General features: G+C 39.0%; 1 protein-coding gene across 1 annotated transcript; it reads right to left on the bottom strand.

Annotated features, from left to right (window-relative positions):
* Positions 1–3,548: 3,548 nt before the first annotated feature.
* On the bottom strand, positions 3,549–54,720 carry LOC126248616 (protein jagunal). The gene is made up of 4 exons (XM_049949774.1): positions 54,487–54,720; positions 33,169–33,310; positions 13,041–13,256; positions 3,549–9,945 (listed from the first exon to the last, which is right to left on the bottom strand). The coding sequence occupies exons 1-4, from the start codon at positions 54,573–54,575 to the stop codon at positions 9,817–9,819; spliced, it is 576 nt and encodes a 191-aa protein (XP_049805731.1). The 5' UTR covers positions 54,576–54,720; the 3' UTR covers positions 3,549–9,816.
* Positions 54,721–72,089: the final 17,369 nt, after the last annotated feature.

A 72,089-nucleotide genomic window follows, 5' to 3' on the forward strand; every position in this document is an offset into this window, starting at 1 on the left:
TGTGGGTCCTTTTAGAATAGTGGACAAGCCTCATGTGAACGCCTTTGGCTAGAGTGTTGTAAGACATACAAACTGTTAGGACTACACAATGTTATTGACCTAAAGAAGTATATACAGAAAGATGATGGGGACAGTAGTAACTAACTGGCCACTGGGGACGCATATTCTTTGCGACGTCAGGTGTTTGACGAACACGAGTATCCCGTGTAGGTAGCAATATTATTTCCTTTTTGTTTTCATATTGACAACCTACCTCTTCTTCGTTCAGAACTTTCGCTATCGTCTGTTCTTTCTTCACTATTTGTGTGTATAGTGTTTTGTAAGAGATATAAGTTATTGACAAACCATTTTTGAACAAATTTCAGTACTAAATACTGTACTAACATACTAAATAGTGCATGAGGAATGAGAGAGGAAAATATGTGAAAGTTTTTAAGAATAAGATAATGTAAAATGTTAGTGTGATGAAATGTGCTAAAGATTTTCTAAAGTTGTCAAATGTGTTTTCTGGTACTTGAGAGTTAATTTGGAAAGATTTATGATCAGAGGCAAAGAATTTGCACAGTAAAGAGAGATGTTTTCAGCAGTAACTTACTTGAGCGAAATTGAGTGTGAGAGGTCCCCATGCTGTTTCATTGAAAAGTAGGTGCTGAAATTATATAATTTTTACAGACACTCACCACAATGAAAAACTTTTTGAGAAAGATAGGAAATGGTTCCCACTCTCGTACTACTGTATATCAGGTATTTTTAAGGATGCCAACCCTAGCGCTTTTTGTGAGAAGTTTGCTAAAAAATGTACTTACTTAAAAGAGAGAGATCCTCTATAGCTTGAAATAGTGTAGATTATGTAATGTTACAAGTTTTCTTATGAATGCTCACCATAGGGAATATCAGGAATGGCAATGAATTTGTAATGAAGGGCACCCACCAAAGTGCCTTTTATATAAATATGGTTTCAGTGAAGTAGTTTTGTAGGTTCTTTCATCATGAAAATTTATTTCTACAATGAAAATGAGAAAGTCAAGTCTTTTTTTTTTTAAAAAAAAGGGTCTAAAAAAGTCTGAAAAAATTTCATTTGTAATAAATTTTTACCAAATGGACATTTGCTTTGTTCAAAAGAATCAAAAATTTGAATTTTGTAGAAAACATTTTTTGTCACAATTTTTGTAAATAATTTCAGTGTATTGTTATCAAGTCCAATCCACAAAAATTCAATGTATTACTGTAACAGAGTTAAATGTTCCATAAATTTTCATTTTTTCAATAAGATTTTTGGCATTCAAAATTTTGTAAAGAATCCATGGGCAATTAGTTTTCATTTGTTCAGCTAAAATTACGTTGTGGTAATAATTTCGCCATTATATGAACCTCAAATGTACTTGAGAGCAATTTTTGGGTCTTTGGGAGGGGGGGGGGGGGAGGAGTACTGGACCGAGCAAGCCATGTGCTTGACTAGATTCTATGGATAAAACAACTGTTCTGCTAAAATTTCAAATCAATAAGTTCAATACTTTTGGAGGCATAAGTTTTTACCTAAAATACATAATAACTGTGGTGACACTGTGAAACTGAGTTAGGGACTGTAATGTATTCATCTATAGTATCAACTTAAACCACAACCAAGAGGATAGGTTCATATAATCTAAGTTTCTGTAATTTTCTTTAGTTTCATTACCACAGTTTCTGATCTAATTAAAAGTGATTTGGAAAATTATTATTTCATCATGTTTTGCTTGTGCCAGCAATTTGGAGAGACTGAGAAATTGAATGGAGGGCAAACGTAAAGGGAGAGTGTGATATTTTATTAAAACTATGTAAATGTATGCATGAGAAAGTTGTGCAATAAGGGAATTTGTGATGTATGTCGGAGTGAGGTTGATATTGTGAGAGGTAGCCAGAAGAAGTGCTCAGTATGAAATTTATTAGTAATTAATTTTCTGGAAAGGACTCATATTTTGTTTTCATTAAATTTTATTTAGTTTCGGAATTATGAGATTTCTAGTCTAAATTACTTGTGGTAATCTGATTCACTGACATTAGAGTATAGAAGTGCTTGAGATGATCTGATTGGCTGCTGATGTGCTAGCCAATAAGAATCTGTCATTTCCCAAATGTTTGAGTAGGGCTTCGAGGCTCAGCTCTATGAGAGGAGAGAGTTGCTCGGGAGCCATCTTCTGGTAAACACCTATGCACATTTGATCAGTTCTCATGTTGCTGATAAAAAGTGGCTACAGTATTGAGTATTTTATGAAAGTTTGAGCTTTGTGAATGGTTTATTTTAGGAGATATTCAACTGTGAACATTTCATGTCGTACATAAACTACGCGTGGCATGTTTCATGTAGATTACGAGACATTATGGCTAACACTTCTTTACAAGAAGCACACTGAATGACTGAATGTGTTAACTCACAAGCAGTCATGGGTCTGTGACTGTTTATTACATTTAAAATATTTTCTGACTGCTTTTGGGCATGAACTTGTAACAGGGACAGCCAGTAACACTGCATAATTGATGTTGGGATATTAAATACAGAGTTTATAGCCATTTTCTGTGTTTTAAAGACAATAAAACAACTTAAAGGAAATGTTAAGACTTTTTTCAAATGAGTCATGCAAGAATCCCAAATGCCCGATAGTTTAACAAACTTTCAGTTACTGCCGCCCAAGTACTGGAGTTGCATGGCCTTTGCGGGGTAGATACTTAGCCAAATTTTTGTGAACACTGTTTTTGTTGGCAAATCATTATCTACCATCGAAAAGTTAAGTGGCAGACAACCTGAAAGCTATCCAGATAGATAGACTGATTGTTTAAAAGGGTAGTGAGAAACCAACTCGCACCACCGCTGTGCTCTTTACTGCTTGCCTAATGCTGTTACCTGTGCCAAGGGATGGCGTTCCAGGCACTATGAAATACTTAACTGAATTTCTTTTTGTTATTTGTCATAGTAACTGTGCGGCATCAAGTTAAGTAAAACACTGCATGAAATTTTAAAGCATTTGCAGAGATAAAACACACTGCATAAACTTTGCATATGATCGATTTTAGCACATGTATTCCTGTGTATTTAAGACCAGATATCATCTGAAAACTGAGGGCAGAATGATGTCTCATTTCATTCTCGAGTTATTGGTTTTTATATCCAGTGGATGGTCATGCATGCCATGCCAATTCCCATCCCTGCACATCGAAAACTATGTCCTCAGCCATTAAAATATGTCCTCAGCACGTAGGGAGCTGCAGAGCATGACAAGTTAATTTGTCCACAGCAGTCAAAGGGATAGTCTTGTGCAATAAAGAGGATTTATTCCTATTATTTGGATGACGATCACATGGGAGATGTTACAGATCAGATTGTACAAGGAATTTATTTGTATGAATGACTGAGTGGAAACTTTTAATTAGTTAAAGGTCCTGTTTTACTGGTCTATAAAAACTCCACTGATAATTTATATAGAATATGTAACATACATGACAGTGAAACATATGGCATACACTTTGTGTAAATTATAAACATAGTAAGCATCAAGTGTGGAAAATACAGATTTACAGTGTACTTATATTTATTCAACATTCCTGTTTAATGTTTACACAAAGCAAATAACATCACCATCAACAACAGAAAAACTTCAGTATTTTAACAGTGAGTAATATCAATAATTAATCATTATTAGGTCATCCAGTAATTACAGTACAGATTTAACAGTAAGCACACAGAGCAGCATGTAATCTGTACACAGCTAAAAATACACGACAAAATTTTCTGTCTTCTTATCTAGTTGTATGTCAATAAGGTGATACAATGCTCTAAACATCAAAGATAGTAACGAGTGTAAGCAGTGTGGGGAGGGGAACACCTAAGCAAAAGCCACTCAAGATAGAGAGAATTTCGAGAGAACAAGTTCCTTAACAATAGAGCTTCAGAAGATGTAAAAATGTGGAATAACACACAAAAAACTTTTATACTGATACTGTGAGCCATCATATACGGCCACAGCTAAAAAAAAAAGAAAAAAATGGACAGTTTGGCACACAGAGCTTTGTGCTGATTTTGTGATTTATTCCTGATAAAACAATTACTACTAAATGTTAAAAAAGGTTACCAGAAAGTGTTTTGTGAAAATACCAAAAAACACAGAAAACAATACTTTTAATCAAACTCACTGTGCTGTGATTGGCCAAAAGAAGCTGTTGTCATCTATACAATGCAATGCATTTAATCTGGTACTACAAACTGATACTTGGAATTAATTTTTTGTTTACACCTCCACTTATGCAGTTACTTAAACATCAGTATTTAGAACATTAAACGCAAATTTTAGAAAGCTTAACATATACACTAGGAAATTAAGAAAAACCACACTATAGCTAACATGCACGCACACGCACGCGCACGCGCACACACACACACACACACACACACACACACACACACACACACACACACACACACACACACACACACACACGCGCGCGCGCGCACGCGCACACACGCACACACGCACACACACACACGCACACACACACACACACACACACACACACACACACACACACACGAGAGAGAGAGAGAGAGAGAGAGAGAGAGAGAGAGAGAAGAGAGAGAGAGGGGGGGGGGGCACAATCATTTTGAGACCTTGGTTACAATATGATGGTTGTAGCATTTAAAAAATAATAAAAACTAGGTCAATGAGATTTTCCACCTTATAAGCTATGACAGAATTGCCTAGATATATACAGTTGCTGTGTTCTGTTGCTTGACATTCATTGACTCTTGGTCCAGGATGGCCAATGGATTAAGTCATCACATCACAATAGAAAGCTCTTCTCATCCAAAAACTCTTTAGTAAGTACATGCAGTAAGTTTGTAAAATGCCATGGAATATGTGGACTTCAATCTTTCTTAAAAATGTGTTGTTTAGAACACAACAATAAAACAAACAAACTGAATATAAAAAAATTTCTAAAAAAATACATATATATACATACATATTTAATAAGTGCCTAACATGGCAGTGATATATGTGGTCCATAAAAATACAAGGGACACCAAGTTACAAGCACAGTGTGTGTATTTTCTGTTTCCCAAAAACAAATGTAGTGGGACAAAATCTTGCTAAAGAAAAAAAAAAGAACTTCCGTCATTAGGCCAGATACATATTTTTTCAGCCCATTTGTCAACAAGAGCTGGTGCAGAAGGCATAATACTTCTGATTGGTACAGATAAAAAATACATGCAAATGTTGTATTAATAAATTCACAAATTTTTCATGGTACAGTCCTAGTAGGACAAACCAGCACGCTTTTGGAGTCATTTGTAAATCTCTCTTTGCTGTAAATGTTGTAACATATGCATTACATAATGCAGTCTCATAAGCACTCCAGTAAACAAACTAATTTCAGAAACACTCCATAATTCATTCACATAAATCTCTTCTGTAACTGCTCCAATGTGGTGTTACGATGACTGTTAGAAAATTTTATATACCTTGACTTTGACATTACGCTTTAATGCACACATTACAAAAATATTTATTTCCCATCTAAAATAATAGGAGACAAATATGATGACTTTTGTGATATTTATCTAATCTTTTCTTGTTTATGTGAACCTAATTTGCACAACTAGAAGTGGGTAGGTGAAGGTATGAGGTGGTGGGATAGATACTAGGTTCGTAAAAATAAGGCAGCCTTATGCCACAATGTAGACATGTTGGACCTTGTGCTCTGAAGCAATCAGAGAGTGCCACTGTACCTTACTATATTATTTATATTACAGAATCACAAAATATTTTTCCATGCAAAGCTCATATATGACATTAATAGTCAGTTTAAGTAGTTATATTACACAATTCATTTTCATAACTTTGTATGCATCCACTACAGCATAAAATGAACACTTTATGCACAATGCTATTTTCTTCTCTAACAATTACCTGACTGTGTGTGGTAGAAATGACTTTAGATTCATACAGGTTACATTACAGTATTTGTCACAAACATTCAATACAGTGGAATATACATTATGTTGAAATATAACATTTCAGACACAGAGCTGCTGTTTGTTTTGCGGTGTTGTAGTTGACAGCAACTATGAAAGGCTCACAGGTTACTACTTACACTAAGAACAGTGAAACACAGTAATTTACAAAGTTTGTGGCAAGGGAGGGAACAGGTAGAGGGCAGGTTCAGTGGTCAGTATATTATTCTCCATAATCAATTTCCTTTCTTCAGCATTTCAATAGGAAATGTGTGAACATGAACATGTGTATGCATGCACATGCACACACATAAACTTATGAAAATTTGTGCTGTAGCAGTTACAGGTAAAGGGGAACAGTGGTCTGGCTAACTGAAACTAAACATGATGTGGAAGGTTTATGGAAAGTGAGAGAGAGGGAGACGGGTGGGGGTACAGAGTCTTGAATTTATGGACATAATGCTGTCAGTTATAAGACAAGTAGAAACTTATCTGAGTGAAATGACACAATTTCAGCAACTTTAATGGTCTCATACAGATATGATTTTATGTATATAGACTGAAGCAGAATTTGTATAAGTAACTGCCACTGGGTGTCAGACTGGAGGCCCCATTTACATTTGATGATGAGATGCTACTCCACAACATGACCCTAGGTAATTATGTTTGTGTGTAAGAGGGAATTTAAAGTAGACTGGGGTGGCAACGAGAATCTGGATCGGGGAGGGAGGAATGCTGGGGTAATCCATGTAGTTGTGTGAACCGCTGTGTCAAGATGGCTTAGTGGCTAATGCACCTGCCTAGTAAACAGGTGATTCGGGTTAGATTCCCAGCCTTGGTACAAATTTTCACTACTCACTTCAGTCTATAGACACAAAAAACTTATTTGAGTGTCTCATTGTCTAAGAAGCTTTGTAGCTAGGCCCTGGTTTCATTTTTGCAACTGCCTTCCTCTCTCTTTTAGAAACTACCCTGCAGAGAGTCCTTTCAAACAAATTTACAAATGTTTTCTGACAGCAGTTCAATTATTTTACTTGTAGGCAAATATAGCCCATTCAATTGTCCTCAATCCATCAGGAAAATTATGACATCCATGTTTCACTTTGAAAATAATTGTCCTACATTTAGAAATATAGTGTCACTAATTTCACAACAATGATCTGTGTAATTCAAATACATTCGTCCTATAATACTCCATGTTGTCCAACTTGCAATAATAAATTGAATATACAGTTCTGTGACACTACACAGAAAATTAAAAATGCATAATAAAGTATGCAAGATTACAGAGACCCTCCAAACAAGCTTTAATGGAACAGTTTTGAAATACTATCAGTCAAAATTATTACAACAAAACTTTCAGAATGGAGGAATAGATGCAAAGACATCTATGATGTATATTTTCAATACCACATTATAAAATTATTGTTGCAACAAGGAACAAATTTGACACACACACACACACACACACACACACACACACACACACACACACACACACACACACACACACACACACACACACACACACACTCTTAACTAGTGCCTCAAAACATTAACTTTTAAAGTACATATTAAAATAAAAAATATCATCATTTTTGCTACTTCATTAGAACCCAGTAAATATATGGACAACTTTCAATAGTTACCCTAAAGATGGGGCTTGTGTTACCAGTAACACAACTTTATTTATTTGTTGCACTGGATTTTAACATTTAAGGAACTCTGTAACAAATGCTAATTAGTCATACAGCTTAACCAAATAAAGATGGAACCTAGATTTACACTGATAAAAAGGAGTGAAGAAACAAGAGTGGAGTTTAAATTCATAGGACTCGATGAGTAACGTTAAGCATGAATAAAGTAGTCACAGGCATATGACTGTGGACAATTTCTGAGGATTTTGCAATCGATTAATGCTATACTGTCCACGAGTATGAACTTAACATTCCTTCACAAAGGTTGTTAATATTACTGACATTTCATCAGCATAAATGACACACTGGTGGCGTAATGAATGTAAAGTAAATTGTTTTTAGAATCTTGGCCACTCTTAGTGTCCAGCATTAAGAAACATATGCCTTCAAAAGACTGAGACTCAGTAGTCAGTTATGAATTTCCCCACTGGCCACATAGACAGGCTGCAATTTGTGTACTGTTTTTACACATATTTCATGCTTCATTTCTGTCTTTCTTAAGTGCCATTAGTTAAATATAACTGAAAAAATGTCAAGCATTTTTTTTCTTTTTAAAAAGCTAATGAGTTAATGGTAAAACAAACAAAAAAAGTAAGCACAGTGAGACAACAGGGTTGAGGATGGGAATAGTGAACTACCCAAAACTAGTTTGCTGTGATTGGAGTAACAGTTCTGACAAAGTATGTACAGAACGAATGTACAAATACAGTACAATTATGCCTGGGCAATATAAGCAATGAATGATTTAGGCCACAGAAAAACTATTATCAGAAAAATTATTATACACAGATAAATGTTATGGCAATGAAATAAATAAGAATGTAAGAATGGGACTAAACAAAATAAAATGTGATACTACCCAATGAGCATGTTCTCACAGTCCATATATGCCTGCATACAAAGGAAGCTGGCCAGGATGCATAGTTTATTACCAAAATCTGTATTTCAGAACATGTTGCATGAGACTTAAGTAATCAGTACATCCCTAAAATCTCCATTAATTAAATGGAATTAGGCTCTGCAACATGTTTTGCTTTACCAGCAAAGCTCCATTCTAATACCATCAGTTTTTGGAAGTCCTGTGAAATATTCTAGGAACACAAAGAGATGTCATGTACTACTTCTGAAAAAAATGAATATAAAAGTGTAATGTAGAACTGCATCTTCTTCACATACAGCAGTTTCATTATTAAATATCAATAAAAAAGGTGACAATGATTGTTTATACTAGCAAAATTATACAAATATGTCACCAATACATAAGACAATTATTCAGTTACATTAGACTCCACAAATTTAGGACAACCATCTGGGGGAAAAAACATAGCAATAGGGTTACAGGCATTAATTATGTTGTCCACACAACACTACACATTTTGCTACCAGTTTGCAGCACATATCACCAAGGTATTGCAGGTCACTAAGAATTTGTGTTGTGGTTATGCACATGGCTAACTAGGATGGACAGGAAAGGCTGCAACATAAACATATTTGTTTTGTTTCAGAACATGATCACTCTCATACAACATGTAAGCTTTTGAAACTTTTGTTGGAGGCTGGATCAAATATTCAGCTTCATTAAATAGTAAACAAAGTAGGAACTCATCATGACAAGATGGTTAAAGTGAAAGGGAGCATGAAAGATTGCCCGAGTTGTAATAAATGTTTATAATTTTCTCCCACTTCAAAATAAAGCAAATGCTCCCATGGTATTCAGCTTTAAGGAACCTGAGGTAGCTAATAAATGCTGCACCCATTTTCCCCCAGTCATCTTCTTCTTCTTCTTCTTCTTCTTCTTCTTCTTCTTCCTCTTCAATGGTGACAGCAATACAATTTCAGAATAATTAATTAAAGCTAATGTAATGAATGAATGGAACAATATTTTGAAAATAAATTGTTTGTTGGGAAAATAAATAGGTTCATGAAATAATCAGTTTGTTTATGCAGTATTAACACACTGACATTAAATACAAGCCTGTTCTGCATGTTACATTATTGTGTGCATCCATCTGCAACTTGTGAATTAAAATACTGGTATAGTGAACAAAATGTTTTTTAAAAAAGAAAAAACCAATGAATTGTCAGAGGGGCATCATTAACAAAACTGAATACATGAAATCATTAAAAAATGCACATTCAGTCAACTTTTTTTGTACCTCTGGCTTTCCAAGCAGTTACAAGATTCCATGCAAAGTACAAGGAAAAGAAATGGACTTGGACAGCTAGTAAGATGAATCCATACCACAGTAGTGCATAGGGGTATCCCTGGAAAGAAAATTTCAATATTAAACTGATGAAAAAACTTACTATATTTAGGCAGCAAATAAGGTTTATAGTGGTAAGACATAAAATACAAGAACCTTACAGTCACAAGAAGCAGAAAGACTAACCTCCTTGAGAACAACACTCATAAAGGAACATACACAGATGAAATCATTATACTTGTAAAAACTTTAATCTGCCAATCCAGTACTTCTAATCTTGTACTTGATGCTGTGCAGGAACTATCAGCTTACTATAACTATCTTCTTCTGCAAATAAGTTTGAGCAAATGACCTCTCATACTAAAATTAATTATGTTGTTATCAGTTTCCTTGCCACTATTTAAAATAGCTGCATGGGGCAGGGGCGGGGCAAGACGTGATGGGGCAGGGGATGTATGATTAGGTGCATGAAGGTGAAGGGTGCGGAAGTGGGGGGTGGGATAAGACAAAGTGAAAGTTGCAGAAGTGGGACAAAGGAGCAGTGTTGGGATGAGACAGCGCAGAGTGGGATGCGGTAAGATGGAGTGAAGGGATGTCAAAAGAGTGGGGGCTGAGATGGACCTTGGGGCAGGGGGGGGGGAGGCCGAGATGGAGCAGAGGTGGGGAGGGGGGGCAAGACAGAGGTGGGGAGGGGGGGCAAGACAGAGGTGAGAGGTGGGGGGGGGGCAAGACGGAGGCAAGAGGTAGCTGATGGGTGGTGCGAGTGAGAGGGAGCCAAGGAGGGTGAGAGGGAAGAAAAAAGTTATAGGAGGGATTTGCAGAGGAAACAGGGTGGGTGGGTGGGTGGGTGGGTGGGTGGGTGAGGCACAGTGGCGGGGAGGGTGTGAGAGGGAGGGGGGAGAGGGTGGAGAGGGGGGAGAGGGTGGAGAGGGGGGAGAGGGGGAAGAGGGTGGAGAGGGGGGAAGAGGGTGGAAGAGGGTGGAGAGGGTGGAAAGGGGGGAAGAGGGTGGAGAGGGTGGAAGAGGGTGGAGAGGGGGGAAGAGGGTGGAGAGGGTGGAAGAGGGTGGAGAGGGTGGAAGAGGGTGGAGAGGGTGGAAGAGGGTGGAGAGGGTGGAAGAGGGTGGAGAGGGGGAGAGGGGGGAAGAGGGTGGAGAGGGTGGAAAAGGGTGGAGAGGGGGGAAGAGGGTGGAAAAGGGTGGAGAGGGGGGAAGAGGGTGGAAAAGGGTGGAGAGGGGGGAATAGGGTGGAAAAGGGTGGAGAGGGGGGAAGAGGGTGGAGAGGGGGGAAGAGGGTGGAGAGGGTGGAGAGGGGGGAAGAGGGTGGAGAGGGGGGAAGAGGGTGGAAGAGGGTGGAGAGGGGGAGAGGGGGGAAGAGGGGGAAGAGGGTGGAAGAGGGTGGAGAGGGGGAGAGGGGGGAAGAGGGTGGAGAGGGGGGAAGAGGGTGGAGAGGGGGGAAGAGGGTGGAGAGGGGGGAAGAGGGTGGAGAGGGGGGAAGAGGGTGGAGAGGGGGGAAGAGGGTGGAGAGAGGGGGAGGTAGGGATTGGGGGAGGGGGAGGTAGGGATTGGGGGAGGGGGAGAGGGGGAAGGAGGGATAGGGGGAGAGATGGGGGAGGGGGAGAGATGGGGGAGGGGGAGAGATGGGGGAGGGGGAGAGATGGGGGAGGGGGAGGGAGGGGGAGAGATGGGGGAGGGGGAGAGAGGGGGAGGGAGGGGGAGGGGGAGAGGGATAGGGGGAGAGATGGGGGAGGGAGGGATTGGGGGAGGGGGAGGGAGGGATTGGGAGAGGGGGAGAGAGGGGGAGGGGTAGGGAGGGATTGGGGGAGGGGGAGGGAGGGAATGGGGGAGGGGGAGAGAGGGGGAGGGGGAGAGATGGGGGAGGGAGGGATTGGGGGAGGGGGAGAGAGGGGGAGGGATTGGGGGAGGGGGAGAGATGGGGGAGGGAGGGATTGGGGAAGGGGGAGAGAGTGATTGGGGGAGGGGGAGGGAGTGATTGGGGAAGGGGGAGAGAGTGATTGGGGGAGGGGGAGGGAGTGATTGGGGGAGGGGGAGGGAGTGATTGGGGGAGGGGGAGAGAGGGGGAGGGAGTGATTGGGGGGAGAGGGGGGAGGGAGGGATGGGGGAGGGGGAGAGAGGGGGAGGGAGGGATTGGGGGAGGGGGAGAGGGGGAGGGGGAGAGAGGGAGGGGGAGAGAGGGGAGAGGGAGGGATTGGGGGAGAGGGAGGGATTGGGGGAGGGGGAGAGAGGGAGGGGGAGAGAGGGGAGAGGGAGGGATTGGGGGAGGGGGAGAGGGAGGGATTGGGGGAGGGGGAGAGGGAGGGATTGGGGGAGGGGGAAGAGGGGAGAGGGAGGGATTGGGGGAGGGGGAAGAGGGGAGAGGGAGGGATTGGGGGAGGGGGAAGAGGGGAGAGGGAGGGATTGGGGGAGGGGGAAGAGGGGAGAGGGAGGGATTGGGGGAGGGGGAGAGGGAGGGATTGGGGGAGGGGGAGAGGGAGGGATTGGGGGAGGGGGAAGAGGGGAGAGGGAGGGATTGGGGGAGGGGGAGAGGGAGGGATTGGGGGAGGGGGAGAGGGAGGGATTGGGGGAGGGGGAGAGGGAGGGATTGGGGGAGGGATTGGGGGAGAGGGAGGGATTGGGGGAGGGGGAGGGATTGGGGGAGAGGGAGGGATTGGGGGAGAGGGAGGGATTGGGGGAGAGGGAGGGATTGGGGGAGGGGGAGGGATTGGGGGAGAGGGAGGGATTGGGGGAGGGGGAGAGAGGGGAGAGGGAGGGATTGGGGGAGGGGGAGAGAGGGGAGAGGGAGGGATAGGGGGAGGGGGAGAGAGGGGAGAGGGAGGGATAGGGGGAGGGGGAGAGAGGGGAGAGGGAGGGATAGGGGGAGAGAGGGGAGAGGGAGGGATAGGGGGAGGGGGAGAGAGGGGAGAGGGAGGGATAGGGGGAGGGGGAGAGAGGGGAGAGGGAGGGATAGGGGGAGGGGGAGAGAGGGGAGAGGGAGGGATAGGGGGAGGGGGAGGGATAGGGGGAGAGGGAGGGATAGGGGGAGAGGGAGGGATAGGGGGAGAGGGAGGGATAGGGGGAGAGGGAGTGGCAGGGAGTTATGGAGGACAGAGGGTGAAAGAGTTAGGGGGGAGACATATATGTATACATTCTTCATACTTACTTGCCACATCTGAATTTCCTCAGTTTCACCATCACTGAGGTATTCCAACACCTCAGTGAAATAGAACACTGCTGCATACATAAGTGGGCCAAATCCAAATAGAATTATTCCCATCATATATTGTTTCATGGTTTTTATCCGGTTCTTGCGTACAGCTGCCAATCCAAGAAATGACAGGAGGAGACTAATGCACCAGATATACTCCCACCAGAGCGGCTGAAATATTGTTAAACACCAGTGTAAATGTTGAAATATATATAAAGAATAAATGATATTTTATAAGGATATCCCCTTTTTACTGAAAAAAAAAAAGGTCATGCTTACATAGTCTTAATGAGGAGATCAACTTAGAATGGTAATACATGATACATTTGGTCCTATGAGTTGCAGATGTACTTGACTCCTAGACAATAAATGACATACTGGCTGCAATGGTTTATTTAGCAAAACCAACTGCTTTCACCTCTGGACAGTTGTTTTACAGCATGAATAGCTTTGAATATACTGCATGACAGATAGATGATGAAATGCAAGATAATTACTGAAAAGCATAACATCCAGACGAAATTAACACACTAATGATAGATACCCAAGCAATGATATCTGAAGGTCTTACACTTTAATAAACAGATTTCACTGTGTTTGTAGCTGCACATTTTAAGCAGACTAAATAACCTTTATGCTAATCTAATAACACATGTACACATCTTCCAGTATGAAATATGATCAAAGTACATCTTGTGATTTCTAGTCGGAGTCTAATCAACAAGCTCACTTTAAAATCACTGCATGTAGCACTTGATGAAGACAACTACATTGGTTACCAAAATATTACGTGAAGACTATTGCTGCCTTCTCTTTTTTTAAGTAAGAATAATTACAAAAATAGTATGTTCATATGAACAGCTGTAAGTAGTGTTTGCCTAGTATCCCGTTTACATCCAAATGCTGTGACAAATTTTCATGGATATTTATGGAATATACAGATATGCTGAGGTGGGTGACAAGACCTGCATTTTTTACATAAATAAATTAGTCACTTTTGAGATGTGTCATGCCACAGGAACTAAATTTCGTAAGTGACACAAAAAACTTATTACATCCCAGAAAACTGGTGCTTACCCTCAAGCCCCAAACTGCTCCCAGAGCCCTGAACGTCACACATTTATAAGACTTTTGTGAAAAATATAATAAAATAAAAAAAATTTGCAAGTCAGTCTCCACCTATGCTTTTGAAATTGTCATTGTACTGCTCAACACAGGAAAGTGAGAGAAAAGCTACCCTGTTGCGCAATGCCAACTTCACCTTATTTATTGACATGATAGTCCTATTAAATACAATATTATCTAAAGCTGGTAGTGATCAGAATGGATTAAATACCAAATAGGATTTTTCAGTTTGATTCAATGCAAGCTACTCCCATCTGTCACCTTGTCAAGAGTTGCTTTAGAGTGCATATACACTATTGTTACACTCCAATGATGTACTGTGTATTATAACAGAGATTATTTTGTCAAAATTAGTGTTTCAAGTTCCCTTATAGTGGCTTCAAAACAGTTAGTGAAAATATGGAGTACTTCCTGCAGTCACACAAGTGGGCATGATATGATCTGCCTCAGGCCACATTCTGGCTCACAACAGCCTGATTAAATGGCTACATAAAATGTAAAAACAATTGATCACACTCTTGCAGACAGTTTAAACACTCACAAAATTGTAATACATAATATACAACAAGATTTTTCAGATGACTAACAATTTTGCACAAAGACTTTGCTGTGACTGACACAAGCACACATACTGTGTAGCACTACAGTGTTCTTCGGGTGCTAGTCTCACAATTTTCTGTGTAAAACTGAATTCTCTGCATGCAACCATAGGAGGTGCATGGAATTGGCAGAAAAAAGATTGGGGACTCTTTTTCAGCACTGTTCAGCAAAGGTTTGCATATGGATTGGATTAAGGTCAGTGCAAAACCACAGTTGCACCAAGGGAAACAGCATTACTTCTCATCCTTCTGACTAACCATTATCAAACTGTTGTCTACTATTCATCTGCAACAATTTTCATCCAAAAGTGACATTAGAACTAGAAATCCAGTACTTTTAAAGAAGCTCTGGGACAACACAGTGCACTAAAAATGCATTGATCATCACCTCGAAAGAAGATATTGTACAAAAAAATTTATGTGTGTACTGCAAGAACATACAGAATATTTTGTTGTAAATCTGTCAAAGCATATCTGCAGGAGCACTTGAATAACTTTAGAGTTTCAGAATACTAATGCACATAAGATATTACTTAATGAACAAAATTATTCCACACATGGTGCAGAAATAATACGGTGTTGATTATGTAAAGGGCCTGGTAACCAAAAATTGACACTTTAGGAAATAGTCAAACTACAGAATGAATATCAACTAATTATAACAACACACAAGAGTGACACTCAGTAATCATTCCAGAAAGATGACAGTAAAAATTACCACTATTAAAAAATGAATACAAGAAATCTGAGCTGAGGAAAGCAAGCAATGATATCACACACACACACACACACACACAGCGTCAAAAGCTTATCAGGTTTGCAAAAGTAGAAACTACTCATCTTAAGGATGTATAATCACTCAGTTGCCTCACTACGAAGATTACAACATGGTTCAATGAATCAGAGTTCTGCACAAAAAGGAATAAAGAGTGAACTGAAGAATGTATGTAACAAAATAATCCGGCAATAAAATCGATACAGAGAGATTGCAGTGACAAAAACCCATGAACGGATATTAAAAAATATTTGTCAATGCATAGTCAATTTGAGCTGCTCTGTATTTTGGTGGAGACCCAGGTACAGGAAGATCTCACTAGAGGACAATGCTATGCACTGTGGATGGCCAATATACACTCCTGGAAATTGAAATAAGAACACCGTGAATTCATTGTCCCAGGAAGGGGAAACTTTATTGACACATTCCTGGGGTCAGATACATCACATGATCACACTGACAAAACCACAGGCACATAGACACAGGCAACAGAGCATGCACAATGTCGGCACTAGTACAGTGTATATCCACCTTTCGCAGCAATGCAGGCTGCTATTCTCCCATGGAGACGATCGTAGAGATGCTGGATGTAGTCCTGTGGAACGGCTTGCCATGCCATTTCCACCTGGTGCCTCAGTTGGACCAGCGTTCGTGCTGGACGTGCAGACCGCGTGAGACGACGCTTCATCCAGTCCCAAACATGCTCAATGGGGGACAGATCCGGAGATCTTGCTGGCCAGGGTAGTTGACTTACACCTTCTAGAGCACGTTGGGTGGCACGGGATACATGCGGACGTGCATTGTCCTGTTGGAACAGCAAGTCCCCTTGCCGGTCTAGGAATGGTAGAACGATGGGTTCGATGACGGTTTGGATGTACCGTGCACTATTCAGTGTCCCCTCGACGATCACCAGTGGTGTACGGCCAGTGTAGGAGATCGCTCCCCACTCCATGATGCCGGGTGTTGGCCCTGTGTGCCTCGGTCGTATGCAGTCCTGATTGTGGCGCTCACCTGCACGGCGCCAAACACGCATACGACCATCATTGGCACCAAGGCAGAAGCGACTCTCATCGCTGAAGACGACACGTCTCCATTCGTCCCTCCATTCACGCCTGTCACGACACCACTGGAGGCGGGCTGCACAATGTTGGGGCGTGAGCGGAAGACGGCCTAACGGTGTGCGGGACCGTAGCCCAGCTTCATGGAGACGGTTGCGAATGGTCCTCGCCGATACCTCAGGAGCAACAGTGTCCCTAATTTGCTGGGAAGTGGCGGTGCGGTCCCCTACGGCACTGCGTAGGATCCTACGGTCTTGGCGTGCATCCGTGCGTCGCTGCGTTCCGGTCCCAGGTCGACGGGCACGTGCACCTTCCGCCGATCACTGGCGACAACATCGATGTACTGTGGAGACCTCACTCCCCACGTGTTGAGCAATTCGGCGGTACGTCCACCCGGCCTCCCGCATGCCCACTATACACCCTCGCTCAAAGTCCGTCAACTGCACATACGGTTCACGTCCACGCTGTCGCGGCATGCTACCAGTGTTAAAGACTGCGATGGAGCTCCGTATGCCACGGCAAACTGGCTGACACTGACGGCGGCGGTGCACAAATGCTGCGCAGCTAGCGCCATTCGACGGCCAACACCGCGGTTCCTGGTGTGTCCGCTGTGCCGTGCGTGTGATCATTGCTTGTACAGCCCTCTCGCAGTGTCCGGAGCAAGTATGGTGGGTCTGACACACCGGTGTCAATGTGTTCTTTTTTCCATTTCCAGGAGTGTACATGCAGGTTCCAAGGACCAGACAGAAGGTTTGCTGTCACCTTGTTTGTCAGTGAAATTGCACAATAGACTAGTCTGATGACAATACTTATGAAACAACAGGAAACAGAACTTGCAGATATTGAAGAAACTAAACATGTCTTAAGATCAAACATGAATGCTTTTACAGAGGAATGCTTTTTTTTAAGCATTGGAAAAGGAGAGTGTTATGCAAGAAAAAAAGTTGCTAACAAATTATTTGGTTGGGAATCAGATGTCAGGTCATGCGCACAGCAAATTTTACAGATTGCTATGGAACAGCTGTACTCCTTGTGTGGAGTACTTCATTGCAAGGTGTGATGCAAGGCATTTCAGCTTGTGATTTGATATTCCCCGAAACAACTTCTGAGTGTAATGACAAATGGTGAGGGTCACTGGTGATAACAGCAGGGTCCCTGTCTGGAATGGGTCACAATCACACAGTCCAACTTCTGTATTCGCACCAACCAAGCAAAAATGCTCCATGTGCTAAGTGCCATGAGTCTCATTGTCAGTGCATTGCTTGGCAATTAACATACACCCAAGCCCTCGAGTAAAAGTCTGCCTGTCATTGTTCAGTTTGTCTCAAAGTAATAATTAACACCTTGGTAAGTGACCAATTATAGTTATTAATATAATGAGAATAATGTTTTCTTTTTAATACTGGAGTCTGATGGAAAGATTCTGACTGTTTCAGAATATGTTTCATAAAGAGTAACTGCAATAAAATTAGCAGCAGCCCGAAATGGAACATCCAATGCAGTTATTGTAGATAGTAATTATATTACTGCAGCTGTGCGTGTAATCCTTTAACTTGATACTTATAACAAATGCTGCACTAAAGTGCAATTTTTATAGTTAATAAATATAATTAACATAAATCATTTTTTAGTAATATAAAATTACACACATCATAAATAGCATGGGGTGGGGAGAGCAGTGGGTGGGGGGAGGGGTGGGGACAGCAGTGGGCGGGGGGGATGGGTGGGGAGAGCGGTGGGCGGGGGGGGAGGGGAGAGCGGTGGGCAGGGGGGGGAGGGGAGAGCGGGGGGTGGGGGAGAGCGGTGGGCGGGGGGAGGGGAGAGCGGTGGGCGGGGGGAGGGGAGAGCGGTGGGTGGGGGGGAGGGGAGAGCAGTGGGCGGGGGGGAGGGGAGAGCGGTGGGCGGGGGGGGGGAGAGCGGTGGGCGGGGGGGAGGGGAGGGGAGAGCGGATGGCGGGGGGGGGGGGTAGAGCGGTGGGCAGGGGGGGAGGGTAGAGCGGTGGGCAGGGGGGGAGGGTAGAGCGGTGGGCAGGGGGGGAGGGTAGAGCGGTGGGCAGGGGGGGAGGGTAGAGCGGTGGGCAGGGGGGGAGGGTAGAGCGGTGGGCGGGGGGGGAGGGGAGAGCGGTGGGCGGGGGGGAGGGGAGAGCGGTGGGCGGGGGGGAGGGGAGAGCGGTGGGCGGGGGTGGGTGGGGAGGGGAGAGCGGTGGACGGAGGGTGGGTGGGGAGGGGAGAGCGGTGGGCGGGGGGGTGGGGGAGGGTAGAGCGTCGGGCGGAGGGGAGAGCGGTGGGCGGGGGGTGGAGGGGTGGGGGAGGGTAGAGCGTCGGGCGGGGGGGAGAGCGGTGGGCGGGGGGGAGAGCGGTGGGCGGGGGGGAGAGCGGTGGGTGGGGGGCGGGCGTGTGGGTGGGGGGGGGCGGGGGAGAGAGCGGTGGGTGGGGGGCGGGCGTGTGGGTGGGGGGGGGGCGTGTGGGCGGGAGTGTGGGTGGGGGGTGTGTGGGCGGGGGTTGGTGGGAGTGTGGGCGGGGCGGTGGGAGTGTGGGCGGGGGGTGGGAGTGTGGGTGGGGGGGGAGTGTGGGCGGGGGGAAGTGTGATTGGAGGGTAGGAAATTGTGAGAAACCAGTTCTATAAGCAGGTGGGTATCACCTTGACATGATTCATATCGTCCAAAAATTAGTAATCAAGTATGGATCTGATTGGCCATTTGTGGACTTGGGCCCCACTCCCACCACACTCGACTCCTATATGCTAATCACTGTATGACATTACTCAATTGGGGCATTTGAGCTTTTCCATTCTTCCTGCATTAAGGCCTTCTAGGGACCACATCCTAATTTAAATTGTTTATCTTTCATTACTCCTTCAATTTCTTCCCGTATTCTGTCACTTTTTCCTTTCTTTAGACCATTTAGTACCTCTTTCCTTTTCCTTTCTCCCTTGAAAATTTTCAATTCTTAAAACTTTCCTCCTAAATGTTTCTCTTTCTAACACTACCACATCTCTTATGTTGTTTCTTTCTTTCTTTCTTTACCTTTTGAATTCTAGTGCTTGTTGATATCTCCCCCCCCCCCCCTCCACACACAAGAAAATAAATGATATATGAAGATATTGTCCAATTTGCTAGCGTATAACCATCCTGGTTTCATTGCTGTGTTCTACTGTTTTAGATAAGAATGTTTTGTTGCATGTATACTTAATTGTACTGTGCGAAATTCCCATCTAGTGTATCTTTCCCACCACAGAAGTTTTCTTCTAAACAATTTTCTTGCACTGTTTCCCAAAATATCATAAATTAATTATCTTTTTTATTAGACCATCAGTTCTTAAACATTTTGAAGCACTTTTTATATTCAGTGCTACAAAGAAACTATGTTAAATGTAACACGATATGAAACATTATTCGTTTCGTTCAGTAAATATTCAAGATGTGGTTTTTATGCTTGCATCTACTTGGGATCAAGTTAGTGAACTAATGATTCTGAAGTCACAGCAAACAGTATGGCCTGTAATTTGTCATTCCACCACTGAAATGCTTGGTGAATCACCAGCTCTTAATTTGTCGTTTAGGTTGTCATCACCTCACATGGACATTATTTCTAGGTAAGCTTCAGCACCTTACATTAGTTACAAAAGTGGGATTAAAACTCTATGGAGTATCCTTTCAGTACCTCATCTTTTAAGGCTGGAGAAGTTGGCTTTTGTTTAATAGTGTAAGATAGTCAAATCACCCAAGGCCCCACTATGAGTGCGATGAAAAGTGTTTGGCAACTCTGTTATTGTCTGCCAGTTTACAGGTGTTGCCCAGAATTAGCCCACTAAATTCAGTTGATATAGTCTTGTCAACTTCATGAAATATTCTGAGTAATTCATATGTAAGGTGAGACACTTTGTAAATTTATTTTCTCAGCTCCTGAGAAGTTTTTCTACATATAAATTTACATAATAGTTCAGATCTCGTTGGAGACTCAGTATCAGAACTGTACATGGCTAGAATGAAATTTAGTATCAAAATCACAATAAGATCTACGAATTTCTACCACTGCTACTGTGTAGACTAAATATCAGTTTTTGATATTACTCTCACAATTGTGGAACATCTGATGTCCAACAGTCCTCTATAATTGTCCAAGAGGTTATTGTTGTGGCAAAAGAGCCAAACTGACCTGCCCTAGAAAACAGTTTTTGAAAGAACTAACTGCAGGATGAGCACAAGGCTCTGTTTGCAGGCTCATATTTCCAGACGTTGCCCCGAGCTTCCGCTGGAAAAACCAGGGGCTCGAGAGAAGCAAGAGGTTGCACTGTGTATGCAGACTACACAAGAACCTTGTTTATCTGGACCAGATGAGACCAGATGTAATCCAAATTACTGAAGATCTGGAAGTATTCTACTAAATGCAAAAACTCTAATATTTACTACAATATACAAACCTTTTATTTTGGCACTAGCAAGAAACACTTTTTTGTACTTATACTACATAGTTACTATGGTCTACTTATGTTAAATTTACTGAAATAGTTTGGAACTTGTGTGGAGTCTGAGCAGCAGCACAATCATGGAGGAGTTTCACTAACTTCAGTTGGGCTGGAGTTGTTTCTGTCAGACATTCTAAAATCTAAGTTAGCCATAGTTTTTCGAATTGTGCTGTTGCCCCCGCACGAAGCAGTTCACCATCACTATCATCATATGTAGTACAGCAGGTGACACAACAAATTTTGTCATTACTCAACATGCCATATCCAGCATCACTGTCATTCTGCAACCAGGCATCTACATTACATCCAAACAATCATGAATTTATGCTAACATTTCATGAAATTCAGAGGTGTTGACAACTTCACAAACTTTGATGGTGGAACAGAAAAAGCAAGCCATACTGTTATCTGCAACTTCAAAATCATTAGTTAGTAACTTGATTTCAAGAAGGTGCAAGCACAAAAACCTCATCTTTAGTATTTACTAAACCAAACAAATAATGTTTCATCCAGCATCTCATTTCTTGCTTTCTTTATTGTACTGCAGTTCTGCAAACTGTATTTCATTATCATTTTGAAGCGGAAGTCTTCAATTTCCTTTCAGTTCTTCTTCCAGTTTGACACAACTGATGTCTCTACATCATATTCTGCAGCTATGTTTTCCAGCAGTTCTCCTTTGACAGTTCTGTTTAGTACTTTCAACTTTTTGTCCATCGCAAAACCACTTACTTTCGATTCAAACCAATTTCACTCAGACACATTCGAAACACAGGAACAATACTACAGTACCAGTATAGCTTCTTAACTCTATAAGGAACACAGTCACACTAGTTACACTGACTGCAGTAACAGTAGCTGGGAGCATGTGATAGGTGATCTGTGTGCTGCCTGTGGTGCCAACAGAGTAACTGTACATATACTGTACTGCACCAACTATATCTATCTCCTGATTAATGAGAGCTGAGTAAATGAGGTTCTTGTGTATCTACTATGTATGGTAACAGGTGAGTCAAGATATAAGTAGAAGACAAGTGCAAACATGCACAACAAATGCTGCAAGAATAGTAGACAACAAAATATCTGGGGCTGATGTCAGGCAAGCTGCAACTTCTATTGGGTTCTGTGAAAGTTACTTATTAATGTAATTACAAGGTCATTAGAGATGGAGCACAAGTTCAGGATGGGAAAGAATGAGGCAGGAAGTGTGCCATGCCGTTTCAAAGGAAATGTCACAGCATTTGCCTTATGCTATTACAGAAATCACGAAGCAAAAAAATTAAATCTGGCTGACTGGACACAGATTTGAGCCATCGTCCCCCCAAATACGAGTTCAGTGTGTTATCACTGTGACATCTCACTTGGTAATTGGATCTGAAGTTAGTAATAGAATGCCCTAGAATGAAATTTTCACTCTACAGCGAAGTGTGCGCTGATATGAAACATCCTAGCAGATTAAAATGGGCCAAAATGTGTTTTTCCCAGTCCCTGGCATATAGGCTGCCCTGCACAACTGGCAGATTGTGTGGGAAAAGTATCAGCTGGCCTTACCATCCTGATATGCATTGCAGTCTACATGTCAGGGGCACACAATGGTTTCCCAGCCCCTTCTATAAAGGCTGTACAGGGAAATAAAAAGGATCTGCAGCAATTCATCAACACACAAAATAACACGGGTGAAAGCTGCCATGAATGCCTCAACATGCATATACAGGGCGATTCTCAAAGATATGCAAATATTTTAATATGTTATTCTACAAGTACAACTAAAGAAAAAAGTTCATATAAACATAGGTTCACAAATCTTTAGTTAAGTAGTTATGGCTAATGAAAGATTTTGCCTGAAATTTAGCAACTTCGCTAAAATGAAGCCATTGCAAAACTGAATGAGGTTAAAGTAAAGCATGATTTCCATTTATTTTGTTGTTACTGATCTGGTGAATCTAATAAAACATGTCCCAGACATGTATCTGCAGTAGTTTTCCAGAATGTCCCGAGTTGCGAAGATTATTGCACAAGTAAATTTGTTTCCTTTCCATTAAGAATGTAGAAACGTTTATGTAATAGTTAGCAATCGTTAGTGAGTTGTTTCAGTCATTTCCTAACCTTGAAACGAGTTAGTTTTCTGTATTGTTCAGCAAAAGACATGATAACAACAGTGTATTTAAGTGAAACCACATAGTAACTGTTGCAGTCTGTAGATTATTCATGAAATAGGGATGCCTTTCAAATTTATGACAGAGGAATATGTTGATATGGTGTTTATTTATGGCAAATGTGATGGTAATGCTACGGCTGCAGTTAAAGAATATCATGTACGATATCCAACTCTTAGGATTCCGTATGCACAAACCATTAGTGGAGTATTTTGAATGTTATGGGAGACAGGTTCTCTACCTTGCGTTCATAATCAGTATGAGTGCTTGATACGTGAAGACGACGATGAGAATATTATGGATGTTGTTCAACGTAGCCTGAGTACCTGTACAGGATGTATCTCTCTCAACGATTAGGCATTTCAGAATCTAAGATATGGTGTACACTGAAGTACAATAATCTATATCCTTACCATACACAAAAAGTGCATCATTTACATCCGGAAGGTCCTGCCCATTGCTTGGAGTTGTGCAACTGGTTAAATACTTATCAGCAGTTGCACAAATACACTCCTGGAAATGGAAAAAAGAACACATTGACACCGGTGTGTCAGACCCACCATACTTGCTCCGGACACTGCGAGAGGGCTGTACAAGCAATGATCACACGCACGGCACAGCGGACACACCAGGAACCGCGGTGTTGGCCGTCGAATGGCGCTAGCTGCGCAGCATTTGTGCACCGCCGCCGTCAGTGTCAGCCAGTTTGCCGTGGCATACGGAGCTCCATCGCAGTCTTTAACACTGGTAGCATGCCGCGACAGCGTGGACGTGAACCGTATGTGCAGTTGACGGACTTTGAGCGAGGGCGTATAGTGGGCATGCGGGACGCCGGGTGGACGTACCGCCGAATTGCTCAACACGTGGGGCGTGAGGTCTCCACAGTACATCGATGTTGTCGCCAGTGGTCGGCGGAAGGTGCACGTGCCCCTCGACCTGGGACCGGACTGCAGCGACGCACGGATGCACGCCAAGACCGTAGGATCCTACGCAGTGCCGTAGGGGACCGCACCGCCACTTCCCAGCAAATTAGGGACACTGTTGCTCCTGGGGTATCGGCGAGGACCATTCGCAACCGTCTCCATGAAGCTGGGCTACGGTCCCGCACACCGTTAGGCCGTCTTCCGCTCACGCCCCAACATCGTGCAGCCCGCCTCCAGTGGTGTCGCGACAGGCGTGAATGGAGGGACGAATGGAGACGTGTCTTCTTCAGCGATGAGAGTCGCTTCTGCCTTGGTGCCAATGATGGTCGTATGCGTGTTTGGCGCCGTGCAGGTGAGCGCCACAATCAGGACTGCATACGACCGAGGCACACAGGGCCAACACCCGGCATCATGGTGTGGGGAGCGATCTCCTACACTGGCCGTACACCACTGGTGATCGTCGAGGGGACACTGAATAGTGCACGGTACATCCAAACCGTCATCGAACCCATCGTTCTACCATTCCTAGACCGGCAAGGGAACTTGCTGTTCCAACAGGACAATGCACGTCCGCATGTATCCCGTGCCACCCAACGTGCTCTAGAAGGTGTAAGTCAACTACCCTGGCCAGCAAGATCTCCGGATCTGTCCCCCATTGAGCATGTTTGGGACTGGATGAAGCGTCGTCTCACGCGGTCTGCACGTCCAGCACGAACGCTGGTCCAACTGAGGCACCAGGTGGAAATGGCATGGCAAGCCGTTCCACAGGACTACATCCAGCATCTCTACGATCGTCTCCATGGGAGAATAGCAGCCTGCATTGCTGCGAAAGGTGGATATACACTGTACTAGTGCCGACATTGTGCATGCTCTGTTGCCTGTGTCTATGTGCCTGTGGTTTTGTCAGTGTGATCATGTGATGTATCTGACCCCAGGAATGTGTCAATAAAGTTTCCCCTTCCTGGGACAATGAATTCACGGTGTTCTTATTTCAATTTCCAGGAGTGTACATTTTATTTACTGATGAGGCACAGTTTACTCAAGATGGTATAAACAATTTATGTAACTAGCATGTATGGTCTGAAGCAAACCCACATGCAACAGTGCAGGCGAGAAGTACTGACAATTCATTCAAGAAGAAATAGCTCACTTGCTTGAAGATGTTCCACTTGCTACGCAATTGCAAATGTATTTTCAACATGAGAGCATGCCTTCACATTTCACCAATGCCGTTGCTTCACATTTAAATGAACATTTTCCCCAGAAATGGATTGGTCACGGTGCTACATGTCTGTGGGCCATCCAGATTGTGTGATTTAACACAAATGGATTTTTGTGTATGGGGATGGATGAAAGACATAGTTTATGAGGAAACAGTCAATACACGTTAGGCATTACTTGTTAGCGTTATGAATGCAATGGACGAAATAAAGAACAATCCTGTGAAACTGAAATGAGCAGCAAAACCTGTTCATACACGCGCAGCTAAATGTATGGAACTCGGCGGAGACATTTATGAACATTTATTGTGATTGTATTGTGGAATTGTATGTACATTGTACTACTTCCTTAACACTGAGCTTTGTTTTTTCTGCTTTAACATGAATTCACATGTGCTATGGTATTAATAAAAGCAGGTTATCTGATACATTCATACAGTTTCAGTTAATGTTATTACCATTATTTTTCCAGAATTAAATTCTCTAGAACTTCTGTTGAAAACTTTGTGCAATTGTCTGGAATTTAAAAAGCAAATTGGGACAAGCAGTTAATAATATAAAAAAATTACAAAATTACTTCTTTGCATCTCTGGAAGTTCTGGAAAACAACTGCAGATACACATCTGAGACATGTTTTATTACATTCACCACAAAAATGGAAATCATGCTTTTCTTTAACCTTGTAGAGTTTCGTGATGGCTTCATATCAGCAAAGTTGCTAAATTTCAGGCAAAATCTTTTATTAGCCGTAACTCCATAACTAAACATTTGCGGACATATGTTTATATTAACTTTTTCCTTTAGTTTTACTTGTAGAATAACATATTAAAATATTTGCATATCTTCGAGAATCACCCTGTATAAGATACAAATGTTATCCTTGGGGTTGCTTATGCATGCATAACACATAGATAACTGTACAAAGTAATTATACAAGAAGGTTCATTTAGAGGTACAGTTCTTAAAAATATTCTTGGTTGTACACAAGTATGCAAACAAACTTTTATATTTAACCACATAAAAATCTATTAGTTTTCTGACAGTTTTGTAGCAGATATGAATTTAGTAAAGTGTTCAAAAACTAAAATTTAATTATAGAAATCATGCTAAAATTGAACATGTTCTGGTGACTTTAAAATTTGTATTTCTACAGGAAGAAGCATTTATTACTAAGAACACAAGGAAAGAAAAGAGAAGCATGTTTATTTTTTTTTTTTTTTTTATTCTTGTGCCAAGGGCGAGGGGGGCGGGTGGTGTTGGTGGTGCATGTTTGCATGTTGCTGACACCCGTTTATCATTTCCAATGTTGTTGTTCTTTTTACCAGTTCTACTCTTCACTCTCGCTCTCTTTCTCCAGTGCGTGCATGTGGAAACAAATGACACACACACACACACACACACACACACACACACACACACACACACACACACACACACACACCATGTAGAAAAGCTGTGTAGTGATAAACTGGGACAAAAGAAAAAAAAGAAAATCCTTAGGTCATCGCTTTCTAATGTAACACACTTTATAATCCATGTCAAATCTCAAACTATTATTGAAGAATGACTATTGCTAACAAAATTATTATTGAATGTGTTTCTTGATGATAAATGTATTAAGAAATGTTAAACTGTTTTCAGTGAAAAAATGCTTCATTGTCAAATGTAGTGACACTTGAGACACACTGTAGCTTTCTATTCTGATGCTTTCTTCTATCTGCTTTCGTGATGATAAAATGAGAACACTAATATAAAAAAGATTTAATAACCAAGAATCATTGCCCAAGATGTTGGAATCATTGATTCCAATACTAATCAATTCCTAGAGAATCGGAATCGGAATCAGAACATGACATATCCCTAATTAAAATCATTATGGATAAATTTTTACTCCAATTTTTTTGCAGTAGTGTAGTGTAAGTAAAAATACTACCTATTGGCTACTCACCTTATATAAACTACACTTTATTTCAAAAATTACTTTTAACATTGAATCTTGTTTTATTTTTTTTTTACAATGTACTACCCCAAGAACTGACATCATTAAAGATGTAAAAAGTTATAATCACAGTCCAATTTGTCTCCCCTAACTCTCAAGCAGCTTTTTCAGCTCAGTTACCCAACTGCTACAGAAGCAGTGTTGCAAAACATATTTTCCAATACAAAATATCAGCTTAGAACTTTTTTATAAGCACCACTTATCAATTAATGTTTAAAATGCATAAATGCCTGGGCATTTACAAATTTTGGGTATTTGCCCCGGCATTTGGCCCAACTTGTAAATGCACAGGCATTTTAAACCACTACCTGTGATGATTGCAACTGCTTTCTATTTATACTGGGCACATGAGACATACTTTCAAAACAAAATTTAAAGAGAACACATACACCTGCAATGTAACTTCAAAAATAAAAAGTAATGGAGATAGCACACAATGTGAAAATTTTGCACCCCATTCCTAAAAGTAAATATCTTATCACATGATATTTAAATTTTTGTCATTAAGAGACAGCATCCTAGGGTACGCATGGCACATAGGGCTGTGTGCTGCTCCCAGAAGGAGCGTCTGCTACATTGAATGGCACAACAATAACTGTAGGCGAGATAAACTAACATCAAACTACAAGTAGCCTGCACCATCTAGCAATAGCTGCTAAACTTCACTATCTCCCCAACGTAAATTATGTTATCTCTCATTTATTTTTGAAATGTTGATGTAATTTACTCTTTTCTCTCATTTCACACCTGATTTGCTTTCCATTTTCACTTTTCTTACTTATTGTTCTAACCATAAAATAAATTTGAATATGTGAAACACACTAATATATGTGCGCTCAAAGCTTGTTCCACATTCTTCCTTCAGAAATACTGGGTGGTTATAATTAAAGTGCAGCTACTCACAGAGGTCAAGTGTGGGCTGTAATTATTGTATGACAACGAAACTTGGTAGATATACTAATGTGTTAATGTGGAACTGATTTATGCTGGAGAAAATTAGTTCAAATTTTGGCATGTGCAAACATGGCATTGTGAACACAAGAAAGACGTATAGAAATGTTTCTATATGTGTTGTGTTGGCAGAAGAGCCAACACCGTGTTACTAGTGGAGGCCGAAATGCACATGTTTTAGCTCACGCAGGCTGGCGTGAGGAGGGAAGGACTATACAGACGTGAGGTCTGGAACATGACAAGGAATTAGAATTCTGAAAGCGGACATAATTAGTTTGATACTTAACTTTAATCCATTAATGATGAACATCGCTCTTGACGGTACATGATTCACAATATCTGTTCAGAATACATTAATAGTAACTGAATATACGGCGCCTTGCTAGGTCATAGCAAATGACGTAGCTGAAGGCTATGCTAAACTGTCCTCTCTGCAAATGAGAGCATATGTAGACAGTGAACCATCGCTAGCAAAGTTGGCTGTACAACTGGGGTGAGTGCTAGGGAGTCTCTGGACTAGACCTGCCATGTGGCGGCGCTCGGTCTGCAATCACTGATAGTGGTGACACGTGGGTCCGACATATACTAACAGACCGCGGCCGATTTAAAGGCTACCACCTAGCAAGTGTGGTGTCTGGCGGTGACACCACAATATGTATAGGATTAGGAACAGAACATGGGCACAAAAGAGCAAACAAGTGAGAAACACATAAAGTTTATTTTATTATTAACCACCACTTACACAATTTTTCAATTCAATGAACTTTACCAACAGCCATACACTTAAAGATATTTTACTTTATTTTATTTCGGCAATTCATTTTGCCATCTACAGGCTCCATATGCTTTTTCGAATCAACGAACTTATCGTACAGTGCCATAAAACTGGATATTGTAAAATCCGATTGTTGTGCAGCTGGTTCAGATGAGCACTGAAGACATCAACAAGATGCTGTACAGCACAATTTGCACCAGCGTAAATTGGGTCCACATTAACTCATTAGAATTTCTACCAAGTTTCGTTGCCATATGATAATTACAGCTCCCACTTGATCTCTGTGAGTAGCTGCACTATAAATATAACCACCCAGTACTAATTCTGAAGTCATCTATTCAATTTTAGCATGATTTTGGTAGTTAAATTTTATTTTTTGAATATTTTGCTATATTGTGATCAGCTGTAACTGTCAGAAAGCTCATAGATTTTTTCATGATTAAATATAGAAGTTTGTTTGCTTATTTGTATAGAATCGAGAATATTTTTAAGAACTGTGCCTCTAAATGAATCTCATTTTAATTACTTTGTACAATTATCTGTATGTTATGCATGTGTCAATGACCTCTAAGACAGCATTTGCATCTTTTCTACTGGCTGAATCATGCATGGAAACTCTGAATTGTGCTATTTTAGATATTTATGACTTGTTTCGGCGGAGCACAATGAGAGGTATATCATGTTTACAATATAATTTTTTTCGTTTGTTAACCTTTTAATGCAGTAGACAGCAATACTTTTTTCTTTTAGTTTTATTGTAGATTCTGAAGATGGCTATTGCGTAGCTGATTTCAATGATCTTGTTCAGAAAGCTTTACTACCAAGACAGTTAAATAAATTATGTAACACATGAGAATGTAAGGTGTCTTACGTGTTTACTGAGATAAATTACAATTGATGCATTTTAACACTCAAGAGGATGCTCCAGTTACACAATCTCAAACTATGCCACATGCTTTATGCTTAAGTATTTAATTTCCAGCTTATTCACTGATTATGATTCATAAAAGAAAGTTTACTGTAATTAGTTACATAAGTACAACATCAAAGGTTAGAGTAATTTTTCTGACTGGTTGGGTGGTTGATTTGTGGGAGGGGCCAAACAGCAAGGTTATCGATCCCATTGGATTAGGTAGGGAAGTTGGCCGTGCCATTCCAAAGGAATCATCCCGGCATTTCCTGAAATGATTTAGGTAATTGTGGAAAACCGAAATCGGGGTGGCCGGACGTGGGTTTGAATCATTGTCTTCCCGAACGTGAGTCCAGTGTGCTAACCACTGCACCACCTCGCTTGGTAATTTTTCTGAGAAGGTGTTACATGTCATAGCATGAAACTATTTATTACATGGGAAGTGAAAATGTTACTCAATATTTCAAGGTATGTTTGTTTAATATAAATGATGCATTTATTGTTGCTACGGGGTTAATTAATGTGTGCTAGTGCAGTGGAACATGACTCTGAGGTAGCCTGTTTCACCCCTGATGGTCAACATATTGTTATCTCATTAGAGATGGACCTGACGATTAGATTGTGGAAAGATGGGGAAGGAAATGGGTTGTGTCCTTTTCAAGGAAACCAATGTAAGATTTGCTTTAAGTGAATTAGAAAAACCATATAAAATCTAAATCTGGATGGCCAGATGGGAATTCAGACCCAAGTTCTCCTGAATATGGGTCCATTGTCTTAACCACTATGTCATCTTGTTTGGTCACTGGCAGGAGCAATTTTCTTCAGAGGAAATTGATCATCAGCAGAAACGAGATGGCATACAGTTCATGACCATTATACAGGGTGTTTATAAATGAATATCGGGGTTTTAACACTTTATAATACTTATTACATTTAACTTGCAGTTATAAATGATATGTCAAATGAAAGAGAAACTCAAACAGTTTTACCAAGAACCTTATAAATGTTCCATGTGAGCACCATTTGTCACACGGCATACATCAAGTCTATTTACCCATGCACCCAAATGCTGGATAGGCCGCAAGGGGCCCAATGACAGGGCTTGCTTTGCACGGCCTCCACGTTCACCCAATGTAACGCCATGTGATTTTTTCCTTTGGGGCTTCATCAAGGATCGTGTGTACATGCCTCCACTATCAGCGGACCTCCCTGAATTAAGAAACCAGATTGAAGCAGCTGTTGCTACAATCACTGGAAACACACTTATCAATGTCTTGGAAAAACTCGGCTATAGACTTGATGTGTGCCGTGTGACAAATGGTGCTCACATTGAACATTTATAAGGTTCTTGGTGAAACTGTTCGAGTTGCTGTTTCATTTGACACATCATTTATAACTGCAACTTTAATATGATAAATATTATAAAGCATTAAAATCCCGACATTCATTTATAAACACCCTGTATTGTTCATCAATAGCCTGTATTTAGACCTATCCTGTGTGACACTTCATCATGATCTATCCACCAGATGTTGACAGAGTTTGACACCCCCCCCCCCCCTCTCGATGCTATTCTGAAACAACAAAACATGGTAACAGCACAAAAACAATGAATTAGGGCGTGTGCGACCTTTCATTACAAGTGAAACAAAAACAACAAATAGTGATTGAATCCTTTTAGTTACAGCTGGAAGTATTGCACAGTCACTTCCAAAAGAATGAGAAAATGATGAATGATATTTATGAAAATTAAAGTAATTTTACACAATTGTATTTGATGTAGGTATGCAGCCTCACTGAATTGTTAACAATAAGTCGACAACATATACACCACCGATTGCAAACATTTATTGTAAATCTCACAAATGTAATTCCAGGTTAAAGCTACTATCAATGTGGTTTAGATGCTGAAATGTCATAAATGTCAACATGAGTACAAGAAATAAAATTGATGTGAGCTTGTGTGGCTCTTGACAGTGTTTGTTACAGACACTGTCAGTATATGATGCATGGACACCATTCTCAAGAAACTGTCTCCTCAGTGTCTACACATTCTACATGTGTAGCATGAAACCACTATTGACACTCTATAAAAAGGAAATAATTTTGTACAGTGAGTTTCTTTTAAAATAAATTCTATATAGAAATTAGAAATTACGATTTGTCATACTGTCTCCACCACAAGTCACTATGAAGAATATATTAAAACAAACACCACCTTTTTTTTTATACAAACTGAAAATCTTAGTGGGAATTAATAAGTAAGAAAGACAACACACATAAAGCACTAACTGATATTTTTCATTACAATTCAGAATTAAAGACAGCAGTATGCACATACATGAACAGACATGCAATATTCACACATAAAAGACAAGAAAATTGAGGGCAAGTACAACAGGTGAAAGTAGCCATGAGGGGAGTTATAAAATTTGCTCAATTAGACATGCCTTTTTATTATTATTATTATTATTATTATTTTATGATAGATGCTTTTCAGTTCTCTCCAGAACATGGTAGAATAATGCAAATCTCATCTGCAGCCCACATAACATTCCTTTATTACTGTTACTACACAATACACACACCTCAAGGCAAAGAGATGGTTTGCATGCAATTTCTGATAGCAAAACAGTGTATGACAAATTGATGATATGAAATTTGAAAATAAAACTGAACTCAATTGCAAAAGTTTTCAGAAATACAAGCCCACATATGAATAAGTATGATGATTTCTTAAAACTAAAAGAAACACACAGAATGCAACAATGATGGTTTCCAAACCAATAATTTGATCTAGGAATACAGTACAATAGGAGCTCAGATTCTACACAAAACCTATTATGTATACATGCATGTACAAGCTGGTCTCTATTACATCCTTCCTCGAGACAGCAGGAATACATTTTACTGCACTTTCAACACATGAAAAATCAATGCAATGGAATGGTTACACCATCAAACATACAATATCACTCCACACTATCCCAAGCAAATTTAAGACTTCTAGAAGTGGAGAAACAAATGGAGCATGTCTGCTGAGTACTCTGTTCATACAGATGACATTTTGAAACACGAAAACATAGAATATTTGCTTACAGTCACAAACAAAATATAAAATTGTATACCTCTGGGATCTGAAGTTCTTCTATTTCTAAAATGAATATATCCAAGCGATCCAGAATATCTGCAGACAGTTTTGCAAGCATCGCAAAGAATAATAAGTAGTGAAAAAATATGCAGTATTTAAGCCGTGATTTATTTAGAGCACTGAAAAAAAAATAAGGCACTGCATTACAAATATAGTACTATTTCTAACATTATTTCCTTAAACCTCCCAGGACACAAATTGAAGTACGATATAATTAAAATAATGAGTATAATTAAGTTTACAAGTATACAGTAGTACTTTACTTTGTTGCACCAGTTTATAAAGAATGAAGTTACGAAGTTTCATGTAGAAGAAGTTACTGATATAAGCAATAAATTATTATTACGTATTCTAAGTCACATTATTAATATGTAGAAATAAATTATCCCATAATTAATTCCAAACTAGGAAATAGTAAGGAAATGCATGATCAACTGATTATTACGAGATTAAAAACCTATACTCACTGAAAAAACTGTAAGTAAAATAGACAACAGATCCACTGACTTTAAGAAAATTTCATGTTGCTGGACATTTCCATTAGAAGATAAAGAGAGAAGAAGAAAGAGAAAAGTATAAGGAAATTAGAAAAGTAACTCATGTCCAGAATTAAGGGAGGTATTGAAGTTCCATAGAGCACAGCTTGAACTTTGTCATTTCACTGTGTGACGAATGTAGTTGAAAAATCCAGAAAGTTATTGAAAATATTGAAAAATTCAACAAAACACTAAAATAATACAACAGATTAATGTGTAACCTCCCTCCCTCTTATCTATCGTAAAGTAGTAACTTAGACCACCACACAGGATTTTGAAACCTCCATCAGGCTTCCAGAAGAAATTTTCATTATGCAGCGGAATGCGCAGTGTTATGAAACTTTCTGGCAGATTACAAATTGTGTGCCAGACTGGGACTCAAACCTGGGACCTTTGCCTGTCACAAGCAAGTGCTCTGCCAACTGAGCTACTTGAGCACAACTCAGGATCTGCCAGTACCTCATCTGCTACCATCTCCTGCATAACTTGCAGGATTAGCACTCCCAGAAGAAAGGATATTACAGAGACATAGCTTAACCACACCACGGCAAATTGTTTGCAGAATGAATTTTCACTCTGTAGCACAGTGTGAACTGTTATGAAACTCCTTGGCAGATTACATTAAGACTAAGTGGAGACTGGGACTCGATTCTGTTGGTAGAGCACTGGCACATGAAACGTGAAGGTCCCAGGTTCGAGTCCTGGTCCAGCACACAGTTTTACTCTGCCAGGAAGATCCATGAGGCACGTCTTACCACATAAGATATGGAAAAAAATTAATTTGGATGTAATGACAGATCCTTGTTACTATATGAAAAGCAGTGAATGAAAATGTGGTTCACTGTGACTGGTATATCACGATACACGCATATGGAACAATTTACCTACAACAGAAGCCCACCTCATATTGAAGGTTCTTTTCCTCATACCACACCTCATTAAGAGTGATTTCACTGGATCTGAAAAACTGGTAAGAACTTTGCCAGGGACAGGCAGCTGCTTTAATTGCCATTTTGCATCTAATTCAGTTATTTTACCATAGATCTTTCTCCTAAATTAGCAGGTAATATTATGCAGGGAAAAAGCGTTTTATGCACTGTGCATCGTTGTTCTTACTTCCTATATATCCTGCTAACAAGAAACTTTTTTTTCTTTCTTTTTCACTGTAAAGGAGGGGATGTCCTGCACAAACTCAGCCCTTTTACCCATTACATAAATAATGGAGCAATCAGTTAATTCAAACAGCTAAAGAAATTATTTTTTCAATGAAGTTTCATCATATTTAGTGATTCTCTGTTATTGTACTAGAACAGGGTGGCAGCTCAAACATGGGACAAAAAATAAAATAAGATAAAAGAATTCTTTGGGTAATTCCAGATTGATGATGTCATAAGAAGCATCTGATAAATTAACAGACATGGGTAGGTTATCTCACATTATAATAATGCCTCTTTTTTTTATCACAGTTGAAAGATACTAGCCAATAAGTAGTAGTTTAACCTGGGGTTTTTAAATATTGATAATTTACATGGAATAATATTCATATAATTAACAAACTTTGAAGAATTAAGTATTTTAAAATTTGTGATTTATGAAACTCAATGAAATTAAATTACAGTCTATGTTAAAAACATAGAATTCCAAGAGATTTTTAAGAAATGCCCTGAGATTTCCACATAAAATCTCAATTTCCTGAGAATTCCAGGTTTTCCAGAAAATTGCCCCTCCTGAAGAAAGGAAGTCAGTTTGCCTGAAATTTATAGAAGGAAACTAGAAAAGGATGGAAAGCAAACATAACTATGACTAGGTTTAGATGCAGCAATAAATTAGAGGTAAAAACTGTGAGCTAAATGAGGATTCAAATCTGAAGAAGCTGTGAAGCAAGCCTCACTTTGTTGCCAGCCTTATTCCTCATGGTGTGTGCATGTATTACCTCCAGATGACTGGACTGTGTCAGCTGATAATATACTCTAATATAACAAAATCATCTTTGAACCACAATTATTTCTATTGAGACACTACAATGACAGTCCTTTCCTGAAGTTCCTTCACATCTGGAAATGAAGTGTTCTGTTATAAAGTAAGACCACGAACTTCACAGAAGTTTCAAAATCAAGAATAATGCCCATCAGGCACAACCACAATAAATTAAAATACTGTCAAAAAAGTTACAATTTCCCCACCAAAATTACTGATAAAAAATAAAAGCTTGCCTTTCCAGCTATTCCTTCATTCACTTAAGAGTTGACTGAAGCTGTAATTAACAAAAGATGTCGGTGTATCACACAAATAATAATTCACCATTGATCAAGCATCTTTCTTATGTAACCTCTCAACACAATACGCAAATTGTATATGGGAGTTTAAACCCCCCCCCCCTTCTCTCTCTCTCTCTCTCCCCCCCCCCCTCTCTCTCTCTCTCTCTCTCTCTCTCTCTCTCTCTCTCTCTCTCTCTCTGTGTGTGTGTGTGTGTGTGTGTGTGTGTGTGTGTGTGTGTGTCTTTCTCACAGACAAAAATAGCTTAGGAGGATCTGATGACTATGTGTCAATGTCACAAATGCTATACCAAAGGTATTTTAGTGTGGAATTGCCACACATGCAATGTGAAGAAGGGTTTTTTGGGCAACATTACCACAAGAAGCCAAGAACACTCGATTCCTTAGTACAATTCCCAGCTGGGTTGGAGATTTTCTCCACTCGTGGACTGGGGGTCATCATCATCATTTCATCCTCACCACCGGCACGTGAGTTGCCCAATGTGGCATTGACTGAAATAGGACTTGCACTTGGCGGTCGAACTTCCTCGGATGGGGCCTCCCAGCTGGCAATGCCATACGATTATCCAGTTCCTTAGTACAGAAGTACCTTGAGTTAATCTACCTTTGCCTTAAACTTTCTCAAATATATTGTGGTAGTCGTCGAATGATTATCCAAAGTGGAACTCTTACTTGGATCTACAGATTTATTTCATAACTTCCCAGGTTTTTGTTCTCCTGACAGGAAAGTATATGACATTCTCTGTTGATTTTATCCTGTAAGTTGCCTATACATGCCTGCAGAATGGCATTTCTTTGTCCACTATGAACAGGCTGCTTTTAAAGCTGGTCCTAAGACTTTGGCATGGATAGTTCTGTGGCTCTGTGGAAAACACTATTAAGATAATTCACCACTTCCACATTTACACCACAGCATTCAAACAAATACAACACTATGCACTACATCAAAATGAATCATGTCCACAACAAAAGATGTGGAGATCAGATCAATGACTCATCATGAGTGTCACTCATTAAATGGCACATAAGATGAATGTTTATGTGAGGACAGAGCTGCTCACAGAGGCAGGGGCTCTCAAAGCTTCACATGTTATGTAGCTCAAAATCTCAACAAGTGGAAGAAACAGTTGAACATATGCAATTTATATATACTTCACAACCACACTTATGGATTCTGGCATGGGATATTACTTGTACAACTGACAATTCACCCCTTTTCCGTGTCCAGTCAGGAATAGTGGGTGAAAACTTAGTCTGTTTCCTTGTGAACTTGAATTTCTCTAATTTTATTTTTGTGAGATATATGTAGGAGAGGAAATATAGTCACTGAATCTTCTAAGAATGTGCCCTTTGGGGTTAAACACATTTCCTACAGATTCTTACAGTGTAACTCAGTCTGCCATATGCCTTCTCTGCAAATAATCTTACATCATTATTTCACTTTGAATTTATCTGTATGCATATAACAGGTCTTTAATCGATGTGACTGTTTCTAGTGATTATTTGGCAATTTGTATAATCAAAAAATAACAAGTCTTTTTACCTATTTAGGTACAAAACATTCTATCTATTTATGTTGAGGATCAGTCGGCAATCCCAGCACCAAGAGTGGATCCCCTGCAGCTCTTCCCGTATTTTACTGCAATGTTCTATGGATGTGCCTTCTCTGTATACAACAGCATCATCCACGAACAGCCTTACAGTTTCAGATGTTACCCACTAGGCAATTTATAAACACTGTGAAAAGTAATGGTCCTGTAACTGTCCCTTTGAACATGCTCAAACCTAGTGTTACATCTCTGTTAAGAAAATAATCTTGATCATCTGTTGACAATGACATGCTGTGTTTTATTTGATAGGAACTCTTCAATTCAATCACAAAACTGGCCTGATATTTTTTAAGCTTTTACTCTGTTCACTGAGCAACAGAGCAAACTGTATCAAATACCTTTCAGAAATCAAGGAACATGGCATGAACTTGGGCTCTGGTGTCTATTGCCTTCTGGGTTTTGTGGACAAACAGGCATGATGGCTTTCACACGATCGTTCTTTGTGTAATCCATGCCAATTTTTTATCATGTTTCAGAAACATGTTAAAAAATTATACAACAGATTCACATATACAATATAGGTCTACAGTTCCGTTCACATACTCTTCTCAGAAATGGGCATGCCCTGTGTCTTTGTGCAGTCACTTGTAATGTCTCATTCCTCCAGCAACTTAAGACAGACTCGTACAGGTACTCCATCAGATCCAGTCACTTTTCCTCTGTTGATTAATTTAAGTGACTCTCTTCCACAATCACTTTATCTCAATATCTCACATTCTCGTGTGAACTGAAAGGAGGAATCACAATAAAATGTTCCTAGGCACAACAATTTTGAAAAACAGAAGTTAGCACTTCGTCCTTCTCTGTATCATCTTTTGTTTTGGTACCACTATGTAACTGAGTAGTTAACTTCATCTGCTTAACTAATGCAATGTTCATCAAAAACTCTTAGAATTTTCTGTGAAATTGGGAGATGAAAAAATATTACTTTTGAATCTGTAGACTGCTTCACACATACCAAGCCTTACATTCCTTTAGGGTTAGCCAGATTTTCGTTTGTCTACAAGTCTTTGGCTATGTTTATATTGGTAGTGAAGCTATCTTTGCTTCTGAAGCAGCTTTCTAAAGCAGCTGATGAAGCACCACAGATCTTTCCGATCACCCACAATTTTGCTCGGCTGATACTTGTCTAAGGAGTATTGTAGAATATTCTTAAATTTTCAATATTTATATTTAGCACTTTCAATTTAGAATGGCATGCATAGGCAAGAACAATGAACACATCATCCTATTCAGTGAAACAACTGCTTGCAATTGTAAGTGTTACTGGTGAACAGTGAAATGTGGTGATGACAAACAGACCTCTACTCCAATTGATACCGAGTCAGTTGTTCTTGTTGAGACTGTAGTCCCTTACCAAAGATATGTTAGCTTTTTAAACTGTATTTGTTGCAGGCACAAGCAGGAGTGTAGCTTTGAGGCTCAGTGGATAAGTCGTCATAGAATGCAGGCTTTCATGCCTGATATTTGGTTTATGGGCATAAGGCCTCAGTCTAAGGCAAAGTTCTCAGCTTAACATTTCATCTTCCAATGCTGGAGACATCATTAGAGGTTTTTAACAACTCAGAAAGCAGTTAAAAGTCTCAAACAAGCTCAGCAGGTCAACCTGTTTATATGTGTACAAGAAATTGTTCATTTGTGATGTCATCAGACATCTGCCTAACATTCATTGCACTTTCGAAAAAAAAAAAAAAAAAAATTTAACACCCACCTTAAGGAATGCAAGAAAAGTTGTCATGCACTGGGACAAGAGAATCACCAAATTCATTTATCTGATACTGTGGTTTTAGCAGGACCCAATCATTCCTATGCTAAGAAGTGCAGAGAAGCCATAGAAATTCAAAAGCACAAAAAAACTCTAAAAGAAAAGAAGGACTGAAATTATCTATGTCGTGGGCCTTAGTGCTAAATGAAACAAACAGTGCTAACTCTTCCCCACTACAAGCTCCAAAACTTAACATTTGCACGACTTCATGATCTTAGGCAGTAGTATGATGACATCAGTAACTGACCACTGAATGGATACATATTAACAGTTCAGCTCGTTGAGCTTGTTCGAGACTGGAACTGCTTTCTGAGTTGTTAAAGCCTCTGATGATGTCTCCAGCATTGGAAAACAAAACATCAGGCAGATAATTATGCCATGGGGCATGGCCTTATGCCCATAAAACAAGTATCAGCAATAATTCAGTGGGTAAGTGCCAGGTTCCATACCTAATGACCTGGGTTCAACCCCAGGTAAGTCCTCGGATTTTTTTTGCCACTTATTGCTTCTTTCTCCTCTGGCTATAGTTGTTTGATGCGAAAAATGTCAAGCTGTACTGTGGTTCTGAGAGCACATTAAACTGTAGGCCATCCAGTAACTGGCTAGGTAAAACAGGCTAAAGGTTGGAGGAAGACAAGTGAAAATCTCTCCCCATAGTACTATTACAAAAAACTGTGGTGTTCAACTCGAACTTCGGTTTGATGACAGCTTTACTTACACACAGGTAATTATACTAAGGCAAAATGCTGTCATTTCACACAGATACCTTGCTGAACATTACTTTATAAGCTATTGCTTATGAGTCTAGCTGACCCACAACATGCACCTACAAATGCCACTTACCTGTTCCACTTAGAAGCACAAGGTAATCACTATAATACTACCATTCATCCATTTTGAGAGACTCAGATTTGCAACAGGCATTTTCTTAATTCAGGAAAATTGTGTAGCAAAAAGTGAGTGATGCATTACCTTGAAGGAATACTTTGCTTCACAGGAGATATTCACACAATGACATACAGTGCACTATTTTTTTCTTCCTGCCATAATATAGAAAACGGGTAACTGTACAAGCAACTGACAAAAACCTGCAAATGGAGAATGATATCCCTCTCTTGTGCACAGGCATTCTTTATTCATTGTAGGTCGTTTTGCTAATATCTTGAAGGCCACATGTGACTCAGAATGCATTATCACACTTCATGGTGATCAAATCGGAGTTTGAAATCAACAAATGGAAACTCCAGGTTGGATTATCAACAATATTAGGAAAAGGATAGATTGCTACTCACCATACAAATGACCCATTGAGTTGCAGACAGGTACAATGAAAGGAAACTGAGTTTGATATATTCATACATTATTGATACACCAAAATCCATCTTTTTGTCGTTTCTCTATGATCTTTGTAAAATTGTAGACTCCTGTAAATACTATTAGTGCTATTCTTCAAACAGTTTTGAGGTAATATTTATAACGTGTTCACATGTGATAAACTTCTTACTACCATTATGCTATAGGAAATTCTCCAGCATAGTCTTTTTTGGGATGGGTTGTAACTGTTGAGACATATTGACTTGACATGGAAGATTTTAGACTTCTTTCATAAATTTTTGACTACAAGTATCCAGTATAAAGTATACCTTTTAGGGACAATAGTGAAGAATGATACATTTTGATCAGTGATGCTATGCAGCATGGTCATTACAATGCTATACAAACACATACATATTAATTATCAAAGTATTGAGACCCTATGGAATATGAGATTTTTGGGCGGGTATGTTGTTGTTATTAATGCCTTCCAGAAAGTGAAAATATATCAAGATACAGATTTCAATAAGTTATAGTGGACAATACAGGGAATTTTCTGACATACATAATTTAACATTTATACAGCCAAACTGTGATACAGACTTTGATTTTTTGCTTTTCAATGGTAGTCTACTACACACTTTTTCAGTGGCATTGCAAACAACCTTCCAAGAAAACTTCAACAGCCAAACAAGTATGGAAGTTGATTAAACAGTAACGAGGCAACAGTACCACAAACCACTGCCCTTCCTTCATGACACAAGGCCCCACAAACATATGTCCTTCTACAGTACCAATGGCAAGCAAACATTTAACTCAGGTGAAGTTTGAGTGTTTACCTGACCAATCGAAGGCCAACGGTTCATGTGTCGCTTTAGTGGAGATCAGACTGCTTACTCGCGAAACTCCTCAAACTTTCACTACGTATAAAGCAGTTGTAAAACTGGAAATGGTTTACGTTTATAGCAGATTCTGTCAAATTGTTGGAGCAGCACTGGGGCTGGATGCTGAAAGGTATTATAATCACACCAAGCACCCACAATCTGTCTTAGCAAATATTATAAAAAGAATTTCAAAAAACTGGAAATGTTGGAAAAGAAAACAGCAACTGCTGAGAGAAAATGTAGGCCCCTAACTAACTTTTCAACAGCAGTAACAGACAATCCACGTCACTATCAGACAGCTTGTGTGTGCGAGTGGGATCAGCCCAAGGAGTATTCCACAAATACCTTAGACCAGTGGATTTTATCTTTATCACGTTACACATCATTAACAGCTTCATGGCAATGTCTTTCAAAATCAGTTACAGTTCTCTGAATGGCTTCTACAAAAGTGGCAAAGGGACATGGTATTTCTATCTAAGATTTTGTAGAGAGATTTTCACTTACAAACAACAGGCAAATCAATCTTCAAAATGTGTACTATAGGCCACCTGAAAGCCCACCCAAGGTGAGAGAAATTGATAATCAATGACATTGGTCTGTCAATATATGGTGTGAGCTTTTCATGTCATTGGTCACTGTTTTATTGCTGGGACTCTAAATAGCCACAAGTATCTACAGCTTCTACTACATGTGCTGCTGCAGTTACCAGGAAACACCCTATTGGACAGCAGGCAATCCAAGTGATACAAACATGACAGATGACTCACCAGTGCTGCACAGCATAGTTAAATATAAAATACTGTAAACATGAAAAATAAACTTAAGAAATCAAGTAAATGGTGAGCATGTTGCCACATTTTCCACTGAGCAGGTGTACTATAATTCTAACACTGACACATTCCATATCATAGCAAGGGCTTGTAATTATGATCCATGGAACATGCAACCCACACTTAATTTTTCTGTTTGTTATACATATTATTGTTATGTTATCTGCAAGCATGAAGTATCAAATTGATTATACAGACTATAAGTTAACATGTATAATATCATATCAAAGTTAACAGTTTTCCTTGTCAAGAAAATTTACATCAAAATGTGAAAGAAATCACCCTTCACAAGTCAGCATGTATATGCACTGCGCCACAAATTTATCAAACACAAATGTACATTAAATTTCTCAGCCAGCATAGTACAATTTATAATGTTAATAAAATGAAAATGAGACAACATTCTAAAACCTCGTCTGTGCACAGTAGACATGTTACATTTATATAAAATAGTTTCTGTACTGTTGTCATATGTTCTCTACCACATAACGGCAATGGGTCTAACCTTAATCGATAGATATATTACAAAGATGCGGATTTCAAAGACGTTTCTGTCTCATGATTGTAATATGATGTCTGCCACAGAACCCAACGCGTGGTGTTTTCATGAGAGAATGAATGTGTGTCAAAATTCAGGTTTACCTTAATATCTGATAAAAACCACACACTCTCTCAATATGCAAGTTACTTAAAACATTGGAAGACTCTGACAGCAGTCATATTACAGTTGACAGGCAACATCCTCTGCATGTTTGTAATGCTGTTATTATCATGTTTAACACAGAAGCCTATTTGCAAATGTCAGATCCATTGATACTAGTTGATATGTGATGTAGAAAACATATGACAGTAGTACATTAAGGTATTCAATGATTTCATATAAATATACATGTCTAGTGTGTACAGTTTTAGATGAGTGTTTCAGTCCCCATTTTATCATAATTATGGATTGTACAGTACTAGCTGAGGGATTTAATGCATGTTTGTTTATGTACATATGTGGTGAAGTGCATACAAAAGTCAGTCTCTAAATTGTGGTTTCTTTCAGGTTTTCATGTAAATTTTATCACAAAGACAACGGTTAATTTGGAAACGATGTTTTAAGTGTTAACCTATCCTACCAAGATGTTTCTATTATAATGTATTGTTATGTGAGTAGCTATATGAAACTTCCTGCACATTATTGTTACGATTCATGTAGAAATAATTTTGAATTTTCATCATTTCTTGTGGTATTCTTCCTGTTATGTAGGACAACTTGAAAATGGTATTTCCTACCACAACTAAAAGATTTTAGGTCTGATTCCTGGTCAGTGCAAGGATTTTTTCTAGCACTAAATAACACTTAAGTCTGGCAGTCCTTCATGTATGTTAGTAATGGAACATTGTAAAACAGTTAGTATGCCATATGAAATTACAGGGTGAATTCATGTTTGAATAAGTGCACTCAAAGAAGAAAAAAAGAAAGAACCTCACAATGGAGCATGCTATAGGTGTTTTGCAGATTTAAAATTACTTAACTATTGAATGACAGGACCTACTAGTTTATAAGTTATAACCTTTTATAAAAATGAGAATAATCCCAATTTCAAAGGAAGATAAACAGCCACCAACATAAGACTATGAGGTGGGACAATAATTGTGATACTAGCCACAACTATACAACTTTGGGCTCAAAATAAAACTTGTGGGAAAAAAAAAGGAAAAGAAAAAAGGGTACCTAACCAAACAACAACTCCGAAAAGTAAGCAAAAGTAAATCCTCCTTCACATTACCTGTCCATCTTATTCCACAGAAGGATTAGTGTCTAGACAGAAGGAGCAGCACGAGTAATACAGAAAAGAAACCCATTTCCTTTTCTCTGTAAGTCTATCTGTATAGAAGACGGTTGTGGGATCTCAACCGTTCAATATGAAATGTCAAATCAAATCCCATCCAGCCATCTAAATTTCCAGTTTTATTTTATCTGTGCTACCAGTTTCAGCATTACATTACACCATCTTCAGCGAAATGTAATGCTGAAATGGGTAGCATAAATAAAACTAGAAATTTTGATGGCTGAAGCAGTTTTGATTTGACATTTTACATTTATTTTGGTTATTAAATGTAACTGTGTCACAACAAATGTATAAAATGTTATTAAATTTAAACCCTTTTACCATTTAATTACTTGTAAATGGCCAGCATGTAATTGCACATAACAACAAATCATGTATATGTAGCCAATTAACATGCTAAGTACGCACACAACAACAAACATCTAATTTCGTAAAATTAGTGTGTTCTTCGATGGTTTCAAACTTCTACATCTGTCATATATGCATCTCCTATCAATGTATTATTTTTTCCTTCAACAGGTTTTTCCCCTTACTCTAGAGAACTACTTTCACCTCTTTTTTTAGCTGATCATTCTTCAAAAGAGACTATCCTATTCAGTAATTACTATATCATGATATAAATTAATGTCTACTTCACAGTCCAAATACCGATTGATCTCAGTTCCCGACTTATCCTTACCTAATCCTATCCTACTACGTTTTATATGTGTGTGGGGGAACCCCTTACAGGAGCCTCATTATGAAAACACATTGTTTAAAAGTATAGTAAGTCAAGGATTTAGCGGCAAGCCTAATCCTTCTAGACCTGAAATTACTTCACCAGAAATAACAACATTCCCACACTTGGATAATATTATATGGCTGGTCTTGAATCAAGATATTATTACGATGGCTTATAAATCCAATACTCTGATTTTAACTAAAAGCTACAAAATAGAAATAAAATTGAATAAAGAATAGTAGGGGTGTGGGGGTTGGAGGGGGGGGGGGGGTGCTGGGGGAGGAGTAAGGGTGACAAGTCAACATTAAGATTTAGGTTACACACACAAATTTAATATTAAGAGATGAGCATTAAACTAAGAATGTTTGATTAAGAGCTAAATATTAAACAAAATTGGGGAAGTTACATAAATACTGCACATTAAAGACAGGAAAGGACAACTCATGCCCAAGTTTAAGTTAACAGAGATACGATTTAAAACAGTGTGCTGGGACAAGATTCAGGGATCCACCCTGAGTTTCTTGGAAAGTATACAACCAATCAAGCCATTCAAGCATAACATATGGACTAACTTAAAGTTCTGACTTCCCACAGACAACTGCTTATTCCTTTCAAATTCTGGTTAGGCCAAGCTCCCTTGTATGTGCTTTACCTTGGAGGTTTTGATATCGTAATACTAGGAGATAACTTCTGCAGAGTTTAAGAACAAAGGGAAGGAACGTATGACAAGTTAAAACTTTCATTTAGTATTTGAGATATGCTTAAATGGCGTTAATTCAGAGAGCATGGAGTGCAAAACACCTGGTTCCTGTACTGAATCTTTGTCTTGCAAATAGTTTTTTTACTTGAAGGTACACATTGTACAGTTAAATAAAATGAATGAGTTCAATATTTATTACAGTAGGTAAAGTCAGCCTATTTCAGACATACTGTCTACAAAAAATAAAAACTGTCATCAACCAACAGATTGGTTTAACCACCACAGTGCTCTACTAAGCACAGGCCAATTAGAGATGGTATAGTCACAGGGCACCTAAGTTCGGAACTTGTGTGAAATTTACATGCATTTGTCTCAACATACAATATTATAATTCTGGTTCTAATCCAGATACAGCAATGAAACATATTTCATTGAAAAGCTAATGAGTAGAGCTCTTCATTGATTTTTCAACACATTGAAGGTCACCCCACCTTCAATTTTTAGAAAAAAAAAAAAATGTATGTTACTATAAACACGGCAAATATTAAGATGGTACACCAAAGGCATCATGCCCAAAATTTTATCCTGTCAGCATCAGTACACTATTAAAATGCAGTAGGTAGAGCACAAATATGAAACATTTATTATTAAAAACTGCAACTCATAAGTAATATTGTACATAAATATAGTTTATATAATTGCAGTGGTAACGTGAAAAATTTATGGTGTAACTTCAATGAAAAGGCGATATAATGAGGTTGCATCTTGTCTCACAAGTCTCCAATTAAATTTTTTATGTTCATCATATCTAATGCAGGGTTAGTGTATGTCCTTGCAGTTGATGTCACATTCTCGTGAGAATGTCACATGCTCTGATAACACAACTGTCTTGTTTGGCAAGGAAGACAAATTATGGAGATGTTAAGCTAGCCTGTGCATCATTTCTTCATTTGTAAGGCATATTCAACCCACAAATGATGTCATGCATACAGGCAAGAAATCCATGTATGTCTGTTAACAGCATTTCATTTACCATAGCAACCACTGGCTATTTTATGCTCACTGAAGAAGCAGAGTATGCCTTTGTTTTCACCATACTTTTGTTAATACAGTAGATATTACACAATGAAACTTATGGGTTTCTAGAATCATCCTTGTATTCCTGAAACATTGCTTCAGCTTGGCAAAGTCTTCATCATGATGGAAAACTGGTGTATAGTGAACAAAACATGAAAGAATATTTTCTTTGCACCATTGAAACAACTGCTGTGATGTCAAAACATGGTTTCCATGAGGCTGCTTGAGATTGGCAAGTGTGGATAATCTGTCCACAGTCCCTGCAACCCATCACAAGGTTGTTCACCATGTGCTATAGGAGGGGGGAAAATTGCCATTCTGCTGTAACATCAAAATTTTCCTCATGGTAGAGCATATTCCTGACTTTTTTAGTATTGGGCAACACATCCATTCAGAAAGTAATAAACGTGCTTTGGAGCTGGAAAGTGACATTTTATGAAATTGGTGAAATTGTGCGAGAAAGAATACACACACACTGTATTATACGGAAGGCAGTCAGCTATTTCCACATATGACACACGGTATTAGTATTTGCAACTCTGTAGTAAGCTATGAATGGGTGAACTGTAACTTGTGAATTTTTCCAGTGAAACCCTGTCACTTCAAGCTGAGTATGTAATTCTTGGCAAAATCACAAAAAAAAAAACATTATATTAATTTACTTTAAGTTGTTGTTTAGTGATTTTAAAGAAATGTAACTGCTGCTGGATGATAAAGGAGTGTGTTACAAGCTGCTGCAAATTCAAGGAAACCTTCTGTTGATTTGTTATAGTTTATAGCACTACCCTGCCTGTAGTTAACCAAGTTTGTCAATCCAATTTGTACCAAACAGTTCATACAGATAAGTCAGTTTTGTTGCACTTGGATAAGAGGGGCTTGCACCTAAGCAACATGCTGTTAAGTGCAGGACTGCACATATGATGGTGATGTGTCACACACACACACACACACACACACACACACACACACACACACACAGAGAGAGAGAGAGAGATAGAGAGAGAGAGAGAGAGAGCAGGGGTACCATATGCAAGAACACAGTGCTTTGGTCACAATTCACAAAGTTTTGAGAATTCAATATTTACAACTGGTGCAACACTAGCTGCTGCTGGTTATGCACTCCAATTCCACTTTCTTCCACAGACACATAATCTTTTCATTCTGGCATCACATAGCTCACAGTAAAAATCATATACATGTCAATTTCCTCACACAATGTCTTACCCCGCTTTGGATTCGATGACACGAATATACCATGTCCTGCTACTAACTATTTTGCTTTTGTACCATGCAATCTGAAGTGGAACATTTTTTCATAATTTTCCAGATACTTCAGCTCTTTCAAAGTACAGTAAAAATTTATATTTTGTTGCACATAGAGTCTGAATTGTGAAACTTATCTTTCAGCTGCACTATGATTTCTCTGTCTCCATTTTTTTCATGCTCTTCTTTTTCCAGTTATGCCACATAAGTATGTTCCAACAGTGAGACAACCATCTCAATTTTTGCATTGTGTACCATCTCTCACACTGAAGCTTCTTTCTTCACAAAAGTGTCACATAAATACAAAAGTACATTATTTAAAGAATCCAGTGCCAGAGCCAATTCTATTTAATCTTCACTTACATCTTCTCTGGAAGACCCTAGCACAGCTGAGCCAACATCCTCAGGGGTTTATGAGTTTAGTGATATTTGCTTTCTACATTTGCTGCAAATTTTCCACATAGCAACATAGTATGGCAATTGTTTACCATCTTCTCCTGAACATTCCTCAAATTCTTCTGTATTCTTGCATGACCAGTTGCTTTAAATGGATTGATACAGTACAATTTGACTTGAAACCAATTATTTTTACAAACTATTACTAAATACTACTTCACAGCAGATGTACACTGCATTTTGACTTAACTAGCAATATTCACGAAGCAAGGTAATGATGACTGGCTGAAATAAAAGTCTCTCTGAATAGCTGTTTACAGCAAGAACTGTTAACCAATTGGACAAAATACTAGTGAATGCTGTTCTTAAAATAAAAAATGGATGCACAGCTGCTCACTCCATTTTGTTAGTGTAGGGGTGGAGATGAAATAAATTTTTTGGCATTATGCATGTGCTATCTTGATATTTACCTTGCTTATAGTAACATATTGGAGCAATACAACATACCTTTTCCAAAAAAAAAATTGAAGATGAGGTGTTTTGACATATTCAAGGTAAAACATCACAATCACTGACCCTTAATGTGAAAATTCTTAGAAACCCACTATGTTGCACGTCAATGTAAAGTTCTACTCATTAGCTATTCAATGACACCAGTTTCATTAATGTATCTGTATTAGGTACCAGAATTTTAACCATTTATGTTGAGAAAGACGCACATAAATTTCATACAATCTCTGAACTTTGCAGGCCTGTAACTTTTTTCACAATTGTCATCTACCTCTGCTAACAGGTAGTTTTCTATCTCTCATCTAGATCATTGAATGCACTCAAATTAAATTTATGAGTGATCTGTGTTGAGCGCTGCGTTGAATTGATGTGGAACTGCCCAAAGGCGACAGAAGTAGTATATTATAGAACTCACCCTAGCACCGACAGAGAACTTAGCACTACAGTTTTTTGGTTTTTAATTTGGCATTTACCAACCAAGCCACTCTCACAGTAAGTACAGTCATGAAACTTCCTGGCAGATTAAAACTGTGCGCCAGACCGAGACTCGAACTCGAGACCTTTGCCTTTCACGGGCAGTCATAATTGTAAACTGTTTCATGTAATTTAATTATAAAATATGTACATAAACACCACAAAATATTAATCCAAATCATATCAATTTTCAAAGTGTAGCTTGCTTGCAAACTCTCACTCCAAATGGTGGGTCAACGGAGGCATCCGATCCCACCCGTCTGCTTTGACCCATGACATAAGACCGTCATGGTGTGTGATATCATGGTGGTGGCAATGTGCAGTTTTTCAGTGTGCCTGTACTGAAGCATTGAAGTTGATTTCAGTGAGTTATTAATTAATTGTTTTTTGTTTATGTGATTGCGTTGTCGATAGGTGATAGGTGTTATTGGTTTGCTGTTTGTCATGTGGTAAGGTGTTTAATTTGTTGTGTGGGTCCTTTAGTTAGGTATGGGTATGACTATAAAATGACTTGAGGAGATTTCGGGATTGCAGCCGGTCATCGTAAACTTTATTCCAAGATATTTCAGCTGGACAACTGCCAGCCATCTTCAGGTGAACTGAACGAGGACTGACAAAGATGTTCTCCACTCTGTATTACATAGTGCGCATGCGTTGACGTCGCGGAGACAGAAGGACCACACCACCCAGCGGCAGCACCCTTGCTGGTGGAACTGCAAGACTCAGCTGCTGTCGGTACTTTTGCTGGCCGCAGCTATCAAAGTCTTCTGGCGTCTTCACCGCGAGCAAATTTCGGAGATGACGGGATTTCAAGCGTTATTCAGTTGGTAACCACTGTCACGGTTCATTACATTTTCCGCAACGGGTATTTCCACAGATTCTTTGATAATGGCGTCCCAAAATGTTGCTGCTGTGGCCAAAATTGAAGTTTTGTCAAACTCCATTGAATGTCTGTTGGAAATACAATGTTCCACAACTGCAGACTTACTGGGTTGAAGTAGTTGAGTGCAACGCCGATGTTCTGTACAACGCTCTTTCACTGTACGCGTTGTCTGTCCTATATAGGTCATACCACATTGACCCGGTATTTTTATAAATTCCCACCTTCCGCAGTAACAAATCATCCTTCACCAATCCCAGCAGATCTGAAATCTTAGAAGGTGGACAAAAAACAAGTTTTAGATTGGTATTCATTTGTAGGGAAGCGTGTTCGGAATATATGAAGTGTAGGGATAAGTACATGAATCTCAGTTTGGGAAGAAAAAGTATGGGAGAGGTAAGTCTCCGGTTGGTTTATGTGTGTGTGTGTGGGGGGGGGGGGGGGGGGGTGTTTGTGGTATCGATAGTTGCGGCTTGACTCCAGTTTTTGTAGTTGTATGATTTTATTTTGGGTATCGACACTTGCAGTTGAGTTATGTAGGTGAAGGGAAGTGACCAATTCCTGTGGATTTTCTGGGTGTAGCGGAATTTGGGAATCTTGTGTTGTCTTTCATCGGTTTTTTGTCATTGTCTTGTGAGGTTTAGGGTTGTTGTGTGTGGTTTTATATGTTCATATTTAGTTTGTCCCCACCCAAAAAACCCAGTGTTTGTCGCATTAGTTTGATTATATTTTTGGAGGGAAATGTTACGGTTGTATTTGTATGTATTTTCGTGTTTGTTGTCGTGTTTATGTAGGAATGTCACAGGCGCCATATTCAAGACGTTGAGAATGGTAATTTCCGCCATATTGATGGTATCATGGGTCAATGCAGACGGGTGGAATCGGCCACTTCTGTAATCCCCAAATGGTTATTATAATGGTAATGAGTTCAAGTTTAATTTTTATACACTTTTCATTTTTGCTACAAGTCACGCATATTGCATCATTACAGCTTATTCAACTTTAGAGAAATCTTACAGTATTAAATATTTGTTTAGAACTATTTTCATTTCCCACAGTAAGGTTATCAGAGATTAAATACCACATAATTTGTTACAAATAATGGGCTTTAAAATACCAGTGCAAAGAAAAGAAACATTCTAGTACTCACAAGAAGTTTATAAGTGAAATCAAACATAGGAAGGATGGAAGATTAATGTAAAATCCTTTTGACAATGAGGTAGTTAGAGATAGAGCACAAGCTTGGATATGGGGAAGTTGGGGAAGGAACTGGCCAAGCCTATTCAGACGAATCATCCTGATATTTGCCTTAAGCGATTTTAGAGAAACCTAGGAAAAGCTAAATCTGATGACCAGAGGGGGATTTGAACCATTGTCATTTCAATGTGAGTCAACTATTGTACCATCTTGCTTGGTAAATCAAAGTCTGATAGAGGATTTCTACTTCCAGCCATCAAACAAGATTCTCTTTTATTTAAAGTCAGTGCAAACTCAGTCTATCTGTAATACTGCCCGCTTCTTGCAAACACAAAGTGGAGTATTCTTACACAACTCTGTTTTCTATAAATGGCTACTGCAATTTGTATAATGCAATTTTAAGTATTTAAATTTTTAACATATGATAAGTCATTAAATCTGTGGATACAAGTTTCACTGTAAACACTAACACTTTTCAAACACTGTCTACTGGACAGATAACCCATTAATAGATTTACAATACTAATTAAAATGAAAGAAAGTGAAAATAGGTACAAAATTACAGAGATGGGCCTGGAACGTTCGTAATAAGAGAGGCTGTTGTGAGTTTTAGACGTGAGCATTAGGCTATCACAGGATACAACACAGGATAAGAATACAGTAGAAGATGAACAGGTAACTTTGAGAGATGAAATAGTGGAGGCAACAGAGCATCAAATAGGTAAAAAGGCAAGGCCTAGTATAAATCCTTCGATAACACAAGTAAATATTGAATTTAACTGATGAAAGGAAATATACAAAAATGAAGCAGGAAAAAAGGAATACAAAAATCTAAAGTACGAATCTGGCAGGAAGTGCAAATGGCTAACCTGGAATTGCTAGAGAGCAAATCTAAGGATTTAGGAGCATATTTCACAAGGAGACATATTGATACTGCCTACAGGTAAATCAAGGGACTTTTATGGAAAAGAAAAGCAGCTGTATGAATCTCAACAGCTCAGATGGAAAACCACCCCTACACAAATAAGGGAAAGGTGCAAGGAGTATATCCAAAGTTCATACACGGAAGGTTGGAAGAAGACGTATATGAACATACAATGGGGGTATGATACTGTGAGAAGAATTTGGCAGTGGACTGAAACACCTAAGTTGAAACAATGCCCCGGAAGTAAATGAAATTCCATCAGAACTATTGATTGCCTTGGTGAAGCCAGCCACAGCAAAACTCTTCCATCCTGTGTGCAAGATCTATGAGACAGGCGAAATACCCTCAAACTTGAAGAAGAATGTAATAACTCCAATTGCAAATATAGCAGTTGTTGCCAGGTGTGAACGTTACTGAACTGTCAGTTTAATACATCACAGTCGCAAAATACTAACACTAATATTATAAAGAAAAATACAAAAACTGGTAGGAGCTGACCTTGACGAAGATCAGTTTGGATTCCACAGGAATTTAGAAACAAGGCAACGCTGATGCTCCATCTTACCTTGCAAGGAAGGTTAAGGAAAGGCAAACCTATGTTAATAGCATTTGCAGACTCAGAAAAATTTTGACAATGTCAAATGGAATATTTTCTTGTAAATTCTGAAGGTAGCAGGGAGCGAAAGACTATTTGCAACTTGTATAGAAACCACTGGCAATACTAATCGTTGAGGGGCATGAAAGGGAAGCACTGGTTAAGAAGGGAATCAGACATTCAATCTGTACATTAAGCAAATAATAAAGGAAACAAAAGAAAAATCTGGAGTAGGAATTAAAGTTCAGGGAGAAAAAGGAAAAACCTTCAGGTTTGCCACTGACATTGTAATTCTGTCAGAGACAGAAAGATTAACTGAACAGAATGGACAGTCTTGAAACGATGATGTAAGATGAACAACAACAAAAGCAAAACACAGATAATGGAATGTATTCAAAATAAATCATGCTATGCTGATGGAATTAGATTAGGAAATGAGACACTTAGAAAGTAGTTGATGAGTTTTATCATTTGGGCAGTAAAATAAGTGATGATGGCCGAAGTAAAGAGTATACAAAATGTAGACTCGTAAGGGCAAGAAAAACATTTCTGAACAAGAGAAATTTGTAAACATGGAACATAGATTTAATTGATGTGACGTCTTTTCTGATTGTATTTGTACGAAATATAGCCATGTATGGAAATGAAAGACGGACAATACACATTTAGACAAGAAGAGAATAGAAGCTTTTGAAATAGGGTGCCACAGAAGAATGCTGAAGATTTGATGGCTAGATGTAACTAACGAAGAGGTGCTGAATAGAATTCGGGAGAAAAGAAATCTGAAGCACAACCAGACTATGCGTATTACTGTCTCCCAGGAAAGATGTTAAAGCAGCAATATTGTAGGAGGGAGTACTGGACAGTAACTACGAAAATATACGTGATGACTATGACACGGCTTCTGTTGGAAGATCTCAAGGTAAACACGAAACACACATGATGTAAATTTTACACTGCAGGTTTGGTCTGGTGAAGTTGGGGTAGAGATCGCCACTATTTTGGGTAGTCCGACTACTCGTTAGTAAATTGGTTAAACAAGATCTGTACTGTTCCATTACAATGGATTTCCAAATACTGATACAATCAATCATTCTTCTTTATAGTCTTGGTTAATGCAGGCTGGTTTGTTAGTTTTTAATAACGTGGAATGACACTGAATCACAAAATCATAATTTCTAGAAAATTTACGCAATAAGAAAGTGCTTAAACCGGAAAGTTATTTATTCCTAAACTTTCACATGCAAATACATCAACCCGCAATCTAAAAAGTTTCGCTGAAACTTTCATCTACTCCAATCACATATTTCCTTGCGTCATAATTTACAGCTGGTAAAAACTCTGAATGTTACAAGCATAACAGGTTCTTTATGGAACTTAGTTGGAAGTAACTTCATTTGTGTTTTTTAAACTACGTACAGCATGTTTTGGTTTAAGAAACAGCCGATACCTAAAGTAGTTACAAGCAAAGTTCAAATAATCTACTTAAAAAAATAACACAAACCTAATCTGATACTGTGCTGCTACACGCTGTCGATGCACAAAATCAGCTCCATCCGTGCCAAGAGCAATTGGTCCACCCTTTGAAGCCATAGCGAGACAGTTGTCAAAGCTTAACTATACCACACTTCAATTCACTGTATTCAACACAAAAAAAGTTTTGTGCAACTCGTTATTTCTTTCTGCACGCCACTAGAACAACATACACATGCCGTATACCAAAACCCCTGATCGAGATATTTTTACACCCCCAGCTAATCCACAAATTAGCATCAGTCACATCTTTGCAAATCAATATCTTTGATACCGATTTCATTGAAATGAGCCGCCTTCTACAGGTGCTCAAAACTTGCAGATCCAGACCACTCACCATAGCCTTCAAGGATCACATGGAGTTTTTACATTTACATTCAAGGTCAGGAAATAAAGGCCGAGTAGTGTCGAAAGTATTAAAAACGGAAGCAACTGAAGCATCCCCTAAAATAGAAAATATCAATCTGAATCATAAAAAATAGTGTTTCTGATCCCCAGCCTATACAAATATCACAATCAATTTCATAGTCAGTGAAAAAAGAGGAAGAAGAAACAAATAGAAAAAACAAAGTACACTTTTGTTCCTCTTCAATCTACATTTTCGAAACAACTCGTCATGGAATCATCTGTTTTACATCAACTTTTAACAAAATGTCATTTGGAATCGATCATATTCCAGATTACATCAAAAATCAATGTGTTACAACCATTTTCTTGCCTCAAGCGGATGTCAATTCATCTTTTCTAACAGGCGGACTTTTAGACTGAATAAAAATGGCTAAAGTGATTCCTGTTCATCAGAAAGAAGTCAAATAAATTGCAGAAAACTATAGATCAGTCGCCTTGTTTCATACTTCAGTAAAATCATAGAAAAAGTTGGAAGTAGTGGGTAGTAGGTTAAAGAAATGTTTAGATAAAAATCTTATTGATACTCTGCATGGAACCACGAAAAATAAATTGATAACTGAAACCATCTATGATCTATCACAAATTGTTCTAGAAACAGAAGACAATAAACAAAATTCCACTGCCACTTATTTACACTTAAGTAAATCCTTCGACTCTGTGGACCACAACATACCGTTGGAGAAGCTCCAAGTATGGTATTTGAGGCACTTTACTGAAATGTTTCACATCATACTTGACAAACAGGACACAGAAAAAGCACATAAAACGTGAACTGAAGGAGAATACTAAGTCACGTTTCTCAGACGCACAAATTCGAAAAAAGGAGTTCCTGATATATCCATTCTTGCGACAACACTCTTTTAGCTGTATACAAATGATCTAGATCTAGCAGTTAAGACACAAATAATTTTTTTTGCAGATGACACAGGCATCCTTATTATAGGAAACACCCAACTCAGTCACTAGCAGCTGTAAATAAAACCATAGCCTAACTAAATAGATGGTTTGTGGTTATTACAGTGATGATAACACCAAAAAATCCTGTTTTTCTGATTAAAAGATATTCTATGCAACATCATTGTAACAACAAACTCCAACAAGATTACATCTTCTTTGAACACAACGCTTTCGGGGATGTAACTTCAAATGACTTCAAATGGAATACACATATAAACAAAAAAAGAGACACATCTACTATACGATGGTTGTGAGTTGTATGGTTGTGACTGCTGTCTGACTGCAGTTGAGACAGAACACCGTCTAAGTGTACTGGAAACGAAGATGCTAAGGTGGACAGCAGGCCTCACTAAGTTAGATCACGTTTCCAATGACAGCTGTAGGAAACAGTTTGGTGTTGCACCGATCCAAGACAAGATGCGTGAGAGTCATCTTCGATGATTTGGTAATGTTTTACGGTCCAGTGATGACTCTATTGCCAAGATGGGCTACACGCTTGAAGTCGTTGGCAGAAGACCCAAAGGACAACCTACGCCACGTTACGTTGATACGATTCATAAATCCACCCAGATGCAGCCCATCATACAGCGAAATGGAGACAACAGACGCGTGTAGCGGACCCCGCAGCCACACAGGACAAAAGCTGAAGGGAAATAAGATGATAGCGCACATCTACTTTCAGCTAAAACAAGTGCTCATACTGTCTGAATCGACTACTTTATCCAATTACCCAGCTTGTATAGAATTATATTTTGGGGTACTGGTAATACACAACTTGGTTGAGTCATTTTCGTAACTCAGAAAAGATCTGTAAGAGAAATGGAACATCCTGGACAAAACAGATCCTTTCAAATGCCTCTTACAAAAGTTGTGATTCTTCCCACTTTCCTGTTCATATGAGCTAGAAACTTGAAAATTTGTTACAAGGAATTAAAAAAACACAAATAAAAAATTAATATCTATCATGATACAAGGCAAAATGAGAAGCTTCATGTTCAGTCAGTAAGGACACAAACTTCTAAAACTGTATAGATTTACAATAAGATAAAAATTGTTTCACTGTTCGCATTTTTTTGTAAAAACGTGAGGGTATTCTTATTAGATCACTATTTCTGTTCAGTAACAGAATTTTTAGAATGTGTGAAACAAAAGAGACTTGAAACAAGACAATGGATAAGAAAAAATCATTTATTTGCTGAAGTATTACTGTCTCTGAACTTCATGCAAGTATGTGTGTGTACTATATCCCACAATGTGGAAAGAGCTTTTGGATGAAAAATAAATAGATATTCTAGAAATCACTGTGAAATGCATGACAGAGGCATACCTCTCACTGTACCCTGTATTAGGGTTTCTTCTCATTCCATTTGCATGTGGAACATAGAAAGGATGATTGCTTAAATGCCTCTGTACTTGCTGTGATTAGACTACTTGTCTCTGCAGTCTATACATGAGTGACACATGGTGGTCTGCAGAATATTCGAAGATTCCACACTTAATACTGAATACTGAAGCTCAAAGTTTAGCTATTGGAGGTAATGGGAGACTATCTTCAAGAGTACTTCTGTCAAGATTGTTCAGCACATCCTTGATCCTCTGCTTTCTGCTATCTGTACTGCCTTCCTTTGTATACATTCAAGATCTGTTAGATCTGAATGGTATGGATCCCTCGCACCTGAGTTATATTCTACAATGGGTCACATGAAAATTTTGCAGTCAGTCTCCTTTGCAGCTTGAATGCATTTTCGAAGTATCCCATCAATGAACCAAAGAAGGCTGACCCCTCTTTTACTTAGAACCAATTCTGTATAATCATTGCATTCCATATCCTCAGAAGTTGTCACACTCAAGCATTTGCATAGGCTGACTGACTTCAGTTGCGATTCATTCTTATTACAGTCACATGATGTCACGTTTCTACATTTTGTGAAGTGTATTACTTTACATTTACAAACATGTAAAACAGATTGCTAATCTAAGCATCTTACTGGAAAGTTATCCAGGCCTGAGACAAAATTTGTGCAATTTTTTCCATCATTATAGAGAACTGCATCTATTTTAATTGAATCAGCTGTGGGTTCTTGGTGAAATATTGTAAATGAACTAAACAAACACTGTTTTTTGCCTTGCTTCACAATTTTTATTATTGTTACTGCACAACCTAGGTTTCGAGTTATCAGCCCATTTCCTAGTACATTACTGATTCCAAAGATGGTAATGCAAAGACAAACATGATGACAAGGCAAAGATTGTCATCTCAACTTCTTAATGTATCGATTCTTGGTTAAATGTAAAAATACTTCAGTGCCCAATTTTGACAAATTGCACATGGAATTACACAGTTCAGCAATTACACTGGCATGACTAAACATACCTAGAAATAATGTTATACATCAGCCAACAACTCCAGGATAGAAGTAAAACTTTGGGCCTCAATCTATCAGTAGATAAAAGGTTCTTGACTGATGTATAGCTTTATTCCTAGGTGTGTTTCGACATGTTAGTGTAATTGTTGAATTGTTTAATTCCACATGTAATTTGACGAAAATGGCCATTAACGTAATTTTGCATTAAGCCATGGATCGATAGATTAAGAAGTTGAGATGATTATCTATGCCTTATCATCATGTTTATCTTTCCATTACCATCTTTGGAATCTGTAATGTACTTGAAAATGGGCTTATAACCCAAAACATAGGTTGTGTGGTAAAAATAATAAAATTTGTGAAACAAGGCAAAGAACAGTGTTTTTTTCAGTTTAGATAACTGCATCATTTGAACAAAAAACTGTGAAAATAATATTAATATACTCCACCTAATTATTAATATACATCAACAATAAGGGATCGAACATACATCTCCAGGGCATACCAAAGTTACTACTAGGGCTGATGACAACTCTCCATCCAGGACAGGTTGCTGAGCCCACCCTATTAAAAATTTCTAAATTTAATTGCAATTTTAGTTTGATATCCTATATTATTGTAAATTCGATAATAAGTATTCATATGGTACTGTTAACAGGACATTCCCTAGTGTAAATAAACGATCTTAATGAAACTTATCAGGTGTGTGAAGGGTGCAGAGTAATGAAATACATATTTTGTGTTTGTGCCCAGTTTCAGTTTGACAGGGTAAAACACAACTCAAAAGTTAATTTGGCGTCTTGGGTTTAGAGGGAATATATTTGGAGCAATGATATATAATAATGTTTTTCTTACAGAAGTTGATATATACATAACATTCTTGAAAGCTGTTTAATCAGCTTCTGAAATGATTTGAAATTTTGCGAAATACACCACCACCATTAATTAGTTTTGAAAAATTAAATAATCTTTCAAGTGTATAATGGAGCTGGTTTCTGAAATATCATTTTTGGAAAATAAGCTGTACATAGTGCGCTGTCAGAGTATTTTCAACGTAACTAATAATATTTCTAAACATTCATTCTTACCATAATTATTTATTTTACTTACATTTGTCTTATATTTTAAATTGTTATTTTGTGCTTTTTGCCTTTCGATACTGTTTCATGTAAGTGTATTTTAAATTGAAAATACAGAATAACTCATTATTATGATACAAAATCATTAAAATAATGATAATCTGTACGCACAATATAAACGAAATTTCTTCACATAACATACTCAGTGGAGAACACAACATCAAACAAAATTCAGAAGGATTTGAGAATGTTGTGGGTGATTCTCTAAATATTCTGATATTTATCAGGCATACTTCAGAACATTGGGAAACCTTGATCAAGAGAATTGATTATGTACTAGTGACTGTGGATGAGGTATATTGTTTCTCAAATGGAGATTGATGTAATAATCGTCCAACAGAACTAGATCCGCAAATCTTCTGACAAGCTTCTAACATTGAAAGTGACATACCTCCCATGGCTATACCTGTGCTGTCAAGCCCTTTGGGTTCACCAGATTAAGAAGTTGCTTGTCCTTGGGTACAATGCTCAAACTGTCTTTTTTCACACTGACCACCTGCCTTTTCATAGTTTTAACAAACGTCCTTGTGATAGCACCGAAATCTGTTAAAGAAATGTCTGACCAGACCAAAATTTTTTTGAGAGATAATTTCTTTCCTAGTGTGGGACAAAAATCGGTATTATTATTAGATTCTTAGGGTTGTCGATGAGAAACTAATGTTTAGAACATTATACTTGAGGACAAGGAACTTGTTCATCTCACTAACCCTAAGGGCTTGACAGTACAGGTACAGCTGTGGGACGTATATGGTTTTTGATATTGGAAGAACTTTTTGAGAAGATTTCCACATTTAGTTCTGCTAAATGATAATGATGTCAATCTCCAGTTGAGAAGTGATATAATCGAGCTGCAATCACTAGCACATAATAAATTCTCTTCACCAAGGCTTGCTAATCTACTGAAAGATGCCTGATATGAGTCAGTCTACTTAGAGGATCATCTGTAACAGTTTGAAATCCTGCACAATTTTGTTTTATATTGTGTTCTCCATTGTACATATAATGTGAAGATATTTCGTTCATTTTATACACATGATGTAAAAAACTGGTATGTTTTAAGCATTTATTTACAGATTAACATTAGTGTATTGATTTTGTATCATAATAATGAGTTACTTTTTATTTTCAGGTAGCAAAATAGATGTATGTGACATGGTAAACGAAAAAACAGAAAAATAATTCAAACACAAAATAACTATTTAAAACACGAGACAAATATAAGTAAAATAAATAACTGATGCATTAAGAACCATAAGGGCCCAAAGTACAGAAATAAAGGTTTGAGAAAAACTGTTGCTTGTGAAAATAAAATTTGTAGACAAACTGAAAGTCTCATAGGTCTGAACTGTTTTTTAATCAAGTCTCAATATCCTATACTTCCTACCAAACATTATTTTCCCACATTATGTTATGAAATATTAATTAATATTTAAGATTATATTTATTATTAGTTTTAGTTCTCAAAATTTTCCACCTACAGGCTAGTGACAATAGTGTCTTTTCACAACTGTAAAGTTTGTAATTAATGTAAAATTAAATCAGAACATAAAGGACAAATACTAAATATATCACACACAAACACACAATTAAGACCTATTGCAACACTTCATGGTCCTCATTATCGTCATTTTGATTAAGCACATGCTGTGGCTTGGGGCTCAGATAAAACTGCCAATACACCTCTGATTATATAGTATTACTACCATGTGCATGATGCAGACACTAAATTACTTGTGTACTCTTCATAACAATTGAACAATACGAAGCAACAAAATTCTCTTTGTGCTTTGCGCCCATATGGAAATGAACATCCGAGAAATCGGTGAGACAGCTTTCAGTGAATGTGCATATATACTGTATGGGGCTACAGGAAAAGATAAAACTGGTTCACTGTAAGTCGAGCAGATGTTAGGAGAAACCATACATTCTAAAATCTCAAACCCGATGACACTTTGCTTTAGGCCCTAATGGTTCTTACCACTTCAGTTAGATTAATAATATTTTCATATTTTAATTAATTATGCTAATACTGACAGCTCATTGTGTATGGCTTAATTTCCGAAAAATATTGTTTAAAAAATCAGCTTTATTACACACAAATGTATGTGGCTTGAAAGCTTCTTTAATTTCTGCTGTAACTGAAGTTTTTATTTTTCAAAATTAATTAATAGTAGGGGGTTATTTTGCAAAATTTCAAATTATTACAAAAGTTGATTATATAGTTTGCAAGACTGTTAATTCCATACCAATATTTATAAAAAAACATTTTTTACTTATCATTGTTTCTATGATATTCCCTCTAAACCTGAAATGTCAAATTGCCTTTTGTGATGTGTTTTAGCCCTTAAAATTGAAACTGGGTGCAAACATAATAATACGTATTGCATTATTTTTCCCCCTCTATACGCTCACCAGGTTTGATCAAGGTCGTTTATTTACACATGGAAATATTACCTTGTGAGTTGAATGCTTTTTGGGAATCAATCTGTCTGCCTTGATCCATGGCTTTCAAAGTGTTATGTGAGAAAAGCGTAAGTAGGGTTTTGTGTGGTGTGTTATTGGAGACCATGCTGATTTGCTTGGAGGATGCCATTCTGTTCGGTATATTTTGTTACATTTCAGCTCAGAATATTTTCCAAATTTCCAAGGCAGATAGATGTCAAAGATATTGAACAATATTTCATGGATTATTTCTGCTACATTTGCTGTAAACAGGTGTTACCAGTGCTTTCATCCAACTCCTGCAGGTAGGCCTTTTGTTGAGAGATCTATGGTAAATCATGGTTGAAACAGGAGCTGACACAGATGCAAATCTTTTATAGAATGTAAAACAATTGGGCCCTGGGGCCTTGTCTAATTTTAGTTATTTCATTTATGCCATCGACACTAATATCTAAATCACTCATCTTGGCAGTGGAGCAACAATTAATCTGCTGCAGTTTTCCTGGATCTCCATTTTTAAAGGAAAATTTAAAAATGGGGTCCTGCATTTCTGCTTTTGTTTTGTCACCTTTAGTTCCTGTTGTGCGTCACCATTAGTGTCTGGATACTTACTTGGGGGTCACTGACAGACTTTGCATTACATCTACATCTAAAACTACATTCATGCTCTGCAGGCCACCATAAGTGCTTAGTGGAGGATATCCTATATGACTGTTAGTAATTCCCTTTCAGTAGCATATGGAAGCAGGAATAAACGACTCTCTTCATGCTTCCATATGATAACAATAGCAAAGTCAGTGTCTCCAGATGTCAAACCATACAATATGCCTCTCTGGTGGGTAGGCGTTTGCCAGCCTAAATTTTATACCCTCTCTACTTCGTCCATCATCAGTCATTTTGCTCCCCAAATAGCATAACTCATCTTCTACTTTAAGTGTCTCATTTCCAACTCTAATTCCACCGCATCACCTGATTTAATTCGACTACATTCCATTATTCTCGTTTCGCTTTTGTTGATGTGCATCTTATATCCTCCTTTCAAGATACTCTCCATTCCGTTCAACTGCTCCTCCACGTCCTTTGTTGTCTCTAAGAGAATTAGAATGTTGTTGGCAAGCCTGAAAGTTTTTATTTCTTCTCCATCGATTTTAATTCCTACTCCAAATTTTTCTTTTGTTTACTTTAGTGCTTGCTCAATGTACAGACTGAATAACATTGGAGATAGGCTACAACCCTGTCTCACCACCTTCTCACCCACTGCTTCCCTTTCATGCCCCTCGACTTTTATAACTGCAATCTGGTTTCTGTACAAATTGTAAATAGCTTTTTGCCTCCTGTATTTGACCTCTGACACCTTCAGAATTTGAAAGAGAGTATTCCAGTCAACATTGTCAAACGCTTTCTCTAAGTCTACAAATGCCAGAAACCTAAGTTTGCCTGCACGGATGCATAAAACTCGAGCTGCAGCGCCCATTGTGCCTTGGCATCACGCCGAATGCGGATCTCTGTCGTTCCCTCTCATTCAGATACACTTTCCTGCCCAAGTTCTAAGTCCTAAAAATCAGATCTCTTCTTCAGTTCACAACCGAAATTCAGCTACATTGCTTCATGGATTGCGACTGGAAAACTTCCTTGTTCCTCACACTAAATGTAAGTCCGCGGAAAGCTCCACACCTAAAGCTGCCGATTGAAAACTCGGAAAGCACTCTCACACCCATATTGCATCACTCTGTGTATCATACAGCCTCTCTCCATAACACGGGGAAAAAAACTGTTCCTTCAATTCCACACCATCTCGAGGCATTGAACAGACATCCATTGATTTCTGATGTGACAGACTGCATTCCAATGAACACAGTGTTATTTTATGCATGGGGGAAACCACACTGCCCTGTGCATGTATGAGGGGCGTTTGAAAAGTCCTTGCAAAGTCCAAGAGTTGGCACCACCGGAGCATATTGAGGTCATGTTTAGTTATTAGAATGTTTGGAAAGAATGCACACCAAGTTTCAGCCATATTGGTGAATTTCTTTGTGTTTCCTATTCGTGTGAATCAAGGAAGTCGGTTGATTGTCAAAAAATGGACGAAAAAGAATTTCGTGTGGTGATTAAACATTACGTGAAAAAGATGGGACAACAATCAACACACAAACATTCTCATGGATCCCAACAGATATAGATATACGTATTTTACTGCTGAATACGGGGCTAAAGACCATGGTGGATGTTGCTGACATTTGACAGGACAGTATGCTCTCACAGTTACACTATAAAAATAAATAAAACTCAAATGAAACAAAGTCAGCTGTCCAAAAAGAAACCTAACTTATTTACTGAGGCCAAAGAACAAATATCCAAAACAGTTTTAAAAATATTAAATAATTTCTACATCTCTACAAAAATATGGTCTCCCTGATAACAATTCCAAGAAACATATCTTTTAATTGTCTTTTTATCTGGCTTCAGTACCCTCCTCTTGCTAACATTCATTCACGAAAAAGTAATAGCTAGTGGAACAATTGATGTGTGACATGTGAACATAATATCAACATTTACTAATGTGTGAGTGCCTGTGGTAAAACACAGTGTACTTGGACAAAGTATTCAGCTAATAAATATGAAACTAGCTGGAGATTGGACGTACATCGAATGTGACATGTGACAATAATAGACTGACAAAAAATTGCAATACCAAAAAATAATTAATGTAGACTAATGAAATTTTGGGAACTCATTTGTCTAGGTAAAATATTTAACCGATTAATATTGGAAGATCACAGGTTAATGTAAGTGTGAGGTAAGCCATTGCAAATGTGAAATGTTAGTATATTAATAACTTGTGCAATCGTCAGAATACTGAATGCAAGCATGCAAATGTGCATGCATTGTGTTGTACAGGTAGCGGATGTCAGTTTGTGGGATGGAGTTCCATGCCTGTTGCACTTGGGCAGTCAATACAGGGATATATAATGTCTCACAGCTGTGGAATCTGCTTGATGTCTGTTCTTTTGGACAGACACCACGAATTCATGTAGTACAGCGACTATCAATACTAGTTGTGGATGGCGTTAGAGTTGTTGTCTGATGGTATCATTGCAAGATCACAGGTTAAGATAAGTGCAAGATAAGCCATTGCCAACGTGAAATTCTGATGTGTTAATAACCTGTGAAACCACCAGTATGTTGAATTCCAGCATATAAATGTGCATGCATTGTATTGAACATGTCCAGATGCAGTTTATGGGATGCAGTTCCATGCCCGTTGCACTTGCCCAGGCAATACATCGATGGTTAATGCTGATTGTGAATGATGCTAGAGTTGTCGTTCAATGATGTCCAATATGTGCTCGATTGGAGACAAATCTGGTGATCAATCAGGACAAGGCAACATGTCAACACTCTGTAGAGCATGTTGGGTTGCAACAGCGGTATGTGGGTGAGCGATATCCTGCTGAAAAACACCTCTGGATTGCTGTTCATGGACCTAGTAATGCTGTTTGTGAATGGCAGCACAACAGCTTGAGTCACCAAATTGATGAACAAATTTGCATTAGGATGCTTAGTATAACCACTAGAGTGCTCCTGATGTCGTACGAAATCGCACCTCAGACCACCAGTCCAGGTGTAGGTCCAGTGTGTCTAGCATGCACAAAGGCTGGTTGCAAGGTTGGTTGCAGGCTTGCAACCAGCCTCCTTCTAACAACACATGGCTGGCCATCACTGGCACAAAGACAGAACCAGCTTTCATCAGAAAACACAACAACCTCTAACCTGCTGTCCAATGAGCTTTCGCTTGATACCACTGAAGTCATAAGTGGCGGTGGGTTTGGAGTCAATGGAATGCACTGTACAGGACGTCTGGGTCAGAGCTGTCCTCGAACTAATAGATTAGTAACAGTTCGTTGTGTCACTGTGGTGCCAACTGCTGCTAAAATTTCTGTTGCAGGTGCAGTATGATGCGCCAGAGACATATGCTAAACACGATGGTCTTTGCTCTTGATTGTGCCATCTGGAGCCTGGTCTTCTTGTGACCGTAAATTCTCGTGACCATCGGTGCCAGCAATCGTATACAGTGACGACATTCCTGCCAAATCTTCTTGGAACATCCAGCTTCTCGTAGCTCAATTACATGACCTTATTGCAACCTGTGGAGTTGATAATGGCGTCTTTGTCACCTTAAAGGCATTCTTAACTAACATCAATTCATCTCAGCCAATCTTAAAGGTAACTATCCTCATGGCTGTTATGGCGTGTATGTAAAATAAACCTTATTTTCATTCTTACAGTGTCCAAACAAAAAGCAAAATTTGGAGGGTGGAAATACATACAAACAAAATATTTGTTAGATGTGTGTCACTGTACATGATATCACAAGAATAAAAACATATTAACTTCATAATGATTAACTGAATAAATGGTAAGTAGGATAAAGGTACATAATAAATACACATGAAAACAACAACAATCAATGCATCATGTCATTGCAGTCATAGTCAAAAAAATGAGTACACAGAGAGTATGTTTTCTGGGTGTTCATCAAGTGCCTGGCTAAGGACAGTGTAGAGTGTTACAATATAAAAATAATAATAAGATATTACACAATTTACAAAATTGGTCAAGAATTTTATGATGGGAATCTCAAAAACTCGTTATTGTAGCACTGAGTGTCAAGCGACTTCACAATAACTCTTAATTGCAATGTATACGACACTGTCACTTTCAGTTGAGTGGTGAATTGTGGCTGGAGTTGTTGAGTAGGCATATTGTTCAAGACTCAGTGGGCAGTTGCAATGATCTCCCCTCAGTACTGCCTCTGGGTGTGGGACAGCTGTTGTCAATAATGGACATCCATCCCTCCTGTCAAAAGCAGCATGGGGTAGAATGATATATTCTTGTGGATGTGTTGGCAGCATAGGGTGATGGCTTGGCAGTCGTGACAGGTGTGCAGGCTGTTGTAATGGCTCCACTTAAGTGTTCTCTAGTATGATCTGTCTATTATGTAACTCCTGCTGTTGGCCTTCTTTGTTATGAGTGTCTCACAAGATTGATAGTGAATTAGACGTGACTCTAAGGTGAGCAAGATATCTTCAGAAAGAAGTAGCACAACTGGCGTGTTGTTGCTATCCAAATTGCCAGTTGATGTATGCTTGTCCTGATCGGTTCCATTTTCACAGCCAATAGAAGCTGGCTATTTCAGCTAGGAGAAAAAGATATGTACATGTATGTTACAGGTAATCTCTTGGACTAAAGCTTCATTTGGTTACACTTGAGTGAAGATACTGAGTCACAGGAACTCAGTCGTCAAGAAGGAATTTGTGCAGGTTATTAGACCGGATTACAGAGAGATATTGCTGTAGTTGGTCATGATAGACAGTCTGCCAAGGAGGTGTTAAGCCATATGGGAATTCTCCAGATAGTAATGCCCAGGGAAAGAGCTTTTTGGCTGCACTGCCTATTTAGGAAAACAAATTCATACAGCTTAAGAGGAGTTAGAGAGAAAAAATTTTTTTTCACATTTTCGGATTTTTATCTAATAAAATTTGCAATTTCCAGAATAAATATCACTTATGAACTCACATGGGAAGTATTTTATTTTATTTTTTCAACATAATCTACACCAGTTGAAAATGCTAAAATTTTTACATGCCTTACTTCAAGATCTAATGGAACCGGTAATTGTTTATATAGAAGGCTGTGGATTGCTGTACTATAAAGGTTAAATTACGTGTTTGTATTGGTGCACTGTCAGAAACAGTATCGTATCGTTTCATAGTAGAAACCCGCATTGTATGTCGAAGTGCTAATGTTTTTCCGAGGAAAAGTGACCAATAGATTGGGAAATCTCTCAAAAAGTAAAGTATGACGTCAAAACGCAGTGTTTTTAAGAAACGTGGGTTTCATTGTAATAGACTGGTAGTGAGAAATGTGGGAGCTGTTATAGGGTAGTGAGTAGAAGGATTTGTTGCCAAACTTGTAGGAAATACTTTCAATGGGGGGGATGCAGTGGGGAGAATGTTGGGAGAACAGAAGAGGCTCTCTCCTGGAACTGCAGAGTATGCAGTAGGAACATTTTGAACGGGGAACAGGAAAGGAAAATCTTTGCCCTTCAGGCACAGTTGGAGAAAGCAAGGAAGGAACTCACAAGGATCAAGGGAGATAGGGGAGAGGAGGGTGGTTGGGAAGTGGCAGCTGGTAGGAGGATATGAAGAAAGAGAACGCAATCTGACAGTTTTATCACCAACACCAAAAACGGGTATCGACCACTGCCAGAGTTAAGTGGAGAAGAGCCTCAGGTAGAACGAGGAGCAGGAAATGTTCAGCACACTTCAACCGGGGGGCAAGAAGGCTAGGAATGTACAAAGTCTTAGGAAGAAGAGAGTGCTGCTGCTACGTAGTAACCATGGACGAGGTGTAGGCCCTCAGTTACAGGAAAGTTTAGGGGCAGTGTACCAGGCCACCAGTATCCTCAAGCCAAATGCAGGGCTAAGTCATGTGATAGAGGACCTAGGGTCTTTATGTAAGGACTTTACAAATGAGGACCATGTGTTGATACTGGGTGGTGCGGGAAACAGTTTGGACAGGGATGGGGCGTATGATATACGTGGTGACCTGGACAAGATAGCTTTCCTGACTCATGGCACCACCATACACTTTGTTGAGCTGTTCTTGCGTCATGATCGACCACACCTTGATGGAGCTGTGAGGCGAATCAAATGGTTCAAATGGTTCTGAGCACTATGGGACTCAACTGCTGAGGTCATAAGTCCCCTAGAACTTAGAACTACTTAAACCTAACTAACCTAAGGACAACACAAACATCCATGCCCGAGGCAGGATTCGAACCTGCGACCGTAGCGGTCGCGCGGTTCCAGACTGTAGCGCCAGAACCGCTCGGCCACCAGCGGCCGGCTGAGGCGAATCAATGTGGGGTTAGGGATGGCTCTGAGGACAGCCAACTTTTCTCATGTGTCTCTGGTGTCAGTCGTGACTATCTACAGATGGGGTTTCCTAGGCATGGCCTGCACCTAAACAGGGCTGGGAAGGGATGATTGGCACAGCTGATTCATGAAAGTATAGAGGGTGTATCTCGGGCCACACATGGTCAAATACCTGTTGTCATAGGTAGGAGAAGTAGGTCCTTTTTAGGATAAATCCAGACAACAGGTTCCCCTGCCTAAAGAGTATCTCCAGCAGTTTGAAAAATACTGAAACAATCACTCACAAAACAGATTTTAACACTTCAAATATCACATATACCAGATGTCACAAAGAAAAATAAACTATTGGAAAGAGTAACATGGGGCATTTCACAGACTTAACAATCCTCCATCAAAACATGCAATCAAGAAAAATAAAATGCAACTATTAGAAATTGAGCTCCAAACTTTGAACTGCACAGTAGTTTGTATTTCTGAGCACTGGTGTAGAGACACAGAAATCCAACATGCTGTATTATCATTGTATGAAAAGGCGAACTCTTACTGCAGAACTACTTGAAGGGGTGGAGGATCATTCATTTATATCAGAAAAGGAACACAGTTCAAATCAAGACATACAGTACAGTAAGTGAAGACAAACACTTCGAAATATCAGCTATTGAATTAAAAGGGCTTGATATCACCAAGAAATTAATCATTTTGTGTGTGGAAAGATCTCCCAGTGGTAGTGTGCACACTGTTTTCAATCAGTTAACAGAAGTTCTAGATAAAGTCTCAAGTACAAAGGTCAACATAATTATGTGCAGGGACATTAACATCAACACTAATATCATAAATGAATCCAGCAGCACCTTCATAAACATCCTTCAAAGTTTTGGCATGTCCCTATTGGTCAATAGTACAACAAGGGTTACTACAACGACTGCATCAGTAATTGACCATGTGGCCACAAATATGGACAGGGAAAAATGTGCTGTAGCTGTAACAGATCTCAGACTGTCAGATCGTCTCTGTCAAATAACAAAAGTAAAATCATGCATCGAATCATTCAGTAAATTACAAGCCTACAAACAGCATCTATCAGAAATCAAAATAAAAGATTTTTCAAAAGAACTAGAAAAACAAAGCTGGGATGAAGTGCATAAGGAAACGAATGTGAATACGAAATTCTCTAAATTTTCCACATTGTTTAAATTGAACTTTGAAAAGGCATTTCCAAAAGTATGCATGTCTGTATCAACATCTCACAAAAACAGATGGATAACAGCAGATATTAAGAAGTCCTCCTAAACACTTAAACATTCTCAATTTCATGAAAGACATTCACAAGGATCCAGATTTCTTAAATTTCTACCGTAGATACAAAAAGATCTATAGGAAGGTGCTGATAGCTGCAAAAAAATCATTTAATGACAAAATAATATATAATGAAGAGAATAAAAGCAAAGAAGTCTGGGACGTTGTAAGAAAGGGAACGGGGAGACACAAACAAACGTAGAATAACATAATGTTAAAGGAGGGAGATAAGGTAATAAATATTCCACAACACTTAGCAAACTATGTAAATGAGAATTTTTCAAGTATTGCAGATAAGTTACAGCAAAAATTCCCCTAAACAAATATAACACTCGTAAATAATGTTGCACTAAACACAATGACGTTGCTTCCAACCACAGAGAATGAAGTCAATAAAACTGTTCAAAAACTGAAAAATAAAAAGTCAGTAGGCTTAGGTGAAGCACCAACGTGTGTACTGAAACAATGCATAGGGATTATACAAGGCCCCTTAACAAATATAATAAATTAATCCTTCACATCAGGGACATTTCAAGAGCAGTTAAAGCAGGCAAGAGTTGTACCTTTTGTAGCGTCGCAGCTATTACGTGACTGCAGATTTTTGTAGTAAGTTTTGTTACATTATGGCAAGCTGTTTTGGAAGCCTGCAGTACAGCAGCATTCGAGGGCGGCCGACTTATGGCCTGCCGTATGCGTCATGGCCACACCCGTCGCTAAAGCGGACCGTGAGAATGCTCACTAAAATCACTTATTCACCTCACCTAAGAAACTAAATAACTATGTTACATATTACCTGTTTTATTTCAAATTTGGTATCCGACCTTTTGTTATTCAGACGAACTTTGTGTCAAAATTTGATACCGCTACCTATAATAGTTTCGGAGATATAAAAAAAAATTAAAAATGTACTTAACCGACACTTAAGAAAGTAAATTCAGATAGGAAAAATAACAGTTTATATTTCTTTGGTTGTTTGAAAACAGTAATAGCACTCTCATTGTGCTGATTTATTTTATAAAAATTTTCAATTCTTAACTTTCGATAATTTTTCTTTCGTAATGAAAATAACAGTTTAAGAGTTAATATTTATATTTTGTGTTAGGGTGAGAGTAAATGAGAGTGAATGTGAGTGTTCTATATTGTATTACCCCTTACGTAACTAGCAAGTGTTACGCTAATGTTAAGCCCCCTAACTGGCGGATGACGTATGTCTATGAGTGTTTGCTTTTGTAATAAGGCAGCCAGAAAGGTAATAAGAGGATAATCAGTTCTAAAGTATATTTCAAGCAGTGTTTTCTCTTTGTTTTCCTTTGGTTTGGTATGGTGGAAATTTTTGTTAATATTTGCAGCATGAAATGACGTAAATGCACCTGCGAATGTTGATTGGAGTAAAACAGTTCAAGCACGAGTATGATCTTGAAAGACTGATGTGATTCGCTGTTCGTTTTGATCAACCAATCAGAGTAAAGTCTTTCCCGCGCATTGGAATGAGTTATATGCCCTGAAAGCAATGGCATTCAGACAGTGGTGCACTAGCTGCCGGATGAGAAGGTCATGTTAGTCGTGTCGGAAAAAGTTATTTGTAAAATGCAGAAGTGACTGTTATTTTGCGTTCGGTGCAAGCAGATGCATTTACGGGCTGTTCTGAGAAGTTTGGGAGATTTTGGAGTGTGTGTTGTAGAGAAAACGGCGTGTGAAACTATCGGCCTTTGTGAAGAATTCTGCGTGGAGTGTTCAGTATGCATTTACATAACATTTTTTGGCGAGCGTCTTCCTTTCAAGAACCCACTGAAAAGGACCGAGTGTGAAACTCATTTCGTAGCAGAGTATTGACTGTATTAATCTCGTAATATTTCGGGTTGGATTTGGTACATTTATGGCTGTCTTGCGTGTGATATAAGCTGCATGAACTAGTAGTAGATGTGCTATCGACGGAATTGTGGGCTTGTTGACACTATAACTAAAAGACAATAGTAAACATTAGTATCGGGAAGCGGACATTTTCAGTGAAGGAAGCATCCACTTTTG

The sequence above is a fragment of the Schistocerca nitens genome, chromosome 3 (genome assembly GCF_023898315.1).
Source record: "Schistocerca nitens isolate TAMUIC-IGC-003100 chromosome 3, iqSchNite1.1, whole genome shotgun sequence".
NCBI lineage: Eukaryota > Metazoa > Arthropoda > Insecta > Orthoptera > Acrididae > Schistocerca > Schistocerca nitens.

Coding starts and splice junctions, on each gene's coding strand:
- LOC126248616 (XM_049949774.1), bottom strand. CDS start 54,575: ATGGCTTCAAAGGGTGGACCAATTGCTCTTGGCACGGATGGAGCTGAT. Junction 13,257..33,168: donor AAGAACTTCAGATCCCAGAG/GTATACAATTTT, acceptor ACAATATTTCAG/CCGCTCTGGTGGGAGTATAT. Junction 9,946..13,040: donor AGGAAATTCAGATGTGGCAA/GTAAGTATGAAG, acceptor TTTTCTTTCCAG/GGATACCCCTATGCACTACT.